At 41.0% G+C, this 72089-nt stretch overlaps 2 protein-coding genes across 2 annotated transcripts; one reads left to right on the forward strand and one right to left on the reverse strand.

Annotated features, from left to right (window-relative positions):
- Positions 1-3841: 3841 nt before the first annotated feature.
- Positions 3842-41757, reverse strand: ALKAL1 (ALK and LTK ligand 1). Its single transcript, XM_053559606.1, has 5 exons — positions 41448-41757; positions 17152-17211; positions 15967-16047; positions 14579-14655; positions 3842-4229 (listed from the first exon to the last, which is right to left on the reverse strand). The coding sequence occupies exons 1-4, from the start codon at positions 41632-41634 to the stop codon at positions 14591-14593; spliced, it is 393 nt and encodes a 130-aa protein (XP_053415581.1). The 5' UTR covers positions 41635-41757; the 3' UTR covers positions 3842-4229; positions 14579-14590.
- On the forward strand, positions 30343-32012 carry LOC128563527 (dual specificity protein phosphatase 7-like). Its single transcript, XM_053558894.1, has one exon. It carries the CDS (start codon positions 30343-30345, stop codon positions 31606-31608), a length of 1266 nt encoding a protein of 421 aa, XP_053414869.1. The 3' UTR covers positions 31609-32012.
- Positions 41758-72089: the final 30332 nt, after the last annotated feature.

The following is a 72089-nucleotide window of genomic DNA, read 5'->3' on the forward strand; positions in this document are numbered from 1 at the left end:
TATTTTTCTGTCGGTATGTTATACAGGGTGCACATAAAGTTTATGTGCAATTTAAAATAGTTTAACATAGAAAATTGAACATGAACTTTATGGACACCCTGTATTTGTATGAATTAAAAATGAAGACACTATCTGGTACTGGAAAGCATAGATGACATTTGAAAATAATATAAGTAATCATTTATTCTTTCTCAAATGTTTAAATAATACAAACAAATCAAATGAACCATTTGGTCTTTATTGGATGCCCTCTCTTTTCTCAGAGGTAACTGCCAATGTCTGAAGACATTTTCTCTCTCATCCAGCATGGATGTTATAACTGATACACAGTTTTTAAACTCTGAAAATGTTCATCACATAGTTCTTTTTAAGTAAAATTTTGAAAATAACTTACATAGACAAAAATATCTTAAAGTAAAATAGGGCACAATCCTAAAGTGGCTAGAAAAACCCTATTACTATGCATAATCAACTAAAATGTTTTTGGTATAATAAAGTTACACAGAGAGTGCTCCAAGATGGGAATTTAGAGACATCTCTTCATCAGCTGCTCTTGGGCCATTTCAACATCAAAGCACAGAGATGAAGAAGATTAAGGGGAAGGAGGAAGCAAGAGAATTAAGTAGGGGAAGGAAATAAAGAAGAAGAAATCACACATGAGGAGGAACCAACGAAACATCCTGGCAACATGAAAAATCAGAGCAGATTAACCCCCACCCACCATGGGATCACAATATGGCTACCATAAAAGATCCCATCTATAAAGAAACCATGAAAATGACAGAAAGAGAATTTAGAGTATGGATGGGGAAATGACGAAGGGAATTGAAGGAAAAGTGGAAATACCACCAAAAGGAAATCCAAAACTTGACCCAAGAAATGAATGAATGAAAGACATGACAAAATTAGAAAGGATAGGGTGGTGCCTGTGATTCAAAGGAGTAGGGCACCAGCCTCATATGCCAGAGGTGGTGGGTTCAAACCCAGCCCCGGCCAAAAACTGCAAAAAAAAAAAAACATTAGAAAGGATATAATGGAGCATAAAGAATTGAAAGAGTTAGCTCAGCGCCCATAGCTCAGTGATTGGGGTAGTGGCCACATGCACCAGGGCTTGTGGATTGGAACCCAGCCCAGGCCTGCAAAAAGCAACAATGACAACCACAACAAAAAAAATGGCCAGGCATCGTGGCAGGTGCCTGTAGTCCCAACTACTTGGGAGGCTGAGGCAAGAGAATTGCTCAACCCCAAGAGTTGGAGGTTGCTGTGAGCTGTGACATCACGGCACTCTACTCAGGGCAACACCAAATCCTTTAAGTGCCCAGTTGAGAACAGCCCATTTAGTTGATCTAGCCCTAAATACTGTGCAGAAAAACAAAATATTGTCAATCTCCTGGCTTCTGCTTAGAGAATGAGATCACTTCTCTGATGTGTGAATATTGCTTTACTGTGTAACCATCAATATTTTACCCTACTCACCTTTTTCTTTTCTTTTCTTTCTTTCTTTTTTTTGAGACAGAGCTTCAAGCTGTCGTCCCTGGCTAGAGTGCCATGGCATCACAACTCACAGCAACCTCCAACTCCTGGGCTGAAGTGATTCTCTTGCCTCATCCTCCCACGTAGCTGGGACTATAGGTGCCCACCACAAAGCCCGGCTATTTTTTGATTGCACCCATCATTGTTGTTTGGCAGGCCTGGGCTGGATTTGAACCCGCTAGCTCTGGTGCATATGGCTGGTGCCTTAGCTGCTTGAACTACAGGTGCCAAGCCAGCCTACTCACCTTTCAATCACTTATTTCCCCATGTGAGAAAATTTTCTCCATGGAAACAAATAAACTATCTATTCCTTACCCTCTCAACCTCTCCACATTTAAATTACTACAATGAGAAAATGAGTATCACGTAGTAAAAGAAACTCATTTAAATTGGAGATACTTTTAATCAATCTTTGTGTATTTTTAAGAAAACATCTATTATATATTTCTGAGGTACATTATTCATCTATGAGAATGTTTAGAATTGCATCTGAAATGTTTACCTGATTGAAACTATACTAAGCATGAAGCCTTTGGAGGCTGTTTTCAGCCAAACAAGTCTCCGCAGTAAGTTATTTGTCATCATCCAATAACCTCTTAGCTTTTAGGTGAGTAACTCTCAGGTTGTTACATAGTTATAATCAAAAGCTACTCCATTTTTCCATATGTAGTAAATACGTAAATAATTATGACAGGCATAACTAACTAAAAACATAGGTTTTTCATTCTTTATTATTAATACATAGCATAACTGTAGAATTTTCCTTTCCCTCCATATTTTTAAACATAATTATTTGTAAATCTTTGCCCACAAACCAAAGCAAGTAAAACTAAAAATTAAGAATATATCTTCACCATGAAGGCTACGTTGAACAGTTTGATGAGAATATTTCAAATTGTATTTGAAACCAGCAGATTGTACCCCTTGATTGCACTAATGTACACAGCTATGATTTAACAATAAAAATATATGGGTGGTGCCTGTGGCTCAAGGAGTAGGGCGCCGGTCCCATATGCCAGAGGTGGTGGGTTCAAACCCAGTCCCGGCCAAAAAAAAAAAAAAAATATATATATATATATATATATATATATATCTTCAGGTGGCACCTGTGGCTCAGTGGGTAGGGCGCCAGCCCCATATACTGAGGGTGGTGGGTTCAAACCCGGCCCCAGCAAAACTGCAACAACAACAAAAAAAAAAATAGCTGGGCATTTTGGTGGGCACCTGTAGTCCCAGCTACTCAGGAGGCCAAAGCAAGAGCATCACCTAAGGCCAAGAGTTTGAGGTTGCTGTTATCTACGACGCCATGGCACTCAGGGCGACAAAGTGAGACTAGTCTCTAAGACAAAAAAATAGAATATATCTTCATAATATTCCTGAAGCCAAAGGGCATTCCTGAGCTTGCTTTTCTGATGAACAAAGGAGTGTGGGTGTTCACATGCACAAATAAACACAATACACTCAGTTATGGAAGAGACTAAAAGTGTTGAAAAACTGAAACGACCCCTTCTTTATGTCTTTAGGACACCACCACAAACAGCTGGGAAGGGATAAAAAGTGGGTATGTTGTTAAGCTGCTCCTGCTTTGTGTTCTCTTTAAAAGGATGGGAATTTTCCATTGTTTGGTTGCAGGTTTCTGATGTTTTCATTATTGTTTTTAAATGAAACTACTTGAACATATTATTTTGTTACATTCTAAACAGAACATCCAGGCAAACCGTACATTCTTCTCATTCCTTGACACACGCATCTCCAGTCTGAGAACAATGGAACTATTTTTTTAGTAGTAGACAGGGTCTTACTTTGTCACCCTTGGTAGAGTGCTGTGGCACCCATAGCTCACCGCAAACTTAAACCCTTGAGCTCCAGTGATCCTCTTGCCTCAGCCTCCTGAGTAGCGTCTGACTATTTTTAGAGACAAGGTCTCATTCTGGCTCAGGCTGGTCTCGAACGCCTGAACTCAGGTGATCCACCCACCTCGGCCCCTCAAAGTGCCAGAAATTACAATGTAAGACAGCAATACAGTATGTTCTAGCTTCAAAAGATAGAAATTGTCACAGGACAATTTTTCAATTCAAAAGTACGTATTTACACATATATACATACATAGTAATCATACATCAAAAGTATCACCTCTGCTATGAATATCTTTAATTCAAAGAAAAAAACTCATTCTTTTTGCATTTCAGCTTTAATAAAATTCACACTTCAAATTAATAAAAATAAAGACAACAAATTCTAAATAAAGTATTTAAGTATCATAAATAAGAATTATAAAATTTACCTTCATACATGACTATTTCACAAACATATTACTAAAAATCATATGAAAAAACATCATTTCTCACTAGCAGTTTCAAGTATAACTTAGATAATCGAATGTTTAATGCAAAATGTTAACTATGTAAGAAAATAATATATTTAGCAAAAATAAAGTAGAATAGCATAATTTTTAATATTCAGTTTGCAATATGTGACTTAAACTCTGTTTTTAAAAACTTATAGATTACTGTATACAGAAAGATAAACCCGTAAAGACTCCACTCTATCATAGGACACAGTTAACCAGTTATTTCCGTGATGTCTCGCTTTTTACTCATAATACTATATAAAAAATTAAAACTTTCATCCTTTTACAGTTCCTATGATTCCAGGCACTTATGTCTTCAAATTAGATTTACATTCTTAAGAAATGCCTGTTGGGGGGGAAGAAGAAATACATTATTCACATACAGTTGTAATAGTTATGCTTTATTTTATTTTTTACTTACAGAATCTGTGGACCCTTAATGTACAGTCTAATCCTAAAAAATGCAGACTATTCTGTGTGTGGAAAAGGAGGATGGCACCAGTGTATGGTGCCCCATGATCGCATTAATGTACACAGCTATGATTTAATAATAAAAAAAAAAGAAAAGGAGGATGGCTAATCAGTACTTTTAAAGACTTTAAATGATGATTTTCCCCTTAAAGTTTTATGACATCCAGATGCACTACAAAAAATGAACTTGATAGCACCTAAATAACTCACAAAATATCCCTGCAATTTATCTGCAATATTGTGTTTGTAACATCTTGTCTAATAAACAATTAGAAACAGATAATGTATACAGGAGAAATCACTAAATATCCAAACTCTACAATTTTAAAGAGTTATATTTATCAGCTCTGTCTTCTGTAGATCTAGGCCTAGAAGAATGTGCATTCATATTCATTACTTTAAGTTATAATACAGTGATTGTCTGGGGAGAACTTTTCTAGCATTATATTGTTTTTGAACTTTATGTAAATTTACTCGCTTACACAGAAAAGTTAACAATAACAAAAGAGATTAAATATGACTTAATTTAAGCCATTTCAATAGCCAAATGAATTTTCTTGATTTATTCATGTTTCACATTATTCAAAAACTTTAAGGCAAGCTGAAAGCAATTGATTCAACTATCTTGCAACTAAAATGATCTAGTTCATTTCTTAATAAAAAAAATGTTTTACATTTAGAAACTATAGATATGTAGATTAGCAGTTTTAATTATTATCATTAATTTGTAATAGTAGCTTTTTAAATAAGAATCAAGTCTTGGCATCTGTAGCAAAGTGGTTATGGTGCCAGACACATACACCAGGGCTAGCAGGTTCGAACCCAGCCAGGGCCTGCTAAAACAACAGTGACAACTGCAACAAAAAATAGCTGGGCATTTTGGCTGATGCCTGTAGTCCCAGCTACTTGGGAGGCTAAGGCAAGAGAATCACTTAAGCCCAAGAGTTGGAGGTTGCTGTGAGCTGTGACGCCACGGCATTCTACCGAGGGTGACATAGTGAGACTTTGTCTCAAAAGAAAAAAAAAAACCAAAAGAATCAGAATAGTAACAGCAATAGACAAGGATTGTCTATAAGAGTGAAAGGACAGAATTTTCTCACAGTCACACCAAACTGTGAGATGATTTAGGTAAACTCCCATGCAGTTGTTTGGGACAGACTGAGTTCTATCAGCCAGTTCAAAATATTCACAGATACTTTCATTTATTTTTTTTTAATATTTTTTATTAGTATTAGATCATAGCTGTGTACAGTAATGTGATCATGGGGCACCACACACTGGTTTTATAAACTGTGGGTACCCCAGGACTTTTCATTCCCACCTTCATGACCTGATAAACCATTTTCTTTAGAAGGACTTGTCCAGGGCACTAAAATGCTTCTCCCCTCCCCCCAAAATGTTGACTCTGTACTACAGTGGGAAAGCTACTGATTAGAAAAATATTTGCAAATAAATGGATATCTTTCAGTACATTGTATAGATCATACCTTTGTAAATAAGTATTACAATTTACATTAAATTCACTTAGGATTGTGCACTTTATAGCCCGAACTCCTAGAGTAATTTAGCCAGAATGAAAATTCTGTCCTTTCACTCTTATAATCAGCTAGAGCAGATGATGATGAATGTTTATGATATTTTTATTGTTTGCTTTTTCTTCTGTTCTTCTAGTACTTTCTCCTGCTCCTTGCCTACATTGTGTAAAACAGTTTTAGGCCTGAGTTTCACTTTTATTATTACATCCTTTGTTTGGCCAGTTAAAAAAAAAAAGATAGACCTTGGGGAGGAGAAAGATGGTGACCAAATAACAGCTTCCTTGGAACTTGGCATGGTGATACTGGGGAGAGAAGACTCCAGGCATCTCTGGCTGGTGAGATCTGCCCAGAAACATCCCTTTGGGGATACAGGGAGTCAGTATGAGACTTCTTGACCCCATGACGAGGACAAAAGCAGTGGAAAACTGGCAAGTGCTTGCGTGTGTTCCTTCAGTCTAATCCCGCCAGCAGCTGTAAGTACAGCAACAGTGAGATTGCAAACTGGAAAGGCCTTCCCTGTGAGCTGTTTTGTTTTTTGGACTTGGGGACTCAGTTGAACTACCTTGGGAGAGCTTGGGCAAGAGTGCAGAGGACTTTAAGCATTGTCTCGGGCCTCAGACTGAGTCGCTGAGCCAAATGGACCTAATAGTGTTTGTCTGTGGGCCATGTGGAAGAACTGCCCCAGCAACCTCTGCCCTCAGGGTCGCAGAGCAAGGATCGGGTGTGAGCAAGTAATCTAGTGACTGAGCAGCCTAAAGGTGGGGACTGAGATGCCTTACAGCCTTTGCCTTCATGGGTATAGAGTGAGACTGGTTTTGGCACACTGGGTAAGTGGGAAGCCCCTTCAGAAGTGATCCCAGCAACACATGTTTTCCTGGGAAAGCTTCTGCTTAGCCAAGGTTGACAGTTTAAAGTGCCTTTTAAGTGGGCTAAGAAGAGATTTGGGCTCTCCACGCTGCAGGGTTTGAGAAATCAGCAGAGACCTCCAGTCTACATCTCCTACAGACATATCAGCATTGTGATTAACATCTCATACCCCAGAAGATCACCTGCTGCCCAGACAATATTCAGCAAGCTACATATAATGCTTTGGCTTTGGTTTTGTTTTTTTCTTGCTTATTTTGTTTTGTTTTTTAAACTTCAACATTTTCTCTCTAGATTTTTCTTTTTTCTTTTTCTTCCTTCTTCATTTTTCCAGTTTAAATACAATTTTCCACAGATGCCTTCTTAAAAAATTATAACTTCATTTTTGGTAGTGTTTCTACCCCTATTATTATTTTGTTTTGCTCCCAATTTTATCCTGTAAAGTTTTCTGTTTGCTTGTTTTGGTTTGATTTATAGCATTTTTGTCTTTCCTCTCCACTTGGTGGAGGTGGGGTACTGTGAATAGGCTGCCAAAGAGCTGCTGACCTCAATCCAGCACCCCCAGATGTTGGGGTGGGGGGGTTTAAGGTTGGGTCAAAGTACCCTACTGTACACTGTACACCTATATTCCTCCTATCTCCCTCTTTCTGTGCCTCTCTTCTTTGTGTCACTATTCCCTTTTGCTCACCTCCTATCCTTTTTCTTTTTTCTTTTCTTTTCTTTTTTTCTTTAATGTTTTTTCCTTTCTTGCTCTTTAATCTTTTCATCCTTCTGGTCCTGTACCAAAAGGATTCATCGAAACCCTAAGCCAGAGGCATGGCAACTTAAAGACCAAGAGGAAGTGAAAGGAAAGTTAGGGCAAGGAAACAGATAAAAGAAATCACTCATGAGGAAGAATCAGCAGAAAAATCCTGGCAACATGAAAAACCAGTCCAGAGCAACCCCGCCAAGGGACCATGAGGTAGCTACTACAGAGGGCTCCACATATAAAGAAATGTTAGAAATGACAGAAAGGGAATTTGGAATACAGATGATGAAAACAATGAAGGAAATGATGCAAACAATAAAGAAAACTGCTGATAAAGTGGAACATAAACAAAAGGAAATCCAAAAACAGAATCAACTAAGAAATGAATGATATGAAGAAAATAGAAAGGATATAGCAGAGCTGAAGGAACCGAAGCAGTCAATTAGGGAACTTAAAGATGCAATAGAAAGTATCAACAACAGATTAGATCATTCAGAAGAAAGAATCTCAGAGGTAGAGGACAAAGCTTTTGAGATAACTCAGGTAGTTAAAGAGGCAGAACAAAAAAAGAGAGAGAAAGCAGAAAGTTCACTGACAGAATTACAGGACTTTATGAAGCATTCAAACATACGAGTTATAGGTATCCCAGAAGGGGAAGAAGAATGCCCCAGAGGAATGGAAGCCATTCTAGAAAATATTATAAATGAAAATTTCCCAAATATCACCAAAGATTCTGACACACTCCTTTCAGAGGGATATCAAACCCCAGGTCACCTCAACTCTAACAGAGTTTCTCCAAGACACATTGTGATGAACCTGTCCAAAGTCAAGACAAAAGAAAAGATTCTTCAAGCTGCCAGCTACAGGGGCAAATCCATCAGGGTGTCTGCAGACTTCTCTACTAAACTTTCCAAGTAAGAAGACAATGGTCATCTACCTTTAATCGACTTAAACAGAATAATTTTCAGCCCAGAATTCCATATCCTGCTAAGCTAAGCTTTAAAATTGACAGAGAAATCAAATCATTTACTGATATGCAAACATTGAGGAAATTCACCACCACAAGACCAGCTCTACAGTAAATACTTCAACCTATTCTACACACTGACCATCACAATGGATCAACAGCAAAGTAAGAACTCAGAAATTAAAGAATAGAACCTAACTTCCACAATGATGCAAAAGATAAAACTAAGCAATGAACTCTCACAAAATAAGATGACTAGAACACTACCGCACTTATCCATTATTTCCATAGATGTTAAAGGCTTGAATTTCCCACTGAAGAGGCATAGACTGGTTGACTGGATTAAAAAACACAAGCCATCCATTTCCTGTCTACAGGAAACACACCTAGCTCAAAAGACAAATGAAAACTCCAAGTTAAGGGTTGGAAGACAATTTTTCAGGCAAACGGAATGCAGAAGAAAAGAGAAGTTGTAATTTTATTTTTAGATACATGTGGATTTAAAGCAACTAAAGTCAAAAAAGACAAAGATGTTCAGTTTATATTGGTCAAGGGAAAAATACAACAAGAAGACATTGTAATTCTAATATTTATGCACCTAATTTAAATGCTCCCAGATTCTTGAAACAGACCTCAAATGGTCTGAGCAATATGATATCCTATAACAGCATAATAACAGGGGACTTTAACACTCCTCTTACAGAGCTGGACAGATCCTCTAAACAGAAATTAAACGAAGATATAAGGGACTTAAATGACACCCTAGAACAACTGTGCTTGATAGATGCATATAGAACACTCCATCCCAAAGATAAAGAATATACATTCTTCTCATCACCCCATGGAACATTCTCCTAAACTGATCATATCCTAGGACACAAAACGAACCTCAACAGAATCAAAAGAATTGAAATTTTACCTGTATCTTCTCAGACCACAAGGCACTAAAAGGTAGAACTCATGTCTAACAAAAACATTCAACCCCACACAAATGCATGGAAATTAAACAACCTTCTGTTGAATGACAGTTGGGTGCAGGAAGAAATAAAACAGGAAATCATTAACTTCCTTGAGCATAACAACAATGAAGATACAAGCTACCAAAACCTCTGGGATACTGCAAAAGCAGTTCTGAGAAGAAAATTAATTGCTTTAGATGCCTACCTTCGAAAAACAGAAAGAGAGCACATCAACAAACTCACAAGCCATCTTATGGAATTGGAAAAAGAAGAACAAGCTAAGTCTAAACCCAGCAGAAGTAAAGAAATATCCATAATTAAATCAGAGATCAATGAAATTGAAAACAAAAGAATCATTCAGAAAATTAATGAAACAAGGAGTTGGTTTTTTGAAAAAATAAATAAAATAGATAAACCTTTGGCCAGACTAACTAGAAATAGAAAAGTAAAATCTCTAGTAACCTCAACAGAAATGATAAAGAGGAAATAACAACTGATGCTACAGAGATACAAGAGATCATCTCTGAATACTACCAGAAGCACTGTGCCCAGAAGTTTGACAATGTGAAGGAAATGGATCAATATTTGGAATCACACCCTCTCCCTAGACTTAGCTAGGAAGAAATACAGTTCCTGAACAGACCAATTTCAAGCACTGGGATCAAAGAAACAATAAAAAATCTTCCAACAAAAAAAATGCCCTGGTCCAGATGGCTTCATGCCAGAATTCTATCAAACCTTCAAGGAAGAGCTTATTCCCATACTGTAGAAATTATTCCAAAAAATTGAGCAGGAAGGAGTATTTCCCCAGCATGTACAAAGCAAACATCGCCCTGATATCAAAACCAGGAAAAGATCCAACTAACAAGGAGAACTTCAGACCAACTTCATTAATGAATATAGATGCAAAAATTCTCATCAAAATCCTACCCAATAGATTACGGCTTATTATCAAAAAAGTCAGACATGATGATCAAGTAGTTTTCATCCTAGGGATGCAAGGCTGGTGTAACATACTCAAGTCCATAAACATTATTCACATATCAACAGAAGCAAAAACAAAGACCATATGATCCTCTCAATAGATGCAGAAAAAGCATTCGATAAAATCCAGCATCCTTTTCTAATTAGCACACTGAAGAGTATAGGCATAAAAGGCACATTTCTTAAACTGATCCAAGTTATGTAGGACAAACCCACAGGTAATATTTTACTGAATGGAGTAAGTTTTTCCTCTTAGAACTGGAACCAGACAAGGTTGTCCTCTGTCACCATTACTGTTCAAAATAGTACTGGAAGTTCTAGCCAATACAATTAGGCAAGAAAAGGAAATAAAGTAAATCTAAATGGGAGCAGAGGAGCTCAAACTCTCCCTCTTGGTTGATGACATGATCTTATACTTAGAGAACACAAAGACTCAACCACAAGACTCCTGGAAGTCATCAAAAAATACAGTAATGTCTCAGGATATAAAATCAATGTCCACAAGTCACTAGCCTTTGTATACACCAATAACAGTCAAGATGAGAAGCTAATTAAGGACACAACTCCCTTCACCATAGTTTCAAAGAAAATGAAATACCTAGGAATATACCTAACAAAACAGGTGAAGAACCTCTACAAAGAAGATTATGAAACCCTAAGAAAGGAAATAGCAGAGGATATTAATAAATGGGAAAACACACTGGGTTGGTGGCTGGGAAGAATCAACATTGTTAAAGTGTCTATTCTTCCCAAAGCAATCTCCCGATTCAATGCCTTTCCTGTGAAAATACCAACACCATACTTTCAAGACTTAGAAAAAATTATTCTGCATTTTGTATGTAACCAGAAAAAACCCTGTATAGCTAAGGCAGTTCTTAGTAATAAAAACAAAGCCGGGGGCATCAGCATACCAGATTTTAGGCTGTACTACAAAGCCATAGTGGTCAAGACAGCATGGTACTGGCACAAAAATAGAGACAAAGACATTTGGAATCAAATAGAAAATCAGGAAATGAAACTAACATCTTACGACCACCTAATTTTTGATAAAACGAAGAAGAACATACCCTGGGGGAAAAACTCCCTATTCAATAAATGGTGTTGGGAGAACTGGATATCCACATGTAAAAGACTGAAACTGGACCCACACCTTTCTCCACTCACAAAAATTGATTCAAGATGGACAAAGGACTTAAATTTAAGGCTTGAAAAACAATAAAAATCCTCAAAGCATAGGAAAAACACTGGAAGACATCAGCCTGGGGAAAGACTTCATGAAGAAGACTGCCGTGGCAATTGCAACAACAACAAAAATAAACAAATGGGACTTCATTAAACTGAAAAGCTTCTGTACAGTTAAGGAGACAACAACCAAAGCAAAGAGACAACCTACACAATGGGAAAGGATATCTGCATATTTTAAATCAGACAAAAGCTTGATAACTAGGATCTATAGAGAACTCAAATTAATCCACGTGAAAAAAGCCAACAATCCCATATATCAATGGGCAAGAGACATGAATAGAACCTTCTCCAAAGAGGACAGATGAATGGCTAACAAACATATGAAAAACTGCTCATCATCCCTATTTATAAGAGAAATGCAAATCAAAACCACCCTGAGATACCATCTAACCCCGGTGAGAATGGCCCACATCACAAAATCTCAAAACTGCAGATGCTGGCGTGGATGTGGAGAGAAGGGAACACTTTTACACTGCTGGTGGGACTGCAAACTAGTACAACCTTTTTGGAAGGAAGTATGGAGAAACCTCAAAGAACTCAAGCTAGACCTCCCATTTGATCCTGCAATCCCATTCATTACTGGGCATCTACCCAGAAGGAAAAAAATCCTTTTATCAACAGACACTTGCACTAGACTGTTTATCGCAGCTCAATTTACAATCACCAAAATGTGGAAACAGCCTAAATGCCCACCAACCCAGGAATGGATTAACAAGCTGTGGTATATGTATACCATGGAATACTATTCAGCTATTAAAAAAAATGAAGACTTTACAGCTTTTGTATTGACCTGGATAGAAATGGAAGACATTATTCTCAGTAAGCATCACAAGAATGGAGAAGCATGAATCCTCTGTATTCAATTTTGATATGAGGACAATTAATGACACAGTGGGGGTGGGGGAAGGGGAGAGCAGAGAGAGAAAGGAGGGAGGGGGTGGGGTCTTGGTGTGTGACACACCTTTTGGGGGCAAGACACAATTGCAAGAGGGACTTTACCTAACAAATGCAATCAATGTAACCTGGTTTCTTGTACCCTCAATGAATCCCCAACAATAAAAAAAAAAAAAAGAAAGAGATCTGTAGCTAGTTTTGTTCAACTAATGTCTATCTGCATAATGTTTTCACATAATGATAAAGTAACACCAAATATTGAAATATTTTTTAAAAATCATTCAGAGTGGGCAAGGTTGCCAAAAATCTATTTAATCTCACTTAATTCAATCATTGTTGAGTGATTAATTTAAAATTAATTCAAAAAACAATCTGTGTGCTTGTTTAATTTTAAAAACTTTATTCAAATTAATATGAGGGTACAATTTTTAGGTTACATTGTTCTCACTTCCAGGATAAAGTTCCATTTGTACTGTTGAGTGATTAATTTAAAATTAATTCAAGAAACAACCTGTGCATTTAAACCAAGTTTTAACACTTAGTGTAAGACCCACAGATTAAGTTTACTGAGTATTGTTAAGATGAGTTAGCTTTATGGCTTTTCATATTGTTCAAAATTTTTTTAATTAAGTTAGACTATTAACAGAGTGAAGAGACAACCTGTAGAATGGGAAAATGCTTCCAAACTACTCATTTGACAAGGAACTAATATCCAGAATATACAAAGAACTCAACAGAAAAAAAAATCTGATTTAAAGATGGAAAAGGGATCTGAATAGACATTTCTCAACAGACAACATAACAATGGCCAAAAAAAAAAAAAAACTCAACATCACTAATTATCTGAGAAATGCAAATCATAACCATAATGTATCTTTTCACCCCTGTGAGAATAGCTATTACCAAAAAGACAAAAAATGACAAATACCAGTGAGAACTCAGAGAAAAGGAAACCCTCACGCGTTGTGGAGGGAGTGTAAATTAGCACAGCCAGTTTGAAGAACAGCTTGGAGGGTCCTCAAAAAACTAAAAACAGAGCCTATGACCCCAAATCCCACTGTTTATCCAAAGAAAGGGAAATCTGTATACCCAAGGGATAGCTGCACCCCCTTGTTCATTACAGCACTCTTCAAAAAAGCCAAGATGTAGAAGCACACTAAATGTCCATCAGGGGATGAATAATAAAGAAAATATATGCAGTGTAACACTATTCAGTTGTAAAAAAGAAGGAAATTTTGTCATTCAAGGCAACATGAATGAGTCTGGAGAACATCATGTTAAGTAAAACAAAAGAAGCACAGAAAGATAAATACCAGTTATCATCATCCATAAATGGGAGCTTAAAAAATTGAGCTCATGTAAGTAGAGAGTAGAATTGTGGGCATTAGAAACTGGGAAGGGAAGGATGGGAGAAGTTGGTTAACAGATACGAGTTATAGCTAGATATAGAAGAAGTAAGTTCTGAGAGGCTGAGCTTAGCACTGTAGAGTGAATATGGTTAACTGTAATTTATTATATATTTTGTTTTGTTTTGTTTTGTTTGAAACAGAGTCTCACTCTGTCATCCGGGTAGAGTGCCATTGCATCACAGCTCGAAGCAACCTCAAATTCCTGGGCTTGAGCAATCCTCCTGCCTCCGCCTCCCAAGTAGCTGGGACTACAGTGCCTGCCACAACACCTGGCTGGTTTTTTGGGTTTGTTTATTTGTTTGTTTGTTTTCTATTTTTAGTAGAAATGGGGGATCTTGCTTTTGGTTAGGCTGGTCTCAAACTCATGAGCTCAAGGGATCCACCTGCCTTGTACTCCCAGAGTGCTAAGGATTATAGGCGTGAGCCATCACACCCGACCTTATTGTATATTTTCATAAAGCTGGAAGAAGGGATTTTTTAATGTTTACAAAACAAAGAAATGATAAATATTTAAGATACACAAGTATTGAAAAGTAACCTATACCCTTTAAATATGTACAATTATTCTATGTCAACTAAAAAGAAAAAAACAGGATAAGAAAAATAAACACATACTCACAGGATAGGTTTTCTAGGTCCGTGAGCACAGTGGACTCACTGATAACCTTGTTAGCAATCTAGCACATCTCTTGTAATCTAGAAAAAACATTTAAAGGGAAATTATGCAAATAGTGCCTATAAATGTGAAAGGAAATATGTTAACTTTTGTGACTAATTTCATATAATGATAGGTACATTTTAATAAGCACCTAATATATAAAGTGCTTATTAAAGTGCATGAATTTTTTAATTGATTCTCCTAATAATACAATCAGGAAGGACTATTATAATATTCACTTTAGCAATGAGAAAAGAGCCTCAAAATTTTAATTATCTCATAACTAGTAAGCAGTTTGATCCCAAAATTTGTACTTTCTCCACCGCCTTGTGCTATTAGTTAGTTATTTTGCCTTGAATCCAACCCGATCACTTCTTCCAAAGTAAATACAAGTTGGGGAAAAAAGTATAACAAATAAGGTCAGCCCCTGTGGCTCAGTGAGTAGGGCACCAGTCCCATATACTAAGGGTGGCAGGTTCTAACCCGGCCCCAACCAAACTGCAACAAAAAATAGCCAGGCATTGTGGCAGGCGCCTGTAGTCCCAGCTACTTAGGAGGCTGAGGCAAGAGAATCGCCTAAGCCCAAGAGCTGGAGGTTGCTGTGAAGTGTGATGCCATAGCACTCTACGAGGGCGACAAAGTGAGACTCTGTCTCTACAAAAAAAAAAAAAAAAAAAAAAAGTATAGCAAATATGACTCAACATCCTAAATAAAATAAAAAGAAACAAATTTGCAGAATTAATTTTCTTTAAAAGGAAATTTGAGGCCTAGAAAGGAATTTAAAAACAGACAACTAAATTATCACTCATGGAGTATTTTAAATGATAGCAGTTAAATATTATGTTTTGAATTATTATTAACTCTAGTAACTTAAGTAACCCAAAAAATTCACTAGAGCAAACTTTGAAATACTTGCTGTCATTAATCAGAAACATCCAGGGCCCATTATATAAATGATCTGATGTAAAAAATATTTACTTTAAAATAATATCCAAGGAAACTTGCACTTTATAGGCCTCTTATTTTTTTTTTCATTTATGTGAAAGAGTACTTCATTTATGCCAAGGCATTTAAATAAAAATAAAAGGTTTAAATCCTGACAAACGTTTTGGTCTTTAAGGAAATCTGGCTATTTTTGGATTCGGATATATTCCCAACTAGAATGTGGGTTCATCCTCATAATTTCAACAACACGGACAACTCATGGGCACTGTCAGTGTTATAAATAGCATCTCGTACAGAGTTTAGTCTATTGCTTTCCACCCGCAGACAGTTGACACTTAAAATTACAAGCATTTATTGTTGAATAAAGATTTAAAAAAAAAAAAAAAACTGCCAAAGCTACTTACAAGCTGGCGTTGAGCAATCCCTGGTATTGTAATAGAGTCGATGGAAATGCTTGCTACACTCAGCTGAAAACGTGACTGGCCCTAACGGACAGGAAAAGAATTCTTATTATAAACAGAGGCATGTTTTCCAAACAATTTGCTAGCACTTCATGGGAAGAGATAAAATGTAATTTACACCCTTCCAAGTCCTTAAAAGAACTTGCCTGAGAGCTCTTTCCCTCACCCAGACTGTGTGGGAGAAAGTGAGTTGTGGTTTGTGAAAAATTATCTAAATTCATTCCAGATCCTCAATAGCTCATATAATAAAATCTTCACCTTCAGTAGAATGCTCTAGAATAATTAGAGGAGGAAGCTCTAGACAGGAGGGAAAAATCCGTAGAGAGCAAAGTGGATATGAAGAATAAAAAGTAAGTATCCTTTGTTTAACTTTTTGTTTTCTAGTTTTTTATTAAATAGGAATTAATGTTTATATTCAAAGACATTGATTCCATTTCCTAATTATGGTAATGTGTATCTTATTAGTGTCAAGGGCTATGGTAAAGTGTGCAGGGTCTGAGATTTCCCTTATCTCACCCCATGAATCCCCATCAAGACAAGCCCCATTGAGACTTTCATCCCTTCCTTTGGAGTCTGCTTTTAATGACAGTGATAGAAGCCGGGGAGGCTACAGTCATCCCACTAACAGCTGCCTGGAATTACTCAATTCCTGTCCCTATCCTCAATCTGAAGGTAGATCTCCACTTATTCTCAGGTCCACCATTTTGATCTGAACGGGCACCTTGGCTCACACTGTAATCCCAGCATTTTGGAAGGCTGAGGAAGGAGGATTGCTTGAGCCCAGGAGCTCAAGATCAGTCTGGGCAACACAGCAAGACCTTGTTTCCATAAAAAATTTAAAAATTAGTCAGGCATGGTGGCATGAGCCTATACTCCCAACTACTTGGGAGGCTGAGGCAGGAGGATAGCTTGAGCCCAGCAGTAGGAAGCTTCAGTGAGCTACAATGACACCACAGCACTCTAGTCTGGGCAACAGTGAGGCACTGTCTCTTAAAGAAAAAAAAAAAAATGTTTTACACTGTAGGCAATACAAGTTAATAGCATATATCCATCTCCCCATAGGCTTAAAATAGTAATCTGGGGACAATCTTTTTATTTAATGGAATCACTGGTAAATTTTATACTTACCTGTGAAATGCTTAATGAATTTGTCTTTGTCTTTAAAGCTCAAATCTCTCGAGACTATTTCTAAAAAGAAAAAAAAAGTTCAGAATTTATTGAATTCATTTCCATCTTTAATAATATCCTTATTATCAGACCTTCCATTTGATCCTGCAATCCCATTACTGGATATCTATCCAGAAGGAAAAAAATCCTTTTATCATAAGGACATTTTCACTGAACTTTTTATCACAGCTCAGTTTACAATTGCCAAAATGTGGAAACAACCTACCAACCCAAGAATGGATTAACAAGCTGTGGTATATGTATACCATGGAATACTATTCAGCCATTAAAAATATGGAGGCTTTATATCTTTTATATTAAGCTGAATGGAGGTGGAACACATTCTTCTTAATAAAGCATCACAAGAATTCTAATATGAAGACAGTAAATGAGCTAATACAAGGGGTGGGGTACAGAAATAAAAAAAATAATAATATACTTAATGCACTTAATAAAGCACTAATACATGAATCATGGTAATGTATGTAGCTGATCCCAAATCTGTGTCTCCAGCTCTGACCATTTCTTGAGGCTGAGGAACACCAGCAGAGCTGACTTCCTGCTGCACCGCTCGCTCAGGGGAGCTTACAGGCATCCCAGAGGCACATGAATAGATGTCTGATTTCCCTCTGCCTGGACCTGTTCCTCACTCTCAGTAAGTGGCATCTATCACTCTGTATTCCTTGCTCAGATCCCAAATCAAGAAGTTATTTTTGACTTCCTCTTTCCCTCACCTCTACACCAATTTCCAAAAATTGCCCTACACCCAGGCCCTTTCTTCTCTGTCCATTGCCACAAGGCTGGTTGGAGGCACTGCGTTGGTGCTAACTTCCACAGAGGCCTGCTAACCAGTCTTCCCCTCCCTATAACCTCTATTTTCTATAATAGAGCAAATGAACCAATGTACTTCAGAGCACAAAGTTCTTCTCCCACTTAAAAGGTTTGTGCTTAAGATAAAAATAAAATTTAAAAATCAAACTGTAGTAGGGGTGAATACATTGGATATTTTTTCTTCTATTCTTGAGACACTTTACTGCAAAGTAACTAAGAAAATGGCCAGGAGGGCTATGTCAACTAATGAGATGAAAATATGTCAAATATTCTATGAACCAAGTGTATGGTGCCCCATGATCATATTGATGTACACAGCTATGATTTAATAAAAATAAATAAATAAATAAATAAACCAAACTGTATCTCAGACTTTACCTGTACTCATCATTAAAAACAGGCTGTCCAGAAAAGCAATTTATAAAAATAATCAAGAGCACATGTAACTCTTAAGATTGGCTGGCAGTTACACATTTAAACTTACAATCACTTTACCATCACATGACCCCTGAGCATGTCAAACATGATATGAATAAATGGGGAGTGAACATGAGTCACCACCTCCCCACCCCTACCCAGCTCCCCCTCTCCTCCCCACAGGTGGACTTTGCCCCTGGCAGCCTGAGTGAGCTCCTAGCATGCCTGTGCTAGGACAGACAGCAGGGTGGTCCCTCCCATTTGACAATGAACAGCTGCATTTTACAATTAAAACTAACCCAGAAAAACAATCAATTTAACTAAAACAGAAGTGATGTTTAAGTTGACAACCAAAGTAATGAGGTAAGAAGAGATGGAAGTGGGAGGGACGGCAGCGTGTTAAAGTATTTTGAGGAATATCCAGGTTGCTGAAGGAGAGAGACCCGTGTAGATAGACCTTATACTCATTTACACACTTTGTAGCTAATTCCATGGGATTCTATGGTGATGAAAACTCAGAGTTTTAGGCTGGGAATGATATGACTATGCTTCTTCTGGTTTTGTTTTGTTTGTGTTTTTTTTGCAACAAGTTCTCCTCACTCTATCACCCAGAAGGAGTGCAGGGCCTGCAGCCTTGTACTCCTGGGCTCAAGCAATTCTCCTGCCTCAGTTTCCTGAGTAGCTGGGATGACAGGACTGTATGCCAATACATCTGGCTAATTATTAAATTTTTTTTGTAGAGATGGGGTCTCCCTATGTTGCTCAGGCTGGTCTTAAACTCCTGGCCTAAGGCAATCCTTCCGCTTCAGCTTCCCAAAGTGCTAGGATTATAGGTGTGAGCCAGGGTGCCCAGTCTTACCATATTTTATGATCCACAAAATATCAAATGGACAACCAGATATAAGAGAACTACTCTAAAAAACAGAATTAGTTGACTGATCTCTGATGAAAAATGGTCTAAGAGAGCAATATCTATTAGGATAGAAATGTGAGCCACATAAGTAATTTTAAATTTTTTAGTAAACACATTAAAAAACTAAAAGAAAACATAAATTAATTTATTTTCTCTAACCAAATATATCCAAACTATTACCATTTCAACATGTAACCATATTTTAAAATTACTAATGAGACATTTTTATATTGTTTTATACTAAGTTTTCAAAATCCAGTGTGTACCTTACACTTACAGCATATATCAAATTGGACCAGGCACATTTCAGCTGCTCAAAAGCCACATGTGGCTCGTGGCTGCCGTGTGGGACAGCATAAGTCTACAGTCTATGCTGTCATAGGTAACAACCATCGTGTAAAGGGTTACATGTTTGGAGAGAATAAAAACAAAGGGGTAATCCCTGATCGTTATGCTGGAACAACATGAACAAAATGTCCATGTCGATTATCCAATTTGTAAAACTTTCTAGGTTTTATTTAATCAAAACACTTGCCATCTGCCTCCCTCATCAATTTTTTTTTAACTGTGTAAAATTATGGGGTACAATATGTGATTTGATATACACTGTGGAATGCTTAAATCAGGCTGATTAACATAACCATCATCTCACTTATTTGTTGTGATAAGACATTTATACTGTACATTTTTTTTTTTTTGACACAGAGTCTCACTTTGTTGCCCTCAGTACAGTGCCATTGTGTCATAGCTCACAGCAACCTCAAACTCTTGGGCTCAAGTGATCCTCTTGTCTCAGCCTCCCGAGTAACCGGGACTCACCATAATGCCTAGCTATTTTTAGAGGTGGGGGTCTCAATCTGGCTCAGGCTGGTCTGGTCTTGAACCTGTGAGCTCAGGCAATCCACCTGCCTCCGCCTCCCAGAGTGCTAGGATTACAGGTGTGAGCCACCACACCCGGCCTCCAGACTTTTATACTATATTCTTAATAGTTTTGAAATGTACCATTGCATTATGCACAATAAGTGAGGTCCCACCAAACACCCTCCCTACTCCTGCCCTCCCTCTCCCCTCACTCTTCCTCTCCCCTCCCCTCTCCCTCCTCTTCCCTCCTATCTGGAATATTGTGTTTTATCATTTGTATGGATGTATAGGTGATGATATATTGGTTTCATAATAGTATTGAGTACATTGGCTACTTTTTCTTCCATTCTTGAGATACTTTACTAAAAAGAATGTGTTTCAGTTCTATCCAGGTAAATGTAAAAGCTGTAAAGTCTTCATCCTTTTTACGGCTGCATAATATTCCATGATAACATATACCACAATTTCTTTTTTTTTTTTTTTTTTTTTTTAATTTGGCCGGGGCTGGGTTTGAACCCGCCACCTCCGGCATATGGGACCGGCGCCCTACCCGCTGAGCCACAGGCGCCGCCCTATACCACAATTTCTTAATCCATTCATGGATTGATGGGCATTGGGCTGCTTTCATGACTTGGCAATTATAAATTGGGCTGCAAAAAATATTTCTGGTGCAATTGTCTTTGTTGTAAAATTATTTTTGATCATCTGGTAGATACCAGGTAGAGGAATTGCAGGGTCAACGGGTAAGTCAACTTTTAGTTCCTTGAGAATTCTCCAAACTTCTTTCCAAAAAGGCCATATTAGTTTGCAATCCCACCAGCAGTGTAGAAGTGTTCCCTTCTGTCCACATTCACACCAACATCTCTAGTTTTGGGATTTTGTGATGTGGGCTAATCTTACTAGAGTTAGGTGATATCTCAAAGTAGTTTTATTTGCATTTCCTTGATAATTAAAGATGATGAGCATTTTCTCATGTGTTTGTTGACCATTTGCCTGTCCTCTTCAGAGATTTTTCTGTTCAAGTCTCTTGCCCTCAAGGAAATAGGTTGTTTGTTCTTTTCTCATTGATTAGTTTGAGTTCTCTGTAGATTCTATTATCAGACCTTTGTCAGAAACATAATCTGCAAATATCCTCTCCTATTCTGAAGGCTGTCTGTTTCCTTTACTTGCTGTGCTCTTGGCTGTTCAGAAGCTTCTTAGTTTGATCAGATGCCAGAAATATATTTTTGGTGTTGCTTCAATTGCCAAGGGGGTCCTCTTCATAAAATATTTTCCCAGGCCAATATCTTCAAGCATTTTCCCTACACTCTCTTCTAGTATTTTTATAGTTTTATGTCTTAAGTTTAAATCTTTTATCCAGGGAAAATTTATCTTTGTTAGTTGTGAAAGATGAGGGTCCAGTTTCAGTCTTCTACAGGTTACCAGCCAGTTCTCCCAGCACCATTTATTAAATAGGGAATCTTTCCCCCATTGAATGTTCTTGATAAGCTTATTGAAGACGAAATGATGATAAGTGGCTGAATGCATCTCTTGGTTCTCTATTCTGTTCCATATATCTACCTCTCTATTTTTGTGCCAGTATCATGCTGTTTTGACCACTATAGATTTATAGTATAGCCTGAAGTCTGGTAACATGATATTTCTTGATTTGTTTTTATTCTAAGTAATATGCTGGGTATTCAAAGTTTTTTATGATTCCATATAAAATGAAGTACTACTTTTTTCAATATCTTTAAAGTAAGACATTGGTGCTTTAAAGGGATTGCATTAAATCTGTAGATTGCTTTGGGTAGTATAGACATTTTGACTATGTTGATTACTCCCAGCCATGAGCCTGGTATATTTTTTCATTTGTAAATATCTTCAGCTATTTCCTTTCTCAGAGTTTGATAATTCTCTTTATAGAGATCGTTCATGTCCTTTGTTAGGTAAATTCCCAGATATTTCATCTTCTTTGTCACTACTGTAAAAGGAATAGAGTCCTTGACTATTTTTTCAGCTTGACTGTTGTTGGTATATGTAAAAGCTACTGACTTGTAAGTATTGATTTTGTATCCTGAGATGCTGCTGTATTCCTTGATAACTTCTATGAGTTTTAGTAGTTGAGTCCCTGGGGTTTTCCAGATATAAGATCATGTTATCTGCAAAGAGTGAGAGTTCGATCTCCTCTGACCCTATTTGGATTCCCTTGATTGCCTTCTCTTGCCTGATTTTGACTTGCCTGGCTAAGACATCCATTACTATGTTGAATAGCAATGGAGATAATGGGCATCCTTTCCTAGTTCCAGATCTGAGTGGAAATGTTTTCAGTTTTACACCATTCAATGTGATATTGGCTGTGGGTTTGCTGTAGATGGCCTCTATAAGTTTAAGAAATGTCCCATCTAAGCCTATTTTCTTAAGTGTTCTAATCATGAAAGGATGCTTGATATTATCAAAAGCTTTTTCTGCATCTATTGATGGAATCATATGGTCTTTGTTTTTTATTTTATTTATGTGATGTATTGTATTTACAGATTTACATATGTTGAACCACCCTTGTAATCCTAGGATGAAGCCAACTTGATCATGGTGTATAATTTTTTTGATGTGTTTTTGAATTGTTTGCTAGGATCTTACTGAATATTTTTGCATCAATATTCATTAATGACATTGGTCTATAGTTGTCAGGGTCCTGTCGTGGTCACCACTTATCAGGGCCTGGGACTGGCCAGGTCTCTGGTCCCTGGCTTATTTAGATTCTGGACACAGACTGCTGGGCTACCTTGCTCTGGAACAATTACCCTCAGGTGCCTGTGGGCTATTTACTTTAGCAGAAGGGAGAGAAAGAGAAAGACAGAATTTGAGAGAATAAAGCAGTCTTAAGTAAGAAGAATACAACTTAGCAGTTGTTAGCAGTCTTTTGTAGAAAGACACCAACCCTGCAGATATTCTGCAGCCAGGAGAAGCAACAGAATTGGAGTGAGCGAGTCCGTGATAGAATGCGTGCTCCCAACTGCCTTCTTCTCCAGCCTATTATAGACACACTCCCATGGCTCTTAACACCACAGGTATAGAGACTGCCAATCACTGATACTCTTGTCTCGTGAGCTCTTGTTTGTTAGGAGAGCCAAATCCCTCCCATGCCCTTTTCACCAAGGTGTTACATTACCGAGCTATACAGGTGTTTCTTATAACTCTCACTCCTCCTCGTCATATGCTATATGGGCTGCTACATATAGTTTTCTTTCTTTGTTGGGTCCTTTCCTTGTTTGGGGATGAGGGTGATATTTGCCTCATAGAATGTGTTGGAGAGTATTCCTTCTTTCTCTATGTTTTGGGAAAGGTTATGTAATATAGGTACTAGTTCCTCTTTAAAAGTTTGATAGAATTCTGATGTACAGCCATGTGGTCCCAGACTTTTCTTTTGTGGGAAATTTCATACAGTTGATGCTATTTCAGTGCTTGATATAGGTCTATTCAAACTTTCTAACTCACTCTGGGGTCTAGGGAGGTGGCATGCTTCCAGGTATTGGTCCATTTCCTCCAGATTTTCTTTCTTTTTTTTTTGCAGTTTTTGGCCGGGGCTGGGTTTTGAATCCGCCACCTCCAGCATATGGGGCCAGTGCCCTACCCCTTTGAGCCACAGACACTGCCCAATCCTCCAGATTTTCATATGTCTGAGAATAGAGTTTTTGTAGTAATCATTGAGGATTTCTTGAATTTCTATGGTATCTGTTGTTATTTCTCCTTTATTGTTTCTGACTGACCATATTAGAGATTGTCAAATCTCTAATATGATGCAAAGGTGAACCATTGATATAATCCTGGAGGGGAGGAAGATAGCCAACTAGAAGCAATATCCGTTAGAGGTTGCTGACCAGAGGGAGAAAAACTCAACAGAATCAGACTCTATGAAGCCAAAGGTGGGGAGTTGAGCAAGCTGCAACTCCAAGGAACACCATTAAAGAAAACAAATTACAGGTACAAAGCCCATTGCCTAGAGCAGTGGTTCTCAACCTTCCTAATGCCGTGACCCTTTAATACAATTCCTCATGTTGTGGTGACCCCCCAACCATAAAATTACTTTCATTGCAACTTCATGACTGTAATTTTTGCTACTGTTATGAATCATTATGTAAATATCTGATATTAGGTGACCTCTGTGAAAGGGTCGTTTGACCCCCAAAGGGGCTGTAACCCACAGGTTGAGAACCACTGGCCTAGAGGATGGCAGACCCCTGCCCCAAGCAGCAGGCTCTCTGCAATTGAGCAGGGGACAAAAAAACCTCTCATTTTACCCCACTGGAAAGAACCACTAACCACCAAGTCTCCTTCTCCAGAGAAGTCCCTCTTGAGAACCTAGACACCACCCTGCCCAGCATAAAGTTGAGCAAATATTTTCCCCAAAATTCTGAACTTCCTGTCCACCCTTCCCCCCTCACATGGTGGTCTGAAGTTCTGCCCCCTGCAGAGCCTAGAGTGTTTGGCCTTTCCCTGAGAGATCTGGGCATAGTGTGGGCTGTTGCATAGCAGCACAGAATCTGTGACTCATGGGGAAGAAGGAGGGTGTGGGAAGAAAGGGACACGTGGTGGGAAGAAGAACAGACCTCCATTTATGACTGCGCCTGGCCAGCAGTGGGGTTGACCCCTGGTTCTGGCTGTGTCTGGTGAGTGGAAGAGCAGAAACCCAGTTCTGACAGTGCCTGCAGGCAGGAGCATAGACCCTCAGCTCCAGTTGTGCTGGGGAGCAGAGGCATGGATGCCCAATTCAAACTGAGCCTGGTGGGAGGGAATGCAGACCCCCAGTTCCAATTGTGCCGGACAGTAGAGGCATGGATGCCCAGTTTGGACTGTTCTTGGTGGGCAGGAATGCAGACAGCAAGTTTAGACAGTGTTGGGGGGCAAGCGCGCTGACACCCAGTTGGGACTGTGATGAGCAATTGGCAGCTCACCAGAGGGGACCAGATGCCATCCTCTTCGGTTTGCAGGACAGAACTCCCTATGGATTTCTATTTGCCACTGGCAACCTTTTGATCTCTCTCTGTTGAACAGTGTCTGTACTGCCCAAGACAATCTGATTGAAACTCTCAACTGGGGCTGTCCACCTGGGGACTATCCAAAGTTGAGCTGTGGAAGTTCTGTAGTTAAAGAATGATGGGGGAAGGGTGCCACAGCTGCCTGTGTCTCTCCTCAGCTGAGATTTAAACCTAATACCGTGACTTCTTAGGATAGGGTCGAGGTTGGCTGATTTCAAAACAGAGCCAGCTTGTGCTATCTCGCCAAGTGGGTCCTCAGAGTCTGCGGCTGAAACTTTGAAAGGGGCCTTTGTAAGGTTGTCGGGGATAACTCACAATTACAAGGCCTAGTGCTTTGGTAAAGGGCTGATTAACTGTACTCCATGGGGCCCCCAATTCAATCTCACCCTATCAGTTTTAATAACCAAATGGTGGAAAATAATCATGGGGCAGAACCAACAGAAGAACTCAGACAACATGAATAATCAGAATAGATCAAACCCCCCCCCAAGGAATGACAAAGGAGATACAATTGAAGATGCTGAAATGTCAGAAATAGAATTCAGAATATGGAGATCAAATAAGATGGATAGAATGGATGAAAAGATGAAAATAGAAATCCAAAGAGTTGTGCAAAAGTTGTCTCAAGAAACTTTGAATTTGAATTAATGAATTCAAAGACAAAGTCACCAAGAATTTAAACATAATTAGAAAAGATAGAGCAGAGCTCAAGGAAATGAAAAAATTATTTGAGTAGCTTCAAAGTACAGTAGAATCCCTCAGTAATAGAGTTGACCAGGTGGAAAAAAGGATCTCAGAAATTGAAGACAAGGCTTTTGAACAACCCCAAGCATTCAAAGAGGCTGAAAAATGGAAATCAAGAACAGAACAGTCCCTGAGAGAGCTGAGATACCATTCCAAAAGATCAAATATTTGACTTATAGGAATTCCTGAAGGAGAACAGGATGGTCCTAAAGGCACAGATGCTCTACTCCAAGATATTCTGGAGAAAAATTTTCCAAGTATTGTAAGATATGACAAAATTCAGACAGTTGATACTTTCAGAACCCAGCAAGACTCATTCCAAATAAAACATCCCCTAGAAACATTGTAATCAACCTTGCCAAAGTCAATATGAAGGAGAAAATCCTGCATGCAGTTAGACATATGAAAAGCATTACCTACCAGGAGAGGAATATTAGAATGACTTCAGATCTTTTAGCCAAAACTTTTCAAGCCAGAAGCAGATGGTCATCAACCTTCAGTCTTCTAAAACAAAACAACTTTCAGCCCAGGATCCTGTACCCAATTAAACTGAGTTTCATTTGTGATGGAAAAATCAAATACTTTACTGACATACACATGTTAAAGAAATTTGTCCTACCTAAACCAGCTCTCCAGGATATACTCAGATCCTTTTTCCATAATGACCAACACAATAATATAACACCAAAGTAAACTCACCCAGAATTTATTGAACAAAACCTAACTTTCACAATGATGAAAGGATTAAAAATATCCACTGGACATTTGAAAAACATGACACCCAAAACACTATCATACCAATCAATTCTTTCAATTAATGTGAATGTCTTAAATTGTCTGCTAAAGTGGCACAGGTTGGCTGACTGGATACAAAAACTCAAACCAGATACCTGTTGCATACAAGAATCTCAAAAAAGCCTCAGGGTAAAATAAAGGGATTGACATCTATAATACAAGCAAACAGAAATCAGAAAAAAGCGTGGGTTACAATTTTATTTGCAGATACAATGGGCTTTAAAATGACAAAGATAAGGATGAACACTATATATTTGTCAAGGGAAACACTCAACATGAAGAGATTTTGATAATCAATATTTATGAACCCTACCAGAAGGCTCCTCAATTTTAAAGCAAACCCTAACAAATGTGAGCAATTTGATATCTTCCTGCACTATAATAGCTGGAGATTTTAACATCCCTCTGTCAGTTCTGGATAGATCCTCCAAGAAGAAACTAAACAAAGGAATAATGGACTTAAATTTGACTCTAGAACAAATGCACTTAACAGACATCGATAGAACATTTCATTCTAATAAAACTCAATACACATTCTTCTCATCAGCCCATGGGTCATCCTCCAAAATTGATCATATTTTAGGACACAGGTCTAATCTCAGAAAATTTAAAATAGAAAATACTTCTTGTATCTTCTCAGACCATCACAGAATAAAAGTTGAACTCAACAGCAACAGGACTCTTCATACTCAAACCAAGTCTTGGAAACTAAATAACCTTATGCTAAATGATAACTGGATCAAAGACAAGATTAAGAAGGAAATCACCAGATTTTTGGAACAGAATGATAATGAAGACACAAATTATCAAAACCTGTGGGGTACTGCAAAGGCAGATCTAAGAGGGAAATTTATAGCATTGGAAGCCTTCATCAGGAACACAGAAAGAGAGGAAGTCAACTCAAGCAACTGGAAAAGGAAGAACATCCCAACCCCAAATCCAGCAGAAGAAAGGAAATAACCAAAATTAGAGCAGAATTAAGTGAAATTGAAAACAAAAGAATCATTCAGAAGATCAACAAAACAGAAAGTTGGTTTTTTGAAAAGATTAATAAATTTGATAAACCTTTGGCCAACCTAACCAGAAACAGAAAAGTAAAATCCCTCATCAATTTCAAATCTATAATAATTTTTTAAAGAATAAATTCACATGTATGTGTATATAATGTACATGAGTCACTAGGAAAGGTTTGAGACATACTATCTTATGGTCCATTATTTCACTTCCAAGAAATACAGTCAGCAGTGTCCTTTCTGATTCGCCCATGCAAGTTTCAACTTGATCAGCTTATTGTTTGTTGTTGCTGGGAGGGCCTCATTAGTTCCTGTTGCATGGAGTTTATGTTTCTTGATTTTTGTGTATCTCAAAACTTTCATAATGACCCATGTTTGTTTATACGTTGGTGTCTGTCTCTCATTCTTATACGCCTGTTAAAAAATGATCAGAGATCATGTGAAATAATAATAATAATAAGCTGCAACACAGTACAACTAAAAAAAAAATAGAAAATGTTCACTGTTTGCTTCTATTTGCCCAAAACTATTTACCGAGACAATAATTTGTTCTAATATGTTTTTACTCTTAAAAAGCCATCTTAATTGATCATCAGTCCTTTGTGAGGTACTGTGAGACATTATTTTACGTTTTAATCTGTTATTAAACTTAACATGGTTGCATTATAGTTCTTTGATTTATTGTTTCTTTCTGTTAAACTGATGGCACTATTAATCTCTTCTTCAATGTATAAAAACAGCTTTATTTTCAAAACCAAGAACTGAGAGAACTGCTGATAGAAAATGTGTTTAGAGAAAAATTCAAATATATTAAGAATATGATAGAAAAAGTTGTTGATTTTTAAACATACTGAACACAAAATTAAAATACAAAATTAAAAATATTTAAAATTAAACCATTATAAAATGTATGCCTTTTTCCCATATGTTATATTGCATCTGTACCAGTATATACTTTTGAATGTGTAAATATTTATAAAAATATATTTATAGATCATGCCTCTCCTGATTAAGATATTCGAATAGATGAATATACAGGTGTAACTCCCTTATGTAACTTTTTATGAGGACTGTTGTTATTTAGACTATAAATTACCCACAAGATCAAAAAGTAAATTCAAACTGACTGCTTTTTATCTTCCAAATTTTTGCTATTTAAAGTACGTTCCACACATATTCTTCTTAGCAAAGTATCTCAGGAATGGAAGAAAAAGTACCCAATGTACTCAGCCCTACTATGAAGCTAAATTATAGCTTTCACATGAAGACTATAACCCAACTATAGCACAAGACTATGGGGAAAGGGCCAAGGGAGGGGAAGGGAGGGGGGAGGTTTTGGTGGAGGGAGGGTAATGGGTGGGGCCACACCTATGGTGCATCTTAGAATGGGTACAGGCGATTGCACTAATGTACACAGCTATGATTTAACAATAAAAAAAAGAAGAAGAAAAATAATAAAGTACGTTCCACAGACCAGCAGCATCTGCATATCCTAGGAGCTAGTTAGAAAGGCAGACCCGCCCCACATCCACACAGTCAGGCTTTTTTTTTTCAGTCGGAACACAGTATACCGGGTATACTCTCCTATTACCTGACTGCTTTTGAGCTAGAGTCAGAGGTGAGTAGTTGTAAGCACTGGGAAAGGTTTGAGTAGGTGTGAATAGTTGTAAGCACTCTCTCAAACTTTATATACACAGTCAATACAGACATGTTCTGCCTTCAGGAAAAGCCCCGTATTGTGTACTTCTTTCCTAGAGCTGTCGTAACAAGGATTCACGAATCGCATGGCTTACATCAACAATTAGTTCACAATTCTGTGGGCTAAAGATCTAAAATCAAGGCAAGGGCAGGGCCATGCTCACGCGGAAGGCTCCAGGGAAGGAAGCCTCCTCGCGTTTTCCAGCTTCTGGTGGTTCCAAAGTTCCTTGGCAGTCTTCAGCTTCTGCATGCATCACTCTGACCTCTGCCTTCATCATCACGTGGGGTTACGTGTCTCCGTGTCTTCACGCAGCCATCATCTTAGTAAGGACAACAGTCACGCTGAATCAAGGGCCCAGCCAGCCTCCTCCAATAACCTCATTTTAACTAATTACATCTGCAATGACCCTATTTCCAATAAGGTCACATTCTGAGATACTGGGAGACTAGAAATTTAACATATTTGGGGGTACACAATTCAACTTCAACACACAGAAATCTGAGTTTATGAAACAAACTGAAATTGATTATCTGCATTATAGAAGTTATTTTCATTATCTGCACTATAGAAGTTTGTTTAAAATTATTAATATAGTGGAACTTCCGTAAATTGAACACCCAAGGGACTCTAACAAACTGGTCAACATATGGAGGTGATCAACTTAAGGAACCTACTGTGCTGATATGTACATGTGGTGCATGACTGGTCTGTGAAAATTAGGTCAACTTGCGGGCAGGCGGGACGGAGGCCGGGAGGCCGGAGCAGCGGGCGCGCAGCTCGGCGGGAGACGGGCGCCCGGAGACGCGGCTGGGGCCCGCGCGGCCGGGGCGCCGTCCCAGGGCAGGGCTGCCCGCTCTCCCCATGAAAAACCAGCTCCGTGGCCCCCCAGCGCGGGCGCACATGTCGGCTTCGGGGGCGGCGGCGGCGGCGGCTGGGGGCACCCGGGCGGGGTCCGAGCCCGGCGCTGGGTGTGGGTCCAACAACGTGGGCACTGGGGCGAGCGCGGCGACCGGAGCAGGGGCCATGCCCTGCAAGAGTGCGGAGTGGCTACAGGAGGAGCTGGAGGCGCGCGGCGCGTGGTTGCTGCTGCTGGACTGCCGACCGCACGAGCTCTTCGAGTCGTCGCACATCGAAACGGCCATCAACCTAGCCATCCCGGGCCTCATGCTGCGCCGTCTGCGCAAGGGCAACCTGCCCATCCGCTCCATCATCCCCAACCACGCCGACAAGGAGCGTTTCGCCACGCGCTGCAAGGCGGCCACCGTGCTGCTCTACGACGAGGCCACGGCCGAGTGGCAGCCCGAACCCGGCGCTCCAGCCTCAGTGCTCGGTCTGCTCCTACAGAAGCTGCGCGACGACGGCTGCCAGGCCTACTACCTCCAAGGTGGTTTCAACAAGTTCCAAACAGAGTACTCAGAGCACTGCGAGACCAACGTGGACAGTTCATCCTCACCCAGTAGCTCGCCACCCACCTCTGTGCTGGGCTTGGGGGGCCTACGCATCAGCTCTGACTGCTCGGATGGCGAGTCAGACCGTGAGCTGCCTAGCAGTGCCACTGAGTCGGATGACAGCCCTGTGCCATCTAGCCAACCAGCCTTCCCTGTCCAGATCCTGCCCTACCTCTACCTCGGCTGCTCCAAGGACTCCACCAACCTGAACGTGCTTGGCAAGTACGGCATCAAGTATATCCTCAATGTCACACCCAACTTACCCAATGCCTTCGAGCATGGTGGCGAGTTCACCTACAAGCAGATCCCCATCTCTGACCACTGGAGCCAGAACCTCTCCCAGTTCTTCCCTGAGGCCATCAGCTTCATTGACGAGGCCCGCTCCAAGAAGTGTGGTGTCCTGGTGCACTGCCTGGCAGGCATCAGCCGCTCAGTGACAGTCACTGTGGCCTACCTGATGCAGAAGATGAACCTGTCACTCAATGACGCCTATGACTTCGTCAAGAGGAAAAAGTCCAACATCTCGCCCAACTTCAACTTCATGGGGCAGCTGCTGGACTTTGAGCGGACGCTGGGGCTAAGCAGCCCATGCGACAACCACGCGCCCAGTGAGCAGCTCTACTTCTCCACACCCACCAACCACAACCTGTTCCCACTCAATACGCTCGAGTCCACGTGAGGCCTGGCACACTCCTGGGCATGGCATCAGGCCCCTGCTCAGCCCTCCACAGGGCCATGTGGGAGGGCCCAAGCCTGCTGCCTCTGGCCTGAGGAACCCACAGATGTTGCCTGTGCCCAGAGGCCCAAGCTAACCAATGGCTGAGTGCCCTTACCGTCCTGTGGGAGCAGGGCTCACAGGCAAAGCCTCCCTCTGCAAAGGTTGCTGGAGAGGCCTCAGCAATCAGACATGTGGCTTTGGGGGCTCATCCTTTCCTAGGACACTCCTTTCTGCTGATGGACTAGCCAATTTGGCTACTTTTTAAAGACATATCCATGGACTTGAGTTTACTTTTTACTTTTGGCAGGTAAATCCAAGCTCCCTGGAGCACAAAGAGTATTCAAGCTCTTCTTGATTTTTTTTTTTTTTAACAAAAAGTGTTATTTTCAGGCCACATGCAATAGTGGATTGTATAAACCAGTATTTCATCTCTTGATCCTACAGAGAGAGAAGTGTTCTCAGTTTTTTCGTTCTACAGAAAACAATTGTTTGTTTTGTTTTTTATGGAAAAGACAAACGCCGTGTTGATCTTGACCAAATGCGTTTTGCACATGTGTGAAGCCTCTGTTTCTTCGGTGGGCCCTTCTTGAAGGAGTGGCTTGCTGCTCTCCAGGTGTTGGGACCCCCAGTGATGCTGTCTCTCACCCTTGGCCCAGTCCAGCTTGGCACTGCACTTGGCAGTGAGGACTGCTGCAAGTTGTGATTGGTGGGCTGGATGGGTGGTCTTGGCAATCTCAGTCCTCCCATTCTCCCCTCTGGGGGTCCCTACAGACCTCCCTGAGGCAAAAGTGGGGGGGGGTTGGGGGCTCTGCCACCATCCTTCCAGAGATGGGCAGCAAGGGACTACTAAGCAGTAGCATTAAGCCTCTGGGCTCAGCTCCTAGGAGAGCAGAGGCCCTGGGCCCTTTTATATATTTACCCACTACTTCTGTCTCTCTCTGTAACTGGGAGTGGGGGCCTGGTGGCTGGGGAGAGCTTAGGTGGTGGTGGGGCCAACCCTGCCACCAAATTCTTCCCTGACTCTGGCTGTTGCTTTGGTCCAGCTGCCTCTCCCAGCCTCCTTGTCCCCATTAAAGCCTGCCCTGCTCTCATTTTGCCCATGCCTTCTATTGCCAGGAGACTTGCACCCATTTCAACCCTAGGGCAGGGGCAGGGGGCCAAGGATGGACAAGTGGAAGGGGTGTGCGGCTCTGTCTACCCCACTGTCCATATCCACAGAACAAAGCCACGGATTCCGTTATCCTCCTACAGTTTTGTTTCTTCTCCAACCTCGGTTCTACCAGGTGTCAGGACTGCATGGGGACCCAAGGAGGGGTAAGCAGTCAGGCCAGGGTCCCTGATGGAGCAGCACTCAGCATGTGAGTGAGGCCACAGAAACTCTGCCCCACTGCATCTTACCTCATAGGGGTGGCTTTCAGGGATTCTTTTGGGCAGCAGATTAAAATCTTGGCACAGTTGAGAAATTGACAAAAAGCTTCCATGCTATACATGGTTCTTTCTCTCTTTTATTTTTAAAAAGAAAAACTCAGAAGCATCAGATTTGTGTAAATGAGGGTATGCTAGAGGGTGGCCAGTTTTGCTTTATGATCTTATGAAGGAAAATTTGTGACCCTACATATATATACACACATAAGTATATATATCCCGAACCAGCAACGGGACTTTGTTTATATTGCAAATAAATATTATTTTTTCTTTAAAAAAAAAAAGAAAATTAGGTCAACTTAAGAAAGTGGTCAGTGTGGGGAGGTGGTCAACTATGGAGGTTCTATTGTAATTGGAAAGGGTTTAAGCATGACATTTACAAAATTTCAATGTGTGCACAACTTTTACATAAACTTTTACGTAAATAAATATATTCTGTCCTAGAAGGTTCCGTCACTATCCCTGTGCAATCAGCTAGTCCATTTGGCCAAGTTGTAGAGACCCACCTACAAAATACATTCTGACTTAAGAATGTCTCCAAATAGAAAATATGTCTAAATCATCACTCACTATAGGTTATTTAGATTACTTAAAATTGTTGTAGTAATATTAGACTTTTTTCCTAAAATTCTAAATAGCTTTTGAAAAAATGAACTATTATTTATTTAATTAATTGTTCTCTTTCTCACAAATACCTTCAAAAGACAAAATTTACATTTTTTTTTTTGAGAGAGAGTCTCAAGCTGTTGCCCTGTGTTGAGTGCTGTAGCGTCATAGCTCACAGCAACCTCCAACTCAGGCTTAACTGATCCTTTTAGAACTGCCTTTGCAGTACCCCACAGGTTTTGATAATTTGTGTCTACATTATCATTTTGTTCCAAAAATTTGCTGATTTCCTTCTTAATCTTGTTTTTGACCCAGTTATCATTTAGCATAAGGTTATTTAGTTTCCAAGACTTCATTTGAGTATGAAGAGTCCTGTTGCTATTGAGTTCAACTTTTATTCTGTGATGATGTAAGAAGATATAAGAAATATTTTCTATTTTGAATTTACTGAAGTTAGACTTGTGTCCTAAAATATGATCAATTTTGGAGGATGATCCATGGGCTGATGAGAATGTGTATTCAGTTTTATTAGAATGTATGTTACATCTTCTGGCCACAGAAAAATCTCCTATAGGTGGAGTCTGGTGGCTCATCCTGGTAATCCCATTACTTTGGGAGGCTGAGGCAGAAAGATGGTGGGAGGCCAAGAGTTTGAGACCAGCCTGAGCAACAGCAACAGGCTTGGTCGTGTGCGCCTGTACTCCCAGCGACTCAGGAAGCTGAGGCTGGAGAATTGCTAGAGCCAAGGAGATTGAGGATGCAGCAAGCTATGATTGGGCCACTGCACTCTAGCCTGGGTGACAGAGAGAGATCCTCACAAAGAAAAGTGGGGAAGGGGATCTGTAAGTAAGCATACCCATGTTTTAAGGTGGTCAGAATGACATGCGTCTTTTAGGTTCACCATGACTGGCACCTGTGCAGTGCTTCAAAGGGTGCTTCCACTGCCTGCCGCCCTAAACCAGGAGCCCTCCTGGGGCTCACCTCTTCTGAGGCTCAACGGTCACAAGGAGCTCAGTGATGGGCTCTTCTTCCCTGTGGCACAGATGAAACCCCCAACCCAGAGATGCATCCTGCGCAGGTCCACAGCCCCATGACTAAGGCATACCTAGAACCCCCTCTTCCTGGCTCATGGAAATGATCAACAGTCAATGATGAACAGCCACTCACTCAACAGCCATTCATAAGCTCCTTACAGAACTGTCAGCCACTAATGATTGTCTTTCAGGATTTAAATTTTTTAGTGTCTTTGTTTTCCTCTTTTCTCACAAGTAACTACCAGTTAATAAAGATGAGACATTTTCTTTAACAATTGGCTCATATAATTTGCGATATGTCCACAGAGAAAACATAGACTGCCGACTGTGAAGCAGACGTGTAGGCTGATTAAATTATGCACATACGCAAAAGTGAATTCTGTAGAAGTTTGAAAGTTCATATACTTGTATTAAAATTGTAAATATTAGGAGGAGTAAAAAATGTTCACAACGGGCACTCTTCAAGACCGGCATTTAAACTTTAGAGGAGCCATTTGCCATTTTACTGAACTTATCTCTAGATGAGTTATTTTTCCATTGACAATTAGTGTGCCTTTCTGATAAGCAGCTGGCTGTGATCATTTCTCAGCGCCTCTCCTGAGCAGCCCCAATCCATCCCTCTGCCTCCCACACTTGGCCTTCCTCCTCTCCCTCATTATGTACTGCCCTGTAGCCATTTTTTCCTGCTGTCCCCCAGTTACTGAAGTGGGCTGGGCCTATGTCCAGTGTCTAAAACAATGTTTTCCAAAGTGGGCTCCTTCAAAGCCTAGTTCTATGAGATGCAAGTAAGTACTTACTGTTTTAGAAGTTTACACAGCGTTTCCTTTACAGGACTTCATAGTGCTTTATCTCAGTCTGTTTGGGTTGCTACAAGGGAGTCCTGAGGCTGGGTAACTTATAAAGAAAAGAGGTTTATTCGGCTTAGAGACTGGGCAGTGGCACCTAGTGAGGGCCTCAGGCTACTTCCACTCATGAGGGAAGGTGAAGGGGAACAGGTGAACGCAGAGACCACAGGGTGGGGCGGGGGGGGTGCCAACAAGGAACTAGTGATAACTCGCTCACCTCCCCCCTCACCCACAGAAATCCACCTCCTACCAGACCTCCAACACTGGGATCAAATTTCTACGTGAGTTTTAAGAAGCAAAATATTCACACCACAGCAGGCCCCTCTGGTGATTCTATAAGGGGCTTGATGGCATGTTCCTGAAGCTGGTGATGAGAAGGGACGCAAAGAAAGGGGCATCAGGCAGATGGGAGTAAAGCCTGGCCTTGCTGGAAAAGGAGTCTGGCCCATCGGAAGGGCCCCCAAGAAGGGCCCATCGGACATTCACCAGTCAGCAGTTCTCACTAACAAAAGGGAAAAGAATGTGCATATGAGGTGACCTTGCACATGAGGAGACCTATGTAACCAGTGACCAATAGAAAAAGAATAATTACTGTCCCATAGACAAGGGCAGTGATGCCAGGAGGCACGGAGAGGCCGATGAAAGACTTGTAACCAATTTCAAAAGGAGAGAAAGGAGGTGTTTACACCTCTGCACAGCCTCTGCTTCTCACCTCTCCTCCTTCACGAGAGGGAGCCACTCCCAACTGTCTCTAAGCTTTCTCCTTGTTCTTAAATAAAATGTCTCTGTTACACTGAGACTTGTGCAGGTTACTTTTGCTCTTTATTCACACTGCCTGTGTGCTCCAGTTTTATTTTCAGTTTTCACCCACTTTTGGTTTTGATTCCCACTGGGCTTCAGTTGAACTTTCCAGCTCCACCAAGTAATAGATCTAGGTCAGCTGGGATGGGGGATCCAGGACCCCCGACCCCCAGCAGTAGATCAGTGAAGTGTTTTTTCACTGCGTAGCTGTGCGTCAGGAGAGGATGCGGAGAGAGTGCACGTGAACTACTGAAGTAGAAGCATGTGCAGGGAGGGAAGTCAGGAATTGCCTCCATCTGGAAGACACTTTCCGGGAGACTCTAACGTGCCACTTTTCTCCTCTCCTCCCTCCACAGTTAAAAAATTCTCAGGTGATTCCAAAAATTGAATGTACACATCAGTCCTCAAAGAGCTTTCCGAAATACTGATCCATAAGCAACATTCACGGAGATTCACTATATCCAGGGCAAGGGGGAGGGAATTAATATTTTTAAAAGAGATTTTTTTGTTTGTTTGTTTGAGACAGCCTCAAGCTATCACCCTGGGTAGAGTGTGGTGGCATCACAGCTCACAGCAACCTCCAACTCCTGGGTTCAAGCACATCTCCTGCCTCTGCCTCCCAAGTAGCTGGGACTACAGGTGCCCGCCACAACACCTGTTTATTTTTTGGTTACAGCCATCATTGTTGTTTGGCAGGCCCAGGCTGGATTCGAACCCGCCAGCTCAGGTGTATGTGGCTGGCGCCTTAGCCGCTTGAGCCACAGGTGCCGAGCCTAAAAGAGATTTTTAAAGTCCTAGTTTCCCTATCCAATGTGTGAGTGGAAAATAGTCTCCTAGCACTGTGTCATTCCAGGGAAAGAGAAGCCACAGTGGGTGGGTGATTCCATCAACTTTCTGTGAAGAATTTCCCTACTTAGGAGCCAGATAACAGGCTCCCATAGGCAGCAATTACTGTCCAAAAGATGTGAATGGGCTGTGTTCTTTCAGGCACTTTAGCTCTGACTGCTCACGAGTGCTGGTGATCACAGAAGCAAGCTCCCATGCCCAATAGACCCCTGGCCACAGAACCTGCCAAAGACACATAACCTTTCAACCTTGACCTCTTCCCATACTAACAGTTTTCTGTAAAACAAATACCTTCAAGTAACTCTGCAAATAAAATATTGAAATGGAAGGTGATAGATATGTTCACTTGCTTGACTATAAAAATCATTTCCTATGTATATATATATATTAAAACATCATTTTGCATACTTTTAAGATATAAAAACAATTTTTAAAAAATACCCTTCTATATCCCCTTCTTGATGATATGCAAAGCAGCCAAAAAACCTTTTATTTATGTGGAAGAAATTGTCATATTAGGCATGACCATCTAAGTAGGCAGATATCATAGTAACAGACTTGCAATAGAGGAAATTTGGGTTGTACCAATAAAATTCCATTATTACGCACGTCCCTGCAGCATTCAAGTGTAGTGTTTTGAAGTTTTAATAGATCTGCGAACATATTTGTGAAGTGATTTTACAGTTTGGATGTTCTTGAACATGGAAATAATTACAAAAACATCACAAAGGAAGAAGGCCTAACTGGATGCACAAGATTCCCATGGGCAGAGGTGAAGGAGGCACATTCCGGAAGCTGGCAGAAGAGCACAGTCAGAAACAGAGGTGCAGGTACAAGCTCCTGTAAGCTCCACAGAAAGTAGGTGGGGAGCTCACAAAGGGATGTGAATGTCCTGTCTCCCTGACAAAGAAGTTAGGAATTTCTTGTAACATCAAGAGAAGCTACTGCAGATTTGTGACTGGGGAGGGACCAACCCCACTCGACTTACTAAGAACGCTCATTTGCAATTGCTTGGAATAGTCTCACCGACATGGCCTTCACATCCTCTGAGCTCCATGCCAGTAAGGGTATACATTAAAACAACTTCAACAAGAACAGCACAAATCTGACTCCAGAAAGTCTGCAGAAATAATGCCAATATTTGCAGAAATCTCTTGAAAGTCGGAGGTAGCAAACAGGACATGATACCCACCAACCTTTGAGACAGTCCCCTCCCACCCCTGTCTCCTACACGTCACACCAATTGCTTTTTGGCTGCAAATTCCTCCAAACCTCTTTCCTGCTGCTGTCATGCCACCTCTCAGCCCTGTGATCCTGCCTCTTTTTCAGTGGGCAAGAACTCGGATGCCCCCCTTCTTTCAGCAGAGTCTGAAATGGGATTCCTTGTTTGTTCCATTCTGCTGAGTGAGGATCAGAGACGACGGGAGGGGAGCCCAGGAATGAGAGGGCGGGGGAGAAGCTGGTGATGACGGACTTTCTGTCCCCCTCCTAAGGAGACAGACTGCCAGGGGAGCCAATGGAGCTAGGTCACTGGAATGTTCATGTGGGTCTGAACTAGGGAAGTGGGAAGGATGACAGAAAGGAAGAGAAACAGGCACACGCCGTAGGTGCCTGAGTCCCAGGCCAGGGTAGAAGGACCACGGGAGCCCAGAAGTCAGAGGCTGCAGTAAGCTATGACGATGCCCGTGCACTGATATCTGAGGCAGGATTTATTAACAGAACCGAGCTCCTCAAGAACAGTTGACAATGTTGGTTAACTCATGTTCTGGAGTGACTTTAAGTGTGTGCTCAATGGCTGCACAAATGGCTGAGCACATGAGCGGGTGGGCTATGGAGAGGAAAGAGCTGAGGAGGGTTTGTCATAAGTGCCTGTGGGACCCTGACACACATCTCCTCCCCTGTCCTCCCAGAACCGAGGGGCATGCTGGCTGGCCCTTCCTGCCTCAGACTTTCCTATTTATTGCACCCTCTGCCTGGGAGTGATCCCTCACCTGCAGCCTCACATTTGGATTTAGAGAAGTTGCCTAACCTACTGAAGAGGGAGATACAGGCTGCAGGTGCAGCAAAGATTCCAGAACCCAGAACAGGTACACTTGGACTGGGAGACAGAGCCTACTATGCTGCTCAGAATCATGGGGGCAGAATTCCAGGCACATCCAGGAGGGATGAAGGTCTTTGATCCCCAGGACCTGCAAGATCAAGGTCTTCCTTCCTCCCCAAAGAAATATACCCCCTGCCACTCCCTCAGCATGTCCCATGAGAACATCCAGCTAGGTCCCTGTCCTCTCTACTCTCGTGTTTCTGTGCCTTTGTTTGTCCCTGATCCGCATCCATGAGTTCCATTCCCAGACTCAGGTACGGATGTAATGAGCCACTTCCCTTCAATGCCTCCCCCTCAGCTCGGAGAATAAAGCGCAGCAGTGAAAAGTTTCGCAGCAGTGAAAGAGACCACAAACCATTACAGAAAGCAGCGGACGTTGAGGGCAATCGCAGGTCACTTTGTGACAGGCTATATTGTTCTCGAAAACTTCAGATTATTGTCACAAGCAGGAACTTGATAAAAGTTTGTGAAGTAAGTATATTTTTATGTCATGACTGTTACACAAGAAACATGATACAAAAGTCTCTCTTCGCTTTCTTGGAAGTGAAGCATCTGGCGGAAGAGACCTTCTCGGCCACGGCAGGACAGCCAGGTGGAAGGGGCTGGGCACCGTGGTGCACCTGGGGTTCCCTTCATCAAGCCCGTGGAGGTCGCCAAGTAGCCCTGAAAAGGAACCCTCTTCTCCAGGATCTGAACAAACACTTTTTTTTTTTAACTTTGTTCAAATTAATATGGGGGTACAATTTTCAGGTTACATCGTTCTCATTTTCAGGGTGAAGTTCTATTTGTAGAAGAGCCCCTCACCCAGGGGGCGCGTTACAATGTGCACATTAGGTGAGATCCCACCTGCTGCCCTCCCTCCTTCTGCAAACGTCCTCCCCCCTGCCGTTTCCCTCTACCCCGGAACTGCATTATATTAGTGTTTTACTGTTCTTAGGAACATGTAATTGTTTATATATTGATTTCAAATTAGTATGGAGTACGCTAGATGTTTATTTTTCCATTCTTGCAACACTTTGCGATTTTGGCGTGCTATGAATCTGATAACTAGAATCTACGGAGAACTCAAATTGAACAGAAAGAAAAGTGCAGACTGCAGTTCCTTAAATTAAAATAAAGCAAGCTTTATACAAAAAAAAAGTGCAAACAACCCTCTATAAGTGGGCAAAAAATTTGAACAGAAACTTCTCTGAGGACGACAGACAAATGGCCAACAACACATGAAAAAAGCCTCATCACTTTCCATCAGAGAAACCGACCGAGTTGAACACACGCGTTTGGGTCTCTTCTCTCCTCAGCCCTCACTTCCTTCTCCCGCCTCCCCACTTTCCTTCCCTGGGCTTTTCGCTTCCTCCGGTGTCTTTTTTACCCTCCATGGGAACTACTTTTTTCTCCCTTCTTGTTCTTCCCACTTCCCTTGGGCATCCAAGTAGCAGGAGCCTGGTGCGGGGGCTCGCGCCTGTAGTCCCAGCTACTTGCAAGGCTGAGGCAAGAGGATCTCCTGAGCCCAAGAGTTTAAGGTTGCTGTGAGCTGTGATCCCGCGGCACTCTACTCAGGGCGACAGAGTGAGACTGTCTCAAAAAAAAAAAAAAAAAAAAGGCAGGAACGTGAGTGTCCAGAGCGTGTTTGGGAGCAGCCGGCGGCCCTGTGGGCCCTTCTAAACCGGCTGAGGAAAGGTCCTGGTCAACCTAAACCGCCTCCTGGACTCCGCTGTGGTCACCCACTGTCCGCGGCGAGCTGGAAGGCGGAGGGATGGGGCATCCCGAGCGTGTTCGGGTGTCCGCAGCCCGCAATCCTGGCTGATTCTCAAAAACCCCACAAGACCCAGAAGTGAGGCACAGGTGCATAATCCGTCTCCTATTCCTAGACAGGTGGGCAGAGACCCACGTCTTTCGGCTACTCTACCAATTTGTTTCCGAAATGAACTCCCACACCTGGGAAGGGGCAGATACAGCTTTGTCAACTGGGTTTTGTTCATTTTAATCCCAATTCATTATCTTTCCCCGAGAGCCAGGAATCTGCAGAGATGTCCGGTTCTCTGCCTAACTCAGGCTTCCCGCAGCCTCTTGCGGGGCTCGGGAGGAATCCGCTAAGACCCGGGCGCAGGGCGGGGGATGGACGGCCGGGACTTGACCTCTTACCTGCGTTCCGGGAGGCGCCGGGAGCCGGGCGGGCCCCGGCCGCGGGCAGGAAAAGCACAGGCCGCGGCTCCTGGTCGGCGGCTCGGGCGTCCCTGCGCCCCCGGGGCCTTCCGTGGACCCGGAGCGGGGACAGAGCCAGCGCGAGGAGGAGCGCGCGCAGCTGGACTCCGGGCTTAGCCAACCGCATGTCGGCGCGCTGGAGGGCAGCGGGGGACTCAGACTCAGGGAGGCTCCCTGGGCGGACCCGGAGGCCGAGAAAGGGACGGAGCGGCCCAGATCACAGCTGTCGGGTGGCCGAAGTGCTCGCAGCCCTCTTGTCCTGGGGCGTCGTCGGGCCGGACCTGCACTGGGACTCAGCCCGGCGCGCACAGGAGCCCTTGAGCCCCGCGGCGAGGGGCGGGGTCGGGAGGCGGGGCGGCGTCTGGAGACCCGGGATTGTGACGCCCCCGCCAGCCTCGGGCGCAGCGAGGTCCTCGGGCTGCCTACGGGAGGCCTCCTAAGGGTCCTGGGCACTGGGCTCCATTCGGGGGGAGCCTCTGTTCCGGGGGCTCCAGCCGTGTCGCACCCGCCCCGCCCCGTTTTACGGGTTTTCCGGGCAAGATTCCCGGAGCTGGCGGGTCCAGCAGAACCCGCGGCTTCTAGGTCCGGATGGAGGGATAAAGCGCTGAGGTTCGACCTGGGGAGGGCAGAAATTGCGATTCCCAAGATGGAAACTTGCGGAGATCACCCGCTCCGCAGAGAACCCCTGCCCGTCTCGGGAGCGCGGGCCGACCCGTCGCACCTGCCACGCCCTCCTCAGCCCCGAGGCCGGATCTGCCCGGAGGGCGGTTCTTCCCGGGGCGGACGGAGCCAAGCGGAGGACCCCGGAGGTCTGGAGCTCTGTCCAGGGACAGGGACGCGGGGCTCTGCTGGTGCCTTCCCGGGGCTCCTCTCAGAGTCATCTGTGAGCGCTTCTGCAGGTGAAATCGCCCAGGTTGACCAGTAAGCTCAAGGACGCACATGGATGGTTCTTTTTAAGTTAAGGAATTTTTTTTTAAGTGACATTATTTCCAACAATTTAAAAATGAAAATGAAGGCCACTCGTTCCGATTAAGACAAAAAGAGCGCCTCTGATCAAAACATGCTCTGTAAATTATTGTGGTAAAGCATCTGCCTGCTCTATCGCTTTATGTAACGTATTCTGAGAGCTACTGAAATTACTAGTTTATCAATGGATTTCTTATATGCAAAGTGGCAAATGGGTGAAAGAAAGAAGGAAGGAACAGCCAAGAGAAACCGAAGCCGCGTTATTCATTAAGGTTATTCATTAGGCATAGAACAACCTTAAATTACTCTCCAAAAGGACATCTCTTCCAAGATCCTGAAAAGCAATCCCAACTCCTTCACATGGATGATCTAGGTCTGGCGTTTCCAACAAGCCGAGGAAATTGGAGAAACAAAGCAAAGAGCCCTATAAAATCATGCCTGGTGTGAAACTCGTTTGAGAAGTTGTGCAGGTGAAGACTGCCGCTTCCAATCAAATCACTGTGAAAGGAGCGTAAAATCTGGTATTTCCTAAGCAGATGCATTGGCTTCCACGTGGGAGACGCGCAAGAGCCTTCTTGGGAAAATAAATGTAGAATGTCAAAGGCCGTAGTTAGGTGGAATACATTCTTAGAGTTCTACTAAAGTGAAATAAGAAAACGTTAGACATTTACAGACATTGAAAGCGTTTTAAAAATTAATTTTAATTAGAAAATAATAAGTTAGTGACTACTCTGAAAAAGCACCTGAGAATACTGTGAGGAATAATCCCGGAGAGCAGGGCGCAGAAACAGCAGGGAGAAAGGGACTCAGAATCCGCTCTGGGGTGGGGGCGCAAAACAAACCTGGAACTGGGATTATTTCCTGCTGTCCACATACTGAAAGTTAGAGGCAGCAAACCAATCAATGAAGTGTCTCTCTGTTTTGTTCATTGTACGTCCTTGAGTAGTTCTACTCCTCGCCCGAACTCTTCTAGTTAGTTTAGGGGCAACTAGAGGTCAGGAACACTTGCAACTCGGGGTCCTCTGCGTAGAACAACCGCTAAGGTTTTAAATAATTCAGTTTTTTGAAGTGTACATGATAAATGCTAGTTTTTAAGCCTTGAAACTCACACCATGTATTTTCTTCATAAAGTAGCACCCCTAAATATTTAGCATTAGCAAACCCTATGAAACATTTGAAATTACAACCACAAATTTAATATGGTTGATTTTTCTCAAGTATTTTTAAAAACAGACATCATTTCAAAAGGCATGAGTACTGGAAAATCCACTGTCCCCAAAATATTAAAAATAGAAACATTTTCTTAAAAACTATCATCCCTATTTTGTACCTTCTTACCTAAGGAGGTTGTTTTTCTGACCAAAAAGAATAGAAGTCCTGTTTCAGACCAACTTAGATTATTGAGCAGGGCTTATCTGTTAGAAATTCAGGACCTTGATTCCATTATGAATTCGGGGAACAGATCAGAAGAGTAACACAAAACCCTGAAGAACTTCCAAAATGATAAAGCCATGTTGAGGAGTCTTTGAAACTAGACTCCATCTTAATGTATTAAAACCCTTCATGTCCATATCCCCAGAACATGGTGTGTCGGACCTCACGCTGACCTTTTTTCTTTTAAACTATAATCTTTTATTAAACTTTTAAAATAATTTCTTTCACAGGTTTTTTTTATTATTTGTTTTTTATTTTTTATTTCATTTATTTATTTATTTTTGAGACAGAGCCTCAAGCTGTCACCCTGGGTAGAGTGCTGTGGCATCACAGCTCACAGCAACCTCCAGCTCCTGAGCTCAATGGATTCTCTTACCTCCACCTCCCAAGTAGCTGGGACTACAGACACCTGCCACAAAGCTAGGCTATTTTTTGGTTGCAGCCTTCATTGTTGTTTGGCAACGGGGCCTGGATATGAACCCGCCAGCTTAGGTGTATGTGGCTGGTGCCTTAGCCACTTGAGCCACAGGCGCCAAGCCTCTTTCACATTTTTTTCTGTCTATATTCATGAAATTTTATTCATGCGGCTATACCCACATGCACACTCACACACACACACACACACACACACCCATGGCAATGTCCATTACTTAATATTTTACCATCTGATTTGACGTAAACTTCATTCACATAGTATGAATTGGGCAACATATGGTGTTTTCTATAAATATGATTTTAAAATCACATCTAGTTTTTCTTTATTATAATACAAGATTTTCCCCTATTGAGTAACATTAAGAATTCATAACAATCTTCACAAAATTATGTATTCCTTTTTGAGGCCCAAACACCACCATCTGGCCAGCATCTCCTTCCTCTGTGGCACTCCACAGGGTCTGTGAAAGTGGCAAAGGAGGCCAGACATGTCTTGGCCACCTGATTCCTTCCTATCAGGGAGAGACCTTGAATTGGCCACTCTGTAGATTTTAGTGGCAATGAATGTCAGATTGTGCCACCTGAGACAACACAGCAGGTGTCAAAGGTCTAAGTATGAACGATCATGAGTTTGTGTAATTATTCCTAAGCCCTTAAAGTTACTTTTTCAAATGTGTTTTTAATTTTTCCTTTTGAAGCTACTAGCTCTTCAGAGTTTTCAGTATGTGCCTGTGGGTGATATGTATGTATGTGTGAGGGAGAGAGAGAGAAATTTATACAATTTATACAGTAGAATGAAAAGAAAAGGAATGGGGAAGAAGAGTGGGATCATTTGTAATATTTATATTACAAGGGGAGGGGAGTACTATGCTATATTTTTTTTTTGAGACTGAGTCTCACTCTGTCACTCCAGGAAGAATACCGTCCTCACAGCAACCTCAAACCCCTGGCTTTAAGTGATCCTCTTGCCTCAGCCTCCCTGAGTAGTTTGGGACTAAAGGCATGCACCACCATGTCTAGCTAGATTTTTCTATTTTTAGTAGAGACAGAGTCTTGCTTTTCTCACGCTGGTCTCCAACTCCTGAGCTTGAGCAATCTACCTGCCTCAGCCTCCCAGAGTGCTAGAATTACTGGCATGAGCCACTGTTCCTGGTCATTTATAATCTAAACAAATAAATAATAGGCATATTTATGAACTAACTTATTTCCTATAAAAAACTGTTTTTATGACAACCTGTAATTTCCACAGGTAACATGAAGCTTTTTGTTTGGTATGTGCTTAGTGGTCATCATTCTGTATTTCTTATCATCTTAGAAAAAAGAAAGAATTTTACAAGGCAGCATCTAAACAAGGAAAATGTATTTAGGCCCGAGGAAATTAGGAAACTACTTTCTCTCGGAGCAAGACTCCTTGTCCATATTTCCCTCTTGACCAAGGCCAGGCAAGAAGAGAATGATACAGCAACTTACGCTGCCTGCTGCTCCTGAGTGAGGGACGCTCAGCGCCGATTCCACGCTGACAACTTCTGCCAAAGCAGGGGACAACCTGGACTTCATAGAAGGGCTAGTTTGGATACAAACACAGATGATGGCGCTGCAAGAAGTGGCCGCCCTGAGTGCATTGGGAGAACTTTTTAAATATTACTAAATTATGCCAGAATTATAAGAAGCTTCCTTTATGAATTTCTGTGCACTTCCCTGTTGCATATTTCATTTGCTCTAGCTTACATCACTGTTATGACTCTGAATCAACTAAGTGGCATCCTTAAAGAGAGAGGAAAACATCATATTTATAATTCTACGGCAAGGACATCACAAACATTCTATTCATGTTTTTGAGCTGAGATACTCAGATACAAATATAAAAAACAGATATGTTCTTAAGGAACTGTTTGAAGAATTACAAACTTTAACCAAGTTTTTCCTATGCTGAGGGCACATAAAACTTCCAAGTGATTGGGAATAATTCGCAAAAGTAAAAGATTGGAATTTAGTTTAAAAGTATTTCATAAACTCTGATATGTAATGCTATACAGAGTGAAACCGAATTATAAGGCAACACCCTGATTGTGAACGGGAAACAAGATGGCATATGTTGAAATGTCAGAATAAGATAGACACACAATGACAACAAAATATGACAGACACGATGACTCTAAGTAAGAGAGTCAGATTGCAATAATTCATATATTGCAATAAATTGCAGTAAGTCATATATTGAGGTGAAAGAGGAAGTGGATACACATGCTATTAAAAAATTCAAAAAATGCTTTTAATATGTCCAAGTGACATAAATAAAATGTAACATTGAAAATGCTCTTGAACACTTTAATGACTGTTGAATGGTCCTTAAAAGAATACAAATTAGTCATAATACATGGCACCAGCAATTGTTCAGCTGATGTTGACTCAAGTGAGAATGGAATTCAGGAAGCAGTTGAACATGGTGGTTCAGAAAACAGGCCCTGAAATGAGTCTGCCTGGGTTCGAATCCCACCTCCACCAATTGACAACTGCACAACCTGAAGGGGGGTACCGAACTCTCTCCAAGCCTCAGTTTTCCCACTATAGGATAGAATAATAATCCACCCCCTTAACAGGACTGCCGTGTCTAAGCTAGACTTAGTTTTAAGCTCCTTTGAAGTAAGTACCACAGCAGAGATTTCAGATTTGATTATCTGCTCTGATTCAGCGCACTAAGACAGCAGCTCATGGTTTTCACCTCCAGCAACATGAATAACATTTTCTTTCTTTGGAGAGATCTGAACCTTCTAACATTTGAAAAGGTGGCCGCAGAGGGCTTTTGCCCACAAACAAATATTTGCTTTTAAGAAGAAAGATGTTCCTACCCACTTCATACCAACTCACCCATTTCCGAAAAGTAGGCTTAAAACTTGAGAGTTTGTTGGAAATGCCACCGGCATCTGAGGTTGAAAGCTCTCAGAGATGCTGGATCTGTGGATTTCCCCTTTAGACCACATCTAAAGTTCCCCTCCTGTGGCATTCTTTCTAGAAGATCCACACCCCACCACCTTTCCAACCAGTGACAATAAAATTAAGTCCTACCAAATTCCTCCTCTGGGGACCTCGCATTGCTCTTGACCTTATTAGCAGACAGCCGCTTGGCGTGCGCAATCTCCCAAATCCTCTCTTACATTTTCTAGCCTGAAGTCAGGGCATTTACTTTTTATTCTCCCTCAGTACTTTGAATAGAGCTCAGTAAATATTTTGGCTGATTGGAGAGGGTGAGAGAAAATCCACATCCTTCTTACCCCTACACTGTAAAATGTTTCTCTTCTTGGGTAGGGCAACATTATTCACCAATAGATGGCAGTGGAGATTTAATTTCTTGACAGATTATTGTAATAGAAAATCAGTACCTTGCCAAAAATGCCTAATTTCACTTTTCATCTCTGCAATAATTTTCGACCAACTTCCAATAGTCTTGCCATCCCTGTCAGCTCTATCTGCCACGGCCCTACAAGACCACTGCCCAAACAAGTTGAGCAGCTTCTTCACTAGGCTCCCCACTCTCAACCCTCTTCCAAACCACCCCTGGTATTTCTACCAAATCACGTTCATAAAAGTTGATCTGTACATATACCACAATTTATTAATCCATTCGTGGATGGATGGGCACTTGGCTTTTTTCCATGACTTAGCAATTATGAATAGGGCTGCCCTATTCATAATTGCTAAGTCATGGAAAAAAGCCAAGTGCCCATCCATCCACGAATGGATTAATAAATTGTGGTATATGTACACCATGGAATACTATGCAGCCTTGAAGAAAGATGGAGACTTTACCTCTTTCATGTTTACATGGATGGAGCTGGAACATATTCTTCTCAGTAAAGTGTCTCGAGAATGGAAGAAAAAGTATCCAATGTACTCACCGCCACTATGAAACTAATTTAGGACCTTCACGTGAAAGCTATAACCAAGTTACAACCTAAGAATAAGGGGAAGGGGGAAAGGGTGGGGAGGGAGGGGGAGGTGGGTAGAGGGAGGGGCATTGAAAGGATCACACCTGCGGTGCATCTTACAAGGGTACATGTGAGGCTTGGTAAATGTGGAATGTAAATGTCTTAGCAAAGTAACTAAGAAAATGCCAGGAGGGCTATGTCAACTAATGTGATGAAAATGTGTCAAATGGTCTATGAACCAAGTGTATGGTGCCCCATGATCATATTGATGTACACAGCTATGATTTAATAAAAAAAAAAATTAAATTAAATTAAATTAAATTAAAAACAAGTTGATCTGATCGTGCCAGTCTCCTGCTCAAGCTTCATGGTGCTTCTCAGGTTTACAATGTAAAGTCTAAATAAACTGGTTTTCAAAACCGTCATCATTTGGAACCTTCCTAATTTTTGCTCTTACTTTCTTATCCAGCTGCACCGGTCTTCTCAATTGCTTGTTTTTCCAAGCCAGGGTATTCCATTGCTCTGCACCTGATATATCCATAGAATATCTGTTATTCAGATAACACGTATTATGCAAAGGTACACACATGGATAAATCCTGCATGTGTGACACACATGCAGACATCCTTATACTCACCCCTTGCCATTCCCTGCAGCCTGCCCGGTTGAAATTTACTTCTCCGTTCCTTATTCCCAACACACTCCGTACCTTTAAGGCTTTCCGTCTCACCAGGATCATTTTTCAGGATAAGATGAGAGACATGTGCTCTCTTGTAAAATGCTGTAAACCCCCAGAGAGACAGAGGGATACATGCAGGAGAGAGTACACACATAAAACGTCAGCTGAAAAGTTTAACACATTGTCCTGTGTCTTGATTACAAAATGCCTGCCAACGCCATCACAAAGAAGCGAAGACAAGTCCATGGAGGAAAGAGAGTCTTTTCAAAAAATGGTGCTGATGACATTGACTTATATGAAAAAAAAGACACGGACCATACGCCTTACACAAATACGTAAAATGGATAACACACCTAACTAAATATAAAATGCAAAACTATAACTTCTTTTTTTTTTTAGAGACAGAGTCTCACTTTATCGCCCTTGGTAGAGTACTGTGGCGTCACAGCTCAAAGCAAGCTGCAACTCCTGGGCTTAGGCAATGCTCTTGCCTCAGCCTCCCGAGTAGCTGGGACTACAGGTGCCCAGCTATTTTTTGTTGCTGTTGCAGTTTGGCCAGGGCCAGGTTCAAACCCTCCACCCTCGATATAGGGAGCCAGCACCCTACCCTCTGAGCCACAGGTGCTGCCCACAAAAATGTAACTGCTAGAAGAAAACCTAGGTTGGCAGCTACTCGGGAGGCTGAGGCAAGAGAATCGCCTAAACGCAGGAGTTGGAGGTTGATGCCACAGCAGTCTACCCAGGGCAATAAAGTGAGACTCTGTCTCTTAAAAAAAAGAAAACCTAGGTCGGAAGAAAATCCAGAGTTTAATGGTAAGTGTTTAATTACATTACAAAAGGTATGTGTAATTCATGACAAAATTGATAATTTTGACTTTATTAACATTAAAACTTTTGCTCTGTGAAGGACTCTACTAAGAGAATGAAAAGACAGGCCATACACTAGGAGAAAATATTTGTAAAACATATAGCTGATAGGGCCTGGCATGGTGACTCATGTCTTTAATCCTAGTACTCTGGGAGGCTGAGACGGGTGGATTGCTTGAAGTCAGGAGTTCGAGACCAGCTTGAGCAAGAGCCAAACCCATCTCTAAAACCTAGGGTGTTGTGATGGGCACCTGTAGTCCCAGCTACTCAGGAGGCTGAGGCAAGAGGATCACTCAAACCCAGGAGTTGAAAGTTACTGTGAGCTATATGACACCATGGCCCTCTACCAAGGGTAACAAAGTATGACTCTGTCTCAAAAAAAACTATATTTATATATCTCTGAGAAAGAACTTGAATCCAAAATATAGAAAAAACTCTTAAAACTCAACAGTAAGAAAACAAACAATTTGGGCCAGGCACGGTGGCTCACGCCTGTAATCCTAGCACTCTGAGAGGCCGAGGCAGATGGATTGCCTTAGCTCATAGGTTGAAGGCCAGCTTGAGCCAGAGGGAGACCTCGTCTCTAAAAATAGCCCAATGTTGTGGCAAGCGCCTGTAGTCCCAGATACTTAGGAGGCTGAGGCAAGAGAATCACTTGAGCCCAAGAGTTTGAGGTTGCTGTGAGCTATGACGTCACAGCACTCTACAAAGGACAACAAAGTGAGACTGTCTCAAAAAAAAAAGAAAGACAGAAAAGAAAAGAAAACACACAACTCAATTTAAAATAAACAAAAGATCCAAACAGATATCCCACCAAAAAAAATAATAAGATGGAAAATAAGCATATGAAAAAGTATCCCACATCATTAGTAATTAGGGAATTGCAAACTCAAATGATAATGACGTAGCAATACAGGCCTACCAGAATAGTTAAAAACCAAAAAACTAACATATCAATTGCTGGAGCAGCAAGAATTCTTATTACTTACTGGTAGAAATACGAAATGTTCCAGCCACTTTGGAAGACAGTTTGGTAGTTTCTTACAAAGCTAAACATAATCTTAATATACAGTCCAAAATTCATACTCCTGTGTCTTTACCCAACTGATTTGAAAAATTATTGCATGAAAATGTTTGCAGGGCGGCGCCTGGGGCTCAAGGAGTAGGGCGCCGGTCCCATATGCCGGAGGTGGCGGCTTCAAACCCAGCCCCGGCCAAAAATCACAAAAAAAAAAAAAAAAAGAAAATGTTTGCAGCAGCCTTACTTATCATTGCCAAAAACTGGACTCAGTTAAGATGTCTTTCAATGGGCAAATACATAACAAACTGTGGTATATCCAGTCAATGAAATATTATTCAGCAATAAAAACAAATTAGCTATCAAGCTACGAAAAGACATAGTTGAATTGGAAATGCATACTGATGAGAGGAAGAAGGCAGGCTGAAAAGGCTACATACTGTATATGATTCCAATGATTGGACATTTTGGAAAATTATGGCAATAGTAGAGACCTCAGTGATTGCAGGTGGCTCAAAGTGGGGAGAAGTGTTTGTATAGATGAAATACAGGGCACTTTTGGAGTAGAGTATTCAGATTTTCCAAAAATGATTTAAAAGTTCATAGAATCCCAGGATGGAACATTCAATAGAATGTAACAAAATGGTCTAACAGTATTACCACTATATAAAACAACTTTACTGAATGGGATAGAGGTGCCAAACTAGGTAACACTGGAAAAGAATGGGCTCTGTAACATTAAAAGCAAAGGGCTTAACACAATAACTAAGAAAATGCCATGAAGGCTATGTTAACCAGTTTGATGAAAATATTTCAAATTGTATATAAAACCGGCACACTGTACTCCATGACTGCATTAATGTATACAGCTGTGATTTAATAAAAAAAAAAAAAAACATAGAAATTGTACCATGTAACTTCTCAGACCACAGTGGGATAAAATTAGACTCAATTCCAATAGAAGCACTCATCTCTAAACAAAATCATGGAAATTAAACAACCTGCTGCTGAATGATCGCTGCTTCAAGAAGGAAATTAAAATGGAAATCAAAATATTCTTTGAACTAAGTAATAAAGGGGACACAAATTACCAAAATCTGTGGGATATAGCTAAAGCAGTCCTGAGAGAAAAATTTATAGCCATAAATGCCTACATTCAAAAGAAAGAAAGATCACAGATCAACTTAATGAATCAACTCAAGAAACTGGAAATGAAAGAGCAAACCAATTCCAAACCTGGTGAAGAAAAGAAATAACCAAGGTCTGGCCAGGCGTGGTGGCTCACACCTGTAGTCCCAGCGCTGTGGGAGGCCGAGGCGGGTGGATTTCCTGAGCTCAGAGGTTCAAAACCCATATGAGCAGCAGTGAGCCAGAGTAAGACCCCGTCTCTACCAACAACATCAAAAACAGCCAGCACCGCAGGAGAAAGAAGAAAATCAACAAAAAAGGAGTACTTCAAACAAACATGAACAAGCACACTGAAATTAAAAATAAAAAAAAAAGAAATAACCAAGGTCAGAGCAGTACTAAATAAAATTAATAACAACGACAACAACAAAAGCAAAGGGAGCTACCCATGAGCACTGTAAACCAGTTGACAATGTTTCTTCTCATGTGGTCACGATGTGATGCTTCCACACATGGACAGTGGAGCCAAATGGGTAAGTAAATGGATGTGGGTGGTGAGGCCGGGTTCCTCATTGTTGGAGTGGAATTTATAAATAAACAAGAGAAGAAGCTAGAATGCTCCATATGATACTGGATTAGAGTTGGTAACTTCTGTATGAACTCATGTTTAGCCTACTATAGGTACAAATGGTTACAATTACATATAGAAATTCTTAGAGATGTATGTCTATACACGGGTGGGTATACACACGTATTACCTAACTCTGTCAGCTCAGAGGTCTAGATGCTCCAGTAATAAGGACCACACCTAAAGTCCAGAACTTGGTTTCTAGAAGCATTCTTCAATAAAAGAAACCTAGATTCCTTAAACAAATAGCTGATTCTAATGTTAGGACAGGAAATACACAAGAAGAGCCCAAAGCATCTTGTAGTGCCAAAAGTAAGGAAGGACTGGAAAATAAAATATATGCGTACATAAGCAACCATGAGGGGAAGGTATTTGTCAATGGGTTACAGGAGCCAACTTAAAGAGCTTCTAATGGCCAAAACTGGAATAATTTAAGTAATAAAATAAAATAGTGCTAGACTATCATTCAATGTATAAAATAAACATTCATAAATCTGTACTGGTATAAATAATTCAATAAATAGGAAGGAAGAGACTAGCTTCCCATGGAGAAAAATTCTGAATAATTCATATAGAATCTATTCCCCCAGGGAAGGGAAGCACAAATCCTTAAATCTTAAATTTAGGCTGAGCTTAGTGACCTCCTTCCAAGGAGCACAGTCTGGGAAGGAGGGAAGGAGTCAGACACCTGACAGGTGATGAAGGTCAGCACAAACACTGACACCATGTTCACAGCGTGCATCCTCGATAGGATGGGCTAAAAATGGCTCTGTAACTTTCTGCTCTTTCTCCCTGGAACTCATAATCCCAGTTTAATCATGAGAAAAATACTAGACAAATCTCAGTTGCGGGACACTCACAAAATACCTGAATAAAACTTTCAAGGTTGTCAGAAACACCAAAAGTCTGAAAAATTCTCATAGCTAAAAGGATCCTTAGAAAACACATCAGGTTGGGCATGGTGGCTCATACCTGAAATCCCAGAACTTTGAAAGGCGGAAGCCAGGAATTCAAGACCATCCTAGAAATATAGCTAGCCCTATTTCTATAAAAAAAAAAAAAAAGAGAGAGAGAGAGAGAGAGAAATTAGCCGGGCATGGTGGCGTGTACTTCCAGCTACTTGGGAGGCAGAGACAGGAGGAGCACTTGAACCTAGAAGTTCAAGTGTGCTATGATCTCGATTGTGAATAGCCTCTGCACTCTAGCCTGGGCAACACAGTGTGTCCCTGTGTCTTAAAAATTAAAACTAAAATTCTGTAAATTAAAGGATAATTCCACTAAATGAATAATTTTCCTGCCCCCAATACCAATAGACACTTTATTGACAAACCCCTGAGATGGAATTAAGTATTGTTTTAATTTTCCAAGTGTATAAACTATCCAATCACGGAAGCAAATTGTACAATTATTTCCATCTTGGTGTGATGTCCTTTCTTACATACTGAGATTACTCTTTCTTATATTATTGTCACTTTCTTCGATAAAGTCCTGTGAAATAGTTAGAAAAGTTGCCTCATATTACAAATCAGTACTTGAGAAGAATAGTTGTGTGAGACCCTTGCATGAGTCAGATGCCATTTCTATCCCAATTCTGTGCTTGTTTTTCTATGTGTGAAGCAAGCAAATTTTCTCTGTGTGAACGTGTCTTAGTTTGGAAGAACATCTGAAATCAGGATCTGAGTCTCTCACTCTCACACTGACTCCTAATTATTGTTTGTGGTTTTGTGGGGGTTTTTTGGAGACATTTCGCCCTAGGTAGAGTGCCTTGGCATCCTAGCTCACAGCAACCTTAAACTCTTGGGCTCAAGTGATTCTCTTTCTTCAGCCTGCCGAGTAGCAGGACTACAGGTGCCTGCCACAACACCCTGCTAGTTTTAGAGACGGGTCCTCACTCTTGCTCAGGCTGGTCTCGAACCCGTGAGCTCAGGCAACCCACCTCGGCCCCCTAGAGTGCTGTGATTACAGGTGTGAGCCACCGTGCCTGGCTTTGACTCCTCATGGGAGGAGCCACCACAGCAGGGGGAAGAGAAGTCTAGTGCTGATCACTTACATAAATCACATTATTCTTCCTCTCACTCACTGAAAAGAACGTGCAGTTTTATTGTCACAAGACAGATGTTTATTGATTTTAAGTTAATTATATTTTAAGAGAAAATGTAGTTGTTTGCCTTTCCTGATAGTTAATTCTTACATCATATCCTTTATCAGTTGCAATCTTCTGTAAAGACCAAGTGATAACTGAAATATATACTTTGATTTTTTTTTTTTAATTTGCATGGGAAATTTTATTTAGGACAACTTCAAAAGTTGCTTTCTGAAGTAATAGCATCAACAATACAAATGAAAACAGTTGACTTCACAATATTTCAGGTAAGAGATTCCTGGTTAATTTAATTTTGTGGTGAACTCAAGGTTCACCATCCACCATATTTCCTTTCTCATCTTGTTTTTGAAGTGGAATCTAAACCATGGAAACATTAACATACCCAGCAGGAAAACAGCGGTTGAACATACTGGCCGGGGCACTCCGCCATTGACAAGTGGGAGCACACAAAAGGCCAAATTAGATACAAAATTCTCTTGATAAACTTGGGCCCTAGGAGAAAAAAAGCCAAATAGTTTTAAAGAGTACATCCTTAGGGCAGTGCCTGTGGCTCAAAGGAGTAGGGCGCCAGCCCCATATGCTGGAGGTGGGAGGTTCAAACCCAGCCCCAGCCAGGAACTGCAAAAAAAAAAAAAAAAAGAGTATATCCAGATATCCCTAAAGCTTTCCCCCCCACTTTGAGGATTTTTCTTTTCAGATAACTAGCCAATGATTTATTTATTTTTAATTTCAAATTAATATGAGGTACAGATTTTTAGAATACATTGTTCTCATGACATAAAATTCAGGTTGTAGTTGAGCCCTTCTCCCAGGGTGTGTGCTGAGCACCCTCACATTCGCACATTAGGTGAGATCTTGCCAATCGCCATCCCTCTGCCCTTTCCCCACCCCTCGCTAGACTCTATTTGTGTTTTATCACTCATGTGGGCAGCCCTGCCCTGCCTTTAGGAGTTATTTCTCTCTAGTCTTCTCCAAGCTAGGACAGTTTCTCAGTCTTTTGTTTTTCATGATTTTGATAATTTTCAAAAGCTCCAACCATTTAGTTTGTAGAATGTCCCTCAGTTTGGATTTTCTGATGCCTCTTTGTGATCAAATTTTGCCCATGCGTTTTGACAAGAATAGCATAGCCATGACAGTGAGCCCATCTCAGGGTGTCTTTCCAGGAGGCACGAGCCACTGCTTCGTCTCCTCACTGCTTTTAAGTGCACTTGACCCCTTCCAGATAGCTACACAGTACATTTACTAATCTTGCGATTAATAGATACCCTATGGGGTGAAATTTCACCCCCAAATATCTTGTTTCTCATACTTTCCAAAATACTCAGAATATTAAGGAGGTACATATGTTAAGACCAAATTCCACCACTGAGAGATCACCAGACACACCTGCAAAAAACACAGGAGTGACTTTATTCAAGCATGCTTGGGCCGTACCTCTGGCAGGACTCTGCTCAGAGGGGACGACCCCAAGGTAGAAATGATGGTGGGTTTTATACTCTTTGGCGTGATGCATTTTGGGTTTCCTGGGGGAACCAGGGCTGAGTTGGGGGGTTGGTCTGTGCAGGGACTGAGGTAACTTAGGAGGTTTAGGATTGGCTGGCTCTATCCGGGACTGGCCCTACCTGGAGGCTGTGAGAACAAAGGAGTGCATGTTGGATTGGCTGGCTCTATCTGCAACTGACCCTGCTGGAGGCTGGGAGACTCAGGAGGGCAGGCTTTCCCTGGTTGTGGCTGGGGCACCAGGGCCAACTTTCACCCAGCGGGCGGCCACTGAGAATCTCTCAGCCCCTGATGAAAGACTGGCTCTGCCCCCCACCTTCCTCACCCTGCTAACTAGCCTTTTTACCTTCTCTCTCTCTTATATCCCCTATGTCTCCCATTGCCCTTAACATCTCTGGGTGGGAGTTAGTTAACACTGTAGCGTTGCAGTTAAAACCCTCTCTTTCCAGCAATTAAAGAGTTACTACAAAGTTTGTTAAAAACTATTTTTTCTGGCTGCAAAAAAGAAACCTGTGGTTGCTATGTTACAAGTAGTCTTGAGATAAGGTGCTGGCATTCCGCAGAAGACCCAAGGTCAATTACTCATTTAGAACTAGAGAAAAAAATGGTCTTCTTAAACTGTGGCCGTTTCCCCGCCCCACCGCAGGGTTAGGATTCGCCGCCGGGCCCTTCACATATGTCTTTGGTTATGCTTGAGTCTGTAATGCTTGAGTCAATACTGGAAGTATCCCCATCACCCAAATAGTGTTTCTTATATCCATAGGGTAGATTTTCTACCCTCCATCCTTCTTGGTTTCCAATGACTTTTACTTCCATTTGTGCACATGTGGCCTGTTAGCTCAAATTCTACACACTGTTGACTGGCAATTTTACTCAGAAACTATCTTTGTTACCAGGTAACTTGTGACCAGTGAGCAATGTTTTAATTGCAAGTACATGTGTGTTTGTTTTTCCATTCTTTTGATACTTCGCTTAAAGATAATGGTCTCCTGTTACATCCAAATTGCTAAAAAAGGTATTAATTCATCCTTTTTATAGCTGAGTAATACTCCATGTCGTACATGGATTAATCCACATGAGTGGATTAACAAAATGTATTGATAGGCACTTGGGTTTATTCCATCTCTTCAAAATTGTGAATTGTGCTGCAATGAACATCCAACTACAGGTGTCTTTTTGATAAAATGACTTATTTTCCTTTGGAAAAGAGGGGATTGATGGATCAAATGGTAGGTCTACGTTTAGCTGTTCAAGGGATTTCCTTACTGTTTTCCATAGAGGTTGTACTAACTTGCAGTCCTACCAAAAGTGTACAAGTGTTCCTTTCTCTCTGCATCCACATCGTCATCTATTGCTTTAGATTTTTTTTTTTTTTTTTTTGTAGAGACAGAGTCTCACTGTACCGCCCTCGGGTAGAGTGCCATGGCGTCACACGGCTCACAGCAACCTCTTAACTCTTGGGCTTCGCGATTCTCTTGCCTCAGCCTCCCGAGCAGCTGGGACTACAGGCGCCCGCCACAACACCCGGCTATTTTTTGGTTGCAGTTTGGCCAGGGCTGGGTTTGAACCCGCCACCCTCGGCATATGGGGCTGGCGCCCTACTCACTGAGCCACAGGCGCCGCCTGCTTTAGATTTTTTTTAATAGAAGCCATTCTAAGGAGCAAGGTGATATCTCACTGTGGTTTTAATTTGCATTTCCCTGATAATTAGTGATGCTGAGCTTTTTTTTAATGTATATTGGCCATTTGTCTATCTTTTTTTGAAAACCTTCTGTTCAAATCTTTTGCCTACTTTTTAATGTTTTTTTCCTGGCTGATTTGTTTGCATTCTTTGTAGGTTCTGGATATTAGCTCTTCAGCAAATGTACAGTTTGATGTGAAAATTAGATAGCCACCTGCAGAAGAAAGAAACAGGATCCATATCTCTCACCACTCACAAAAATTAATAAAAGATGGTTAAAAGCAGAGGTCCTCAAACTTTTTAAACAGGGGGCCAGTTTACTGTCCCTCAGACAGTTGGAGGGCTGGACTATACTTTAAAAGCAAAAACTATGAACAAATTCCTATGCACATTGCACATACCTTATTTTGAAGTAAAAAAAAAACAAAATGGGAACAAATACAATCACACTGCCTCATGTGGCCTGCGGGGCCGTAGTTTGAGGACCCCTGGTTAAAAGACTTAAATGTAAGGCATGAAACCATAGGAATTGTAGAAGAAAGAATGTAGGAAAAACTCTTTTAGACATCAGCCTACATAAACAATTTATGACTAAAACATCAAGAGCTATTACAGCAACAACAAAAATAAATAAGTGGGACTTGATGAGATTAAACAGCTTCTGCACAGCTAAGGAAATAATCAATGTAGCAAATCAACAAACTACAGAATGAGAGAAAGTCCTGAATGTACTTGAATCTGCTAATTTTAGCATCCATTGATGACTGCTGTTCTCAACAACTACTGTGCGTTTGTTAAATAGCGCTTTTCTATCCTTATCAATACTTTTACAGTATTGAAAGGGATGCCTTTTTGTTCATTTTGTTTGAAACAGAGTCTCACTCTGTCACACTGGGTAGAGCACTGTGGCTTCATAGCTCACAGTAGCAACCTCAAACTCCTGGGCTCAAGAAATGCTCCTGCCTCAGCCTCCTGAGTAGCAGGGACTACAGGTGTGTGCCACCACACTCAGCTACTTTTTTTCTATTTTTAGAAAAGATAGAGTCTCACTTTTGACTAGGCTGGTCTCAAACTGCTGAGCTCAAGCAATCCATCTCCCTCAGCCTCCCAGAGTGCTAGGATTACAGCTGTGAGCCACCTCACCCAGCCTTAAAAGGGGTGTTTTTGATTAATCCTACTCTTTTGAGGGCTCTGGGTGGCCCAAGGCTTGTTGTGTAGACCACCACCAGAGAACCAGTAAAACACATCCTATGGCTCAGAATGTTATGAAGTGTCACTATGGTAAGTTCACTCAGGAGCAGTTCTGTGTGTGTTTGTACAGTTTTGACTTCCTTCCTAATGAGGACCTGAACCATGGAGAATCAGGAGTGTTTGAAGTTTTAGTCAGTGTTTGAAGTGTAGTCAGAGGCCAGGATTTGGAAGCAACTTCTCCATTTTCTAATGTGTGACTTTGGGCAAATCGTGGCAGGGGTTGAGTCTTCCCTCCCTTATCAGCAGAGCAAGGTAATGCTGGTATCTACTGTGCCCACCTCACAAAGAATGGATGAGGCTCTTCTGAGCTCGTGAAGCAGGGAAGCAATTGTTGTTTTAACTACAACTCACATAAATACTTTTTGTTATTATGAGCCATAAGCAAATTTTGTCAATTGTCATTTTTAGAAATAAAAGGAATTAACCCTCATTGCTTAGGATTCTCTAAAGGAAGTACTACCTTCTACTCAGATTGTCAAAATATTTAAATACAATTAAAATAATGGGGAAGCTGACTTTTTCCTCAACAAACTATGAGTTTAGATGCTATTTCTTGTTGCATTTGATCTATTCAACAACAAAAAGAATGTTCATTTATAATAAATTTCAAGAAATACAATTCGAGCTATAAATTATAGATAGAAATATTATTTATTGCTTTAAATAAACCATTCATGTGATGGTTTATTTCTTATGAATGTACTCTGTGCCACAAGTTAAATTAATGAATTTTTTCTGAGTGAGATCAATGGCGAAGCTGAGAAAAACCTTCAGACGGAAAGACTCCAGCCCTCTGTGCTGCCGAGCCTGGTAAGCCTGCTATAAAGTTTGTTTAAATTTCTCTCTTCTATCTTCTTAAACAGTCTTAAATTAAAAAAAAAAATCCTCAAACCCTTTAAGGAAAAAAAGTTACCTTAGGTATCTGCTAATCTCCTTGTAAACCTCCGGAGGGTGATTAATATGATTACTTAAGCCCACTGTCCAAAGGGGATTTTTGACAGTTTTATGAGGGAATTATTATTTTCTTTTTTATGGTCCTTTTCCTCTCAGCTGTTGAGCGCCGCCCTCCTCAGACTCAGCCCACAGCCACCGCAACCGGAGTCCCCTCCATCCCAGTGACACTCCAGGTCATATCATGGACATCCCGCCTGAGAAGAATTTCTTCTGTGCACCCCTCTTTTAGCTGCGATTGCTCTTTGAAGGGATTAAAGATATATAATATGTATATATAGGGATTAGAAGAATATTTTCTGTCTCTTTAGCCAAATCACTGCTAACTAGACTTCTCCTCTGCAACATACTGACTGGACAGATGTTTCTGTGCTCCCCACAGCCTCCCAGCACCTGGGCATGAGATCTCTGTTCATCTGATCTGCTCAGCCGTTACTTTCCCCATAAAGACTTAGACTATCCTCAACTCTGGCCTTTCTCCCATTTCTTTAGATTTATGGAGCAGTGATTTTTATTTTTTATTCAGTTCAACTCTGCGCCCATCTATCAACGGCCTTCTTTAACAACAGCGAGGGGATTGTTTCCCCTCTCCTTCTCCCCTGGGAACTCAGAGATGAGAGATGTGGTTGCCCACACCTGCCCAGCGGGAAGCTCTGAGCCAGAGCTAGCAGTCCGCGTTTAACAAGCCCCACAGGGCTGCCATGCTGCTTGAGAGTCGCTGGATTAGAGGGTTAGTTAGGATCCTTGCAGAAACATAGGGGTAATTGATCCCCCAGCAAATCTGGATAACTTGAAGAGTTCAATTAATAAACAATTTGCAAAAACATGAACAGCATGGAAAGAAACTAAGTGTCACTCAGGGGAGGTAGACTTACTATCCCAAGACCCAGGAACCAGGGAAGGGCTCCTGGGGACAGAAAAGTCTGTGCCGGGAGGCTCTTCAGGGCAGAGAGCTACCGCCTATCAGATGCCACCACAGGAGAAAATTATGACCTATGGCTTCCTCCAACCCCTGGCTGGGGTTCCCCAGGACTCAATCCCACCAGAATCCCACTGTCCAAAGGGGATTTTTGACAGTGGGCCTACAGCTTGGCAGGGTGGCAAGGCAGGCAGCAGATGGAGAGGGCTGGCAGGTGCACTGGGGGCCAAGAGAAACCACACAGCACTGAGAACAAGCAAGGCCTGGTCCCCACCCGTGGAGAAGGGCAGCCCTCAGGTGACAAACACCTGCTATCCAGGGCCCAATGGTGCTGCAATGAGGGGGTGAACCATCACAGTCTGCCTAGGAATGAGGGTGTCCCAGGGTGGGGGCTTCCAGTACCAAAGCCAAGAGACTACAGACAATAACACGTCAGTGGGGCTGTGGAAGACGCGGAGGATGAGATTCTTGTGCATTGCTATTGAGCGTGTAAATTGGTACAGCCGCTGTGGAAAGTCCAGCAATTCCTCAAAATGTTAAACACAGCATTACCGTGTGATCCAGTGATCTCACTACTGAGTAAACATACCCTAAAGAATTGAAAGCAGGGGTTCAAACAGATGGTTGAACACCTATGCTCACAGCAGCTTTATTCACCAGAGCTACAGTGTGAACACAACTCATGTCCTTGGAGAGGTGAGTGGATATACGTGGGTGAGGAGTGACAGTATGCTGAGGGCTTTTTAATTCTTTTAATGGAGAGGGGAGGGGGTTGATTGCTGTTGTTGTTTTATTTTATTTTAAAGAGACTTGAAGCCACTTATCTTTCTATACGGAAGCCCAATCCCCACATCAAAGGACCACCGTTACACACTTTATACATGTATCAAAGCATCACAAGCACCCCCAAAGGTAAAATAGTATGTATAAACAAAAAAATGTGGGGCGTGGACAGCGCCTGTGGCTCAAAGGAGTAGGGCGCTGGCCCCATATACCAGAGATGGTGGGTTCAAACCCAGCCCCGGGGGTGGCGCCTGTGACTCAAAGGAGTAGGGCGCTGGCCCCATATACCGGAGATGGTGGGTTCAAACCCAGCCCCGGGGGTGGTGCCTGTGGCTCAAAGGAGTAGGGTGCTGGCCCCATATGCTGGAGGTGGCAGTTTCAAACCCAGCTCCGGCCAAAAAAAAAAAACAAAAAACTGCCAACCCAGCCCCAGCCAAAAACTGCAAAAAAAAAAAAAAGTTTTGAGTCTAACATCACCACAGACTACAATTACTTCTGACCCCACAGCTTATCCTCTATGCATATATTTTACGTGCACGCACGTGTGTTCACACATTTTCTCACTCATTCATAATTTGGGTCACAGAAATTTGTTTTTCTAGTCTGTACTTTGAAGGATTTCTCTCCCAAAGGAATGTAAGCATGATGTCTATTTAACCAGGCATAACAAAACTGCAACTCCATACCACATGCTCTTATGAAAAGTGATGCCGATAGAGCTAACGATATTTTAAAAATGTATTTCCTAATACATCAAGGGTCAGACTTTACTATTACTCCATGATAGAGTTAAGAAAGATGGAGAAGATGGGGTGAATTTATTTTGAAGAGAAGTGTGGGGGGCAGTTTGAAGGAGCCACATGGAAGTGTGAGAAGCCATTGGCAGGGAGCCCCACCTGGCCAGCCCAGCCCCAGAAACAGTTGGAAATGAAAATGGGCAACCAGCTTTAGTGGTAGGTTCGCACCCTGAACTCCGGATTTCCAATTTGGCCCAGCAAGTAGGACTCGGCCTGTCAGAAATGGAAATTCACTGTCCAAGAGTCAGACCCCAATGTCAACTAGGGAGGAGACGGGGGCCTTTTGGTTGGGAAAATGTGACCGTCTCTTCAGGAAGCTCAAAATAGGAGGCAATCTGGAAAGAACTAATAGACTCCAAGGTCTCAGAAGAAAAATATGTGAAGCACAAGAAATATTATTACCAGAGGAAAGTAAAGATGAAAAAAATTATAAATATTTGTGTCAGCAAGGGCTTTGAATTGATTCATTGAATGCCCCCAGCCCATCTGCAGAAAAATAATGGCAATTGGCAATGGCTTTTTTTATTATTTTATTTCTCTCCTTTTTTTTTTAATCAAGTCAGGTATAAGTACCTCCAGCTACTTTGGAAGGCTGAGATGGGAGGATTGCATAAGCCCAGGAGTTGCAGGCCAGTCTGAGCAGCATAGAGAAACTCTATGAAAAAATTAATTACGACGTTTTAAGTATTACTTTCCCTTAGCACTTACAATCCCAATAAAAATAACTGTGACTTTATTCAATGGATTGACTACTTGGTTTCTATTTTGTTTATTTCCTTTTTAGAGGACATATTTTGTAAATGTGAAGCAGTCAGATATGAGAGCACTGTGGAAACTTTTGCTTTTACTAAATACTAATCTACTTGCCAGTATTTAGAGTTCAAGGCTGCAGTGAGCTGTGATTGCACCATTACATTCCAACCTGGGCAACAGAGCAAGCCTCTGCCCCTAAAAGAAAAAAAGAGAACATTAGCCGGGCGTTGTGGCGGGCGCCTGTAGTCCCAGCTGCTCGGGAGGCTGAGGCAAGAGAATCGCGTAAGCCCAAGAGTTAGAGGTTGCTGTGAGCTGTGTGATGCCACGGCACTCTACCAAGGGTGGTACAGTGAGACTCTGTCTCTAAAAAAAAAAAAAAAAAAAAAAACAGAAAAAAGAAAAAAAGAGAACACTTTCATGAGAGTTCAAGATGGTGAATTAAAAAAGAAAAAAAAAAACATTGTTTACTGAACAAATACATATATACATATATTACATGTTATTTACAAGCCATAATTAAATATCCACTGATTAGAAAGATATGATAGAAACGGTATTTCTCAATTATACTAAAATTATGTCGTGTACCCATACTCTTTCAGAGTTTTTTTTTTTTTTCTCAGTTCTTTCTATAGAAGGAATGGAGTTTCATTGGTTTCCTGTTTTATTTTACCTTAAAGATACTTTTTCTTTTCTTAGAGTTGGGTTCTTGCCATGTTGTCCAGGCTAGTCTCTAATCCTGGGCCTTCCTATCTGCCCACCTTGGTTTTTCAAAGCACCAGAATTACAGGCATGAGCCACCATCCCAGCCATTGCAGATACTTGAATTCACTTATCCTTCTAATCTGCTAAAATCTTTAGAGCTGGTCTCCAATATACATAAATGTATTTATCTTAAAGGAAATTTTACCAAGGGCCAAAAATAAACGATAAATTGAATTAGACATTTAAAGGGCATAATTGTTCTACCATATTGCATTAGATTTCTTCTCAAATTGACAATGTTTTAAGCAAAATTAAAAAGTAAAAAGAGAAACATTGAAATTTCGTGTATAATTTTGAATTTATCTCGTTCTTCTTTTAGTTCCGTTTTGGTTCACATATTTTGAAACTATGTTTTTAGATGTAGGCACACTCAGAAATGCTACGTATGTCTAGCAAATTGACTCTTATTATTAATTTTCTCTAATTGATAATATAGTCACTTAATTCCTCTGACTGCATGTTTTCACATAACCAGTCTTCAAGCTTCACTTGTGTGAAGCTCTGTGTGGTTCATGGCCCTTTTGATTAGACCCTCCAAAGTGTTTTTCAGTTCAGCCAATACATTTCTCAGTTCCAAGATTTCTGTTAGATTTATTTCAATTATGTCAATCTCCTTATTAAACTTCTCTGATAAATTTCAGGATTGCTTTCCTGTGTTGTCTTGGAGATCACTGAGTTTCCTTAAAACCGCTGTTTTGAATTCTTGGTCAGAGAGCTCACCAATTGCCATCTCATTAGGATCAGTGGCTGGAGTTTGCTTTGTCCTTTCGAGAAGGTCATGGGTCCTTGTTTGCTGTTTTTTCTTGTGGGTTACTTCTGTTTCTGCATTGAAGGATTATTTATCTTACTTTTCTCTGTCCAGCTTGTGTTGGTTTCTCCTGCATGTATTTACCTGGGGCCTCTCCACTGCGAGGCTGCTGCTCCCTTTTTGGCTCTGGGTTGCAACCTCAGCCCACGTTTACCTTGGCGTTAGCAAATGGTCAGAGCACTGCCTGTCCCGAATGGGCCAGGTCCCAAAAGGATCATCCCCACAGTGCGGGATAACCAGGCACTTGGTGCCCTGGGAACCTGAGGAACGGACCACGGCTGCTCTTCCTTTGGGGTCTAGTTTGGCCAAGACACAAAGCAGTTTCCAGGGTGAGGATGGTGGTGCCACCTCCCCCCTCTCTGTGTTCACCTGTCCACCCAGACACTTGTCTCTTCAGGCAGCCACAGTGCTATCTGTGGTTTAAGGCCAGAGTAAGTCTCCTGCCATTGAGCCCAGAAAGATGGGGAAGTTTGTTGACCACTTCAGTTTTACTTCTTCCAATGTAGGAACCGTGAGATGAGGGGAGGTTTGCAGCACGGTTGGTGCCTGGCAGCATGGGGAGGAGGACTGTGGATGTGGACGTCTGGTTCTTACACTATCTGCTCATAGTTTTTCTTCCTCTCTGAGGCCCTGGCAACTATACCACCCTCCCATTGAGCTGATTTTTACTGGTGAAGAACTTGGTACCATATATTTGTTTTTGATTTTTTGTGGGAGACAGAAGCCAGGGTGCTTTGACATCACCATTTTGGATTCAGAAACTTCCCACTCAGTTTTCTTTTGATTAGTTTTTGTGTGGCATGTTTTTTTCTTTTTCGTTTAATATCTCTATATGATATTTAAAGTGAGTATCTTGTAGAGAATGCCTAGTTGGGAATTGTTTTTTAAATCTTCTATGACAATCTCTTTTAACTGACATGTTTAGAACATTTACACTTAGTATAATTATTGATGAAGTTAGATTAGGTCTATTTTATTTTTTCTTTAGAGATGGGTTCAGGCTGCGTTGCCCAGGCTGGAGCTCAGTGCTGTCCACAGGCATGAGCATCCACAGGGTAGCTTGAACTCCTGGGTTCAAGGTGATCCTCCCACTTTCACCTCCTGACTGTCTGGGACTATAGGCTTGTACAATTGTGCTGCCACTTTATCGTTTGTTTAATTCCTCTGATTTTTGTGTCTGTCTCCTTTCTGGCCTTCTTTTGAGCAATCGGAACACTTTTAGCATTCTTTTTTATTTTATTATCACTATTATATAAATTACAATTCATGTAATTAGTGACTTTTTGACTAATTTGACTTTGTGATGTTGTTTCAGAGGTCGTTTTAGGGATTACAATGCACATTACCTAATCTATAGCAGTCTGCATATAGTTAATGTTACCATTTTTAGCTAAAAGTCAATCTTACAACACTCTATCTCTTTACTTCCTTCTATCCTTCTTCATAGTTGTCATACATAACTATACATATCTGAAATACTCAATTGACAATGCTATAACTTTTTAATGCAACAATCATGCATCTTTTAAAAAACTTAGAAAAAAATCCAGTCTATCTTCCCAGACATTTACCATGTCCATTGCCCCTCTCTCATTTCTGAAGTTCCAGGTTTCCCTCTGTTATTTTTTTTGTGTGTAAACTCAACTCATTTTATTTAGCTTTTTTTTTTTTTTTTTTTGAGGGAGTCTGATGGTGACTAATTTTTGAAGTTTTCCTTCATCTGAGAACATCTTTTTTTTTTTTTGCCTTCCTTCCTGGAAGATATTTTTTCTGCATATAGAATCTAGAGTTGTTACACTTTCTTCCTTGCATTTAAGAAAATAATGTGTTACTTCCTTCTGGGCACCATGGTTTCTGGTAAGAAACTCCCTGTCATTTGAATTGTTATACCATGAGTCATTTTTCTCTGGCTCCAACCAGGACTTTATTTTTGCTTTTTAGCTGTTTGATTATGTGCCTGTATATGGTTGTTGTTTTTTGTTTGTTTGTTTGTTTGTTTTTGAGGTTATCTTGTTTGGAGTTTGCTGAAATTCTTAGCTCTGTAAATGTATGTCTTTTACCAAATTTAGGAAGTTTTCGATCATTATTTTTTCAGATAATTTTCTGTATCATCCTCTTTTTCCTATTTTTCTGGGATTCCAGTGACATAAATGTTAGACCTTTTGTTATCATTCTAGAAGACCCTGAGTCTCCGATTATTATTATTATTATTTTGCTGTATATTCTCCTATATTCTTCAGCTAAGATAATTTCTATGGATCCACCTTCAAGTTTGCAATTCTTTTTATTAGTCATCTCCATACTTCTATTGAAACCATCCAGGTAAATTTAATTTTATATATTGTAATTTTTAGTTCTAAAATTTTTGTTTGTAAAATATAGTGTCTATTTTTCTGCTGAGAACTTCTGTTGTTCCATTAGTTTCAAAAATGTACAACCATTATATCAAGGAGCATGTTTATAAAGATTTTTTTAAGAAAATATCTTTGGTAATTTCAGCAGCTGAATCATCTCAGAGTTGACATCAGTTGGTTGTTTCTTCCTTAATAAATGGTCACATTTTTATGGTTATTTGCATGTCAAGTAATGTTGGATTATATCCAAGTGTGGAAATTTTGACTATTATGTATAGAACTCTGACTCTCAGGACAACATATACTTTTTTTTTCACATGGGTGTTCACACCCTGCTCCCCATATTTTGTTTGCTTTAGCAGACAATAAACTCAGTAACTTACAACTTCAAGTTCTGACCTGCTTTCTTTATGGGCATTGTTTTCAATGTCAATTCACTTTTCAAAGTTTTGCTTTGAAATAATAGCATAACAATATACCATGACATTGGTACAAGGTATGTGTATAATTTCTGTGTCTTTTTTTTTTTTTAAGAGACAGAGTCTCACTATGTCGCCCTTGGTAGAGTGCCGTGGCATCACAGTTCACAGCAACCTCCAACTAGGCTTAGGCAATTCTCTTGCCTCAGCCTCCCGAGTAGCTGGGACTACAGGCACCGGCCACAACACCCAGCTATTTTTTTGTTGCAGTTTGGCTGGCGCTGGGTTCGAACCTGCCACCCTTGGTACATGGGCCAGCATCCTACCCACTGGGCCACAGGTGCCACCCAATTTCTGTGGCATTTTTTTACACAGAGAGTCTTCTGTTTGTTTCTGCCCTACGTGTACACTGCTCCAGTCTGGCAGATGGGTGGTGTTGACTCATGGTTTACTTCTCACAGCATTTGCTGAGCTGCTTTGGGTCTGATTTGAGTAGGACCAGTTTGGGAGTGAGCCCAGGACCTGTGTGGTTCATATGCAGGGGTGAAGACCCCCTACTATCTTCTCTTTGGGGTTTCCCCCATGCACTTTCTCCCACCCCTTTCTCCTGTTGCTCTGAGAAAGAAAATAAGCTTCTTTTAGAGTATTAGGCAACTGAGGACACCATCGTGTGACGCAGCAGGAGAAAAGAGCAGGGGTAAATTAACAAAGGTAAATAACAGGGATTTCTTCCATACTCTCCACACTCAGCTCAGCTTTAATTATTTTGAGATATGTTCCTTCTGTGCCTAGCTTGTTGAGGGTTTTTATCATGAAGTGGTACTGGATGTTATTGAATGCTTTCTCTACATCTAGTGAAATGATCACATGGTTTTTATTTTTACTTCTTGTTTATGTGGTGAATCACATTTATCGATTTGCCTATGTTGAACCATCCTTGGGATGAAACCCACTTGATCATGTGAATTGCCTTTTCAAATTTACTTATAGTGCTTTTGCGTATATCTACTTCTTTAGATTTTTTTAGTGTTGTTAGAGGTATTTACATTATACAAATATAACTTATCCTGGTCCACTGGTGTTGACATTTTATCAATTGATGTGAAGGCTTCAAACTTTATCTCCCGTTCGATCTCTTTACCCTCACCTGCTTATGATTGTCCTATTTATTTGCTCTAGCTACTTTCAGAAACACATCAGATAATGTTGTTATTTTTGCTTCAATCATCAAACATAATTTTTTAAAATGCAAAAGAAGAATAATCTATAATGTTTACATATAACTTGTAATCACTCTGTTGTTCTTTCCTCCTTCCTGATGTTTTAATATTGCTCCATTTATCACAGCCTTTTTATCTCATGACTTTCCTTTTGCTGCTTTTCAGGGTAGGTATTTTGTAGTCGAATTCTCATTGTTTTCCATAATCTGTATTTGTCTTGATTTCCTCTTAATATCAAAAGAGTATGTTTGCTGCATATAGGATTATAGTTGACATCACTTCCAAGTCATCAACACAGAAATAAAAATATGTAAGTACGTATTTTTTCCTTAGGACTTTGAAAGTATATGCTACTTTCTTTTAGCCCCCATGGTTTCTAATGAGGAATCTGATGTCATTTGAACTGTCCCTTTATTATTTCTGTCTCACTACTTTCAAACATTTTCTTTATCTTTAGTCTTCAGGAGTTTTATTATGATGTGCCTTGGCATGGATTTTTTTTTTTTTTAGACAGAGTCTCACTTTGTCACCCTCAGTAGAGTGGTGTGCCATCATAGCTCACAGCAATGTCAAACTCTTGGGCTCAAGCAATTCTCTTGCCTCAGCCTCCTGAGTAGCTGGGACTACAGGTGCCTGCCACAACACCCAGCTATTTTTAGAGACAGTGTTTCGCTCTTGGTCAGGCTGGTCCTGAATTTGTGAGCTCAGGCAATACACCTGCCTTGGCCTTCCTACTGGGATTACAGGTGTGAGCCACCATGCCCAGCCTGGCACAGATTTTTTTGAATTATTTTTTTAAACATGTTCTCAACTTCTTGTTTTTGTAGGCATATATTTTTCCAAATTTGAGATATTTTCAGTAATTATTTTATCTAACACCTGTTTAGTCCAAACATCTTTCTTTTTTCTTTAATAACATGAATGTTACATCTCTTGTTATAATTCCACATGTCCCTAGAATATTCTCAGGGAACTCACCATCGTGTGCTGCAGCTGCTAGCTTGTTTGCCTTATCTTTACCTCTCAGAGACTTCTTCCGCTTGTTTTATAAATAATGTTCAGAGTTTTTAGCTGTACTTTATGATAGGAAAGTATTGGGTCTGCTTCATCTTCCTCCAGATTTAGAAGTCTGTGTGGTGCAAGTTTGTCTCAATTATTTTTTTATAGCTTAACTTATGAGAATTCATAATGGTGTCACAGCAAGTCCCACTTCTGGATTAAAGATTTTACAAATCAGTATGAAGGAAGGCAAAACAAAACTCTTTTGTTTCCTACTTCTGAAGCCAAAGGAAAGGAATAAAAATTATTTTTAAAAAGAAAATGAACAAAAACCATTTTTGCTCCAAATTAGATTCTACATATTACCAACAGAGCAAATTCATTCATTGCTTCATTATCTTCTGATGTAATTCAAATAAGGTTCATTCATTTGGAGGGGTGGAGCAAGATGGCCAACTAGAGATATCTTCTTAGTAGTCACTCATGACAAAACAGGAGAAAGAGAATTAAAGCCACCACTGGCTAGAGGAACATACCCAGGGACATCACTCCAGGTGCACAGTGAAGCAGTGGGGGATCCCAGGAGCCAGTGAGGGTGTCCGGAGCTGAGGAAAACTAGCACAGAAGGCAAGTGCCTGGGTACGGGCAGGGCCCAGCCTACCTCCATTGGAGGGCTGGGCACAGGAAAAGTCTGTCCTGCAGGTTTTTGATTTTGGAGTCACCTGTTCACTGGAGTTGCCTTGGAAGGCTTAAATGAATGAGTGGAATTGAACAGCGTCAAGCAGCCCGGTTGAGTATCAGGTGGGGTTGATCTCACATTGGCTTGGCTACTAGCAGGATGCCACCATTGTGGGAAGGTCATGTGGGAGAAATGGTCTGCAGGGTCCTAGTGCATGGCCAGCTTTGGCATGCCTGCTGAGTTTTGACAATCAACCTTGGGGTGAGCTGAACAGCCTTGCATCCCTGGAAAGGCCACTTAGTTGTCAGGAGGCACTGTTTGACTTGCCTCCTAAGAAATCTGGCTAGAGCTTTAGGTCTCCAATCGCACAGGGACTAAATGCTAAGAAGCAACCAGGCCCTGATTTAGGGCAACTAAGCCAGGAAGACAGAAATAGATCTCCTTGGCAACAGGAGAGAGACTTCTGGTCCCAATTTTATATATAGCAAAAGCAGCGTGTGTTCTCTGTCTCCTAACATTATAGCACCACCTGATGACCAGCCAATATATATGCATATATATATATATACACACACACACACACACACACAGAGACATATATATATAATATATATGTGTGTATGTATGTGTGTGTACATGTGTATGTATATATATAATTTATATATTATATAATATATATTATTTATATATTATAATAATTATATTAATATAATATATTAATACTATATATGAAATATAAATATATATTTCTTTTATTTTTGGTCCTATTCTAGATTTTTTACTTAGTTTTTCTTTTCTTTTGTGTTTTTGTAGTTGTTGTTTTGGGTCTTTTTTTTTCCTTCATTTTTGCCTTGTTTGTTTGTATCTTTTTCATTTTTACTTTCTTCAATAGCAAGGTCTCCTACATTTTTTTATAGCTTTTCAGCTCCTTTTATTACTTCTTCTTTTTTATGTCTCTCCTTTTCTCTCTCTTTTACTAGCTATTTTTCTACTTTTCTTATCTTTCCCACATAAATTTCTCATGCAACAGCAAAGATACCCCTTGTGTTCCCTTTATCGTATATAAATGTATTTTTTTTTTCTTTTTTTTTTTTTATTAAGTCATATATACATAGATCATGAATACATTTATGCATATGTGGGGTACAATGTGTTGATTTTTTTGTACGATTTAACGTGCTTACATCAACAGAGTCTCACTCTGTCTCCCTGCGTAGAACGCCATGGTGTCATCATAGCTCACAGCAACCTCAGTCTCTAGGGCTTAAGTGATCCTCTTGCCTCAACCTCCCAAATAGCTGGGACTACAGGTGCCCGCCACAACACCTGGCTAGTTTTTCTCTTTTTAGTAGAGATGGGGTTTTGCTGTTTCTCTGGCTGGTCTTAAACTCCAGAGATTAAGTAATCTACTTGCCTTGGCCTTCCAGGGTGCTAGGATTATAGGCGTGAGCCACCACGCCTGACCACTTTCTAGATTTTTTTTTTTTTTTTTGAGACAGAGTCTCAAACTGTTGCCCT

Source organism: Nycticebus coucang, chromosome 13 (genome assembly GCF_027406575.1).
Source record: "Nycticebus coucang isolate mNycCou1 chromosome 13, mNycCou1.pri, whole genome shotgun sequence".
Classification (NCBI taxonomy): Eukaryota; Metazoa; Chordata; class Mammalia; order Primates; family Lorisidae; genus Nycticebus; species Nycticebus coucang.

Excerpts from the sequence above, each read along its gene's own strand:
- LOC128563527 (XM_053558894.1), top strand. The coding sequence starts at position 30,343 with ATGAAAAACCAGCTCCGTGGCCCCCCAGCGCGGGCGCACATGTCGGCT.
- ALKAL1 (XM_053559606.1), bottom strand. The coding sequence starts at position 41,634 with ATGCGGTTGGCTAAGCCCGGAGTCCAGCTGCGCGCGCTCCTCCTCGCG. Across the intron at positions 16,048-17,151 it reads ATTCATTAAGCATTTCACAG|GGCCAGTCACGTTTTCAGCT; the intron begins GTAAGTATAAAA and ends CCTGTCCGTTAG. Across the intron at positions 14,656-15,966 it reads GGATTGCTCAACGCCAGCTT|ATTACAAGAGATGTGCTAGA; the intron begins GTAAGTAGCTTT and ends TGTTTTTTCTAG.